This window comes from Podarcis erhardii, assembly GCF_964252035.2.
Source record: "Podarcis erhardii genome assembly, chromosome: 2".
Lineage (NCBI taxonomy): Eukaryota > Metazoa > Chordata > Lepidosauria > Squamata > Lacertidae > Podarcis > Podarcis erhardii.
Genome location: NC_138498.1, coordinates 97,487,571 through 97,559,659, shown reverse-complemented (window position 1 = coordinate 97,559,659; position 72,089 = coordinate 97,487,571). Strand labels below are relative to the sequence as shown.

Genomic DNA, 72,089 nt, shown 5'->3' with positions numbered 1-72,089 from the left:
CCTGCCTGCCTGTCCCTCCCTTCACTCCACTCACTTCCCTCACTCCCTCTCCCAGCCAGCCAGCCCCATGCAGCAGGCACAGCGTGCAACACAAGCCACACAATAAATAACCATAGAGCCCTCCGCTCGAGTCGGGAACTAGCTTTCCAAAGGGGGGAGAGCAGAGCAGCAGCAATCAGGCAAGGCAGAGCAAGGCAACCCAGTAGCAGAAGCAGAAGCAGCACAAGCAAGCGAGGGAGGGCAGTCCTCCTCCCCCACCCGTACCCCCCACATCCCCTTTCCCCTCCCCCCCAATAACACACACGCGCGCGCGCGCTGGGCTAAGCTCCTCGCGGCTTTGCTCCGAGTGCCTTGCAGCCACTTTGGAGTTGGGCTCGTTGTTTCCCCCCCTTAAAAAAAGCTTTTTTTAAAGAGAGGGCGAGGAAAAATAACACCCCGCGGAGGGAGATTTTGTTATTTTTTGCTGTTATGAGTCCCTGACGTCACATCCACCTGCTGGGTAAACAAGGCTCAGTGCAAAAAGAAGGGGGAGAGGGAGAAGAGAGAGGGAGATATCGCAGTTGCAGACGCGCGCACACACAAAAAGAATGGGGGAGAGATGAGGAGGAGGAGAGGGAGCGGGCAGGAGGGAGTGCAGCAAATAGGGGCGGCGGGGGGGATCTGCGCGAGGAGACTGGGAAAGAGGAGCGAGGGAGAGGGGGCGAAAACTAAAGAGAAGACGGCGGCAAGCGGGGTGGGGGGGCGAGAAGAGGAAGCGGAGGCAGCCCGGAGAAGAGCAAACAGGAGGGGTTGGGGGGCAAGGTAAGGGGAGATCTGCGGCGATCTCCAGGGGTCGGACTTCGGCTTGCTTTGTTGGATTCTTTTGTAAAAGGGGAGGCGGGAGGCGCTAAACAGAGATGAGAGTGCGAGGGAAGCAATTGGAAAGTGCAAGTGCTCTGGGAGTCAAATGCCGGCTTCCTCTTTCCCCGTCTCTCTCTCTCGCTAAGGGGTTCCCCCCTCCACCTCTCCCCCGGTGCACTTTACCCAATGAAAGGAGGCGAGTTCGAGAGGTGAAAGTTCAGCAGAGGGACAAGCCCGTGAGTGCAAGGAAGCCGATATGTCCACCATGCAAAGGGAGTGCGTGGTGTTGTCTAGATCCGGGGAAAGTCTCGCTCCCTCTCTCCCCCAACACCCCGCATTCAGAAAGATCTCGTCTCCTAATGGCCCGCTTTAGGAAACTCGGAAGGAAGGGGGGGAAACTCTCTTCCTCCTCTAGCTCGTTTCGAGAAAGCGACCGGGAAAGAAAACATTCGCGAGAGGCTGGTTGTTTATTTGCCTTCTCCAGTTCCTCTTAGGAACACACACCCAGGGGCTAGCATGCCAATTACATATTACCTGCTCCTTGCGTGCATTTTAGAATAAAGAGTGCTGGGTGGGTTAACACTCTAGAAAAGTTGCTGTCCGTGCATTCAAAATCTTTGAACTTGAAACTGCTTTCTACGGGACGGATGAAAAGAGAGGAAAAAGTTGCTGTTCATCTTTATTGTTAGTCCCATCTGTGCTGGCATCACCATCCCTGGCTTTGGCCACAATGTTGCAGAACTTGCCTTTTGTGAGATAAAAAGAGATTCACAGCACAGAAGCTGCTAGCATTTGTGGCTACAGTGGCTATACCGGTAAACTGACTTTTTCAGAGGAGAAGCAGGCAAAGAGAAAGGATACCTTGCCATCCCTACAAAACTGGCTAAACTTGGTTGTTTTAGAATTAATCCAAGCCAAAAGTATATGAACAAGTTTAGTAAGACACAGTCTTGCATTACATTTATAAATAAATATACCAAGGTACGGAAAGGGTTATCTCACCTGCCTCAGATTCACACAATGAGTCAGTGGTAAAGCTGTGAATAATATTCAGAACTCCTTCTGACTCTCAGACCTGTGGTCTAACCACTAAACAATACTCTATCCTTGTAATGCATAATCTAACCACTTATTCACCCATTTCATACTATTTATAAAAATGGTATCTGAATGGATCACTACTAAAACACTTTCATAACCTCAACAATCTATTCTTACACTTAACATTGTTGGAGTTTTAAAAATATCCATATGAAATTTAACCAGTGACAACTAGAGGAAACTATTTATTAGAGTGAAATACTAGTTCCATTATAGTCAGGAGTGTATTTTTCAAGAAAGGCAAGCACTTTAACCTACATACTGAATAAAAACCTTTCACCCTCCTTTTTTAGTTATATGTGCTTAATGATTATCTGAATTCATTATGTGCCTTCAAATTATACAAACAAGGCGAGGCTACTTTTAAGTCACATCATAAGTCCAATGGATTTCAGTGGGAAAACTAGAAACATGCTTAAACCTCTCCCACTTAAGTTAGAAGTGCTTAATATTGAATGGATTGTGCCCTTGGAAAATAAGAGGCAATTTGATCCAGCAGACAGATGAGACGGATTTCAATCCTACAGCAACCATAGGATGGAGGGCCACATGTTGAGATTCCTGCTTTGCAGGGGTTAGACTAGATGACCCTTGGTTCCCTTCCAACTCTACAATTCTATGTGACTCTGAGAAAGTCACCATCTCCTAATTTCTCTTTGGCAAAACTAGAATAATAGTGGCCTACCTCAGAATTGCAGTGAGGGGAAAATACAGTTTAAAATAATTTAAGACACTTTTCAGATTAAAATTATATGTAGTAGTAGGTTTCCTTTTGGCTCTTCAGCTTTGTTCAAAGTAAAAAAAGGGTCAATTGATGAATTAGGTCAGAATAAACTGAGGCCTGAACTGCAAAATTCCAACCACATTCCTAGAATTTATATCTTTTGTAAAGGGCCTAGTAGAATTTTAGATTCTATAGAAATTACAGTTATTACAATTTAACTAGATCTCACACTAATCCGTAGTGGTAGCCTATGTCTTAGATTTTGATCTGGGTTCAAATCTCATTTTAATTACTATGAACTCAGTAGTCTTGAAGAAGTGTCTTTGATTCTAGAAACAAGCAAATTTAGGTGAGAAATTGGAACTGGGGCAGGAGGGTGCATGTAGACAGGAGTTCCTCTTCTCCAAATCATTCTTTATCCAGTATATGTTTGAGGAGCCACATCTTATTTTATTTTATTGTACTTATTTTATTTTATTTTATTTTATTGAAACCAAAGGTTAGCAGCCTGGGAGGCTGGGAAGGCTTACCCTTTTCCTGCTTCATAAGCCATGGAAAGAGATTTTGTTACAAACATTTGTCAGGGCCTCGGTCCCCATTTGAATTGTGGCCTACGTACTGGACAGCGTTGTTGAGAGGGTGAAGGAATGAGTGGATAAGTGCGTGTTGGTTTGCCTAAGCACTGCAGATACTGTCAGAAGTGTGACAAATTATTTTGTGGTAAGTGTGTGTGTGTGTGTGTGTGTACGTGTACCCACACACACACACATATGCGCAGTAGCCATGTTAGTCTTCTGCAACAAAAATGTCATAGTCTTCTGCCACCTTAAATGTGAACTTTTGTGGACGGATGCCAACAACTCCAACAAGTATGTAATAGGGTATTTCATACCTAAATTTCCACTATATCGGGGATTGGTAACTCCTATATCATCCATTTGTCATCCATACTGGGGCTGATGGAGTTTGGAATACAACAGCCTGTGGAAGGCCACAGAGCTCTGTATCATGTCCACTGTTCAAAACATTACTCACTTTTAGCCATGCTCTCTTAAATTGACCAGAGACGCAATCTAGAGATTAGTGCATTATTGAGCGCTCTTGTAGTTTTTAGATAGATAGATAGATAGATAGATAGATAGATAGATTCTTTATTGTCATTACACAAGTGCAACATTGCACAAGTGCAACGAAATTGGATGCCATCCCTTAAAAACAACAAAAGCAAAACAACAACAACAACCAAACAAACCACATTCCAGCCACACCCACACCCACACCCATCAAACTCCCAGGTCACACTATCGAGTTACTGCATTTAAGAAGGCCACAGCTCTTGGATAGAAACTATTTTTCAGTCTATTTGTCCTTGACTTGATGTTTCTGTATCTCCTGCCAGAAGGCAGTAGTACAAACAGACTGTGTCCCGGGTGAGATGCATCCTGCAGGATATTGTTTGCTTTCCTAAGACAACGGGAACCGTACAGTTCTTCCAAAGATGGGAGGGGATGACCAATAATCCTTTGGGCTGTGGTTATGACCTTCTGGAGCACCTTCCTCTTCCTAGCTGTACAGCTGGAGAACCAGGCACAAATACAGTATGTGAGAATGCTCTCTATGGAGCCTCGGTAGAAGGACACCAGCAGTCTGACTTATGTTGCAATCCACAGACCCTGAAGATGCTCTCTGAACTTTATGAAGTTGCCCATATCAGTTCAGGAGTAAGTACTTATTAGCAGAAGAACAAGTATATATACACCTACCTACATAGGAAACATAAGAATTGGACTCCTGCTGGGTCAGACACTGGTCCATCTAGCGCGGCATCATTTAGGCAGCAGCTGACCAGGGTTTCAGACTGGGAACTCTTCCCAGCCCTAAGTGAAGATGCCAGGCATTGAACATGAGACCTTCTACATGCAAAGCAGATGCTCTTCCACTGAGCTACAGGCCTTCTCCAATAGTTGACAGTTCTGTGGCAGCATATAGTAGGTCAAAGTTGGTTGGGAGTGCCCATTACAGTTTACAGCAGTAAAATACATTGGAACAACATTAGCTCATGCCAAAAGATCAAGATGATGGGTTCCTCCCAGGGAGTGATGATAGTATCATGATGCTTAAAATTATATATATGCATCAAGGTTTTTTATGTCTATTGATTGATAAGCATGTACAAAAACACAATTTTACTATTACATTTTGTGTATGTTCCATAAGTAAAATACCCACATATCTCGTACACAATTTGAAACAATACAGTTTGACTATGAGTCTGAGACCTACAGTGGGTCAAAACACTATTCGTAATAATGAATTAAAAGCAAAGCAGGTGAGTGATATTCCATTTGCAAGGGTGCACAAATTAAGGTTTTGAGGTTCAGTTTTGGGAACTGCTGAAGACAAGAATGTATTGTCATAGCAACTTAGTCGTTTGTAAGGAAAAGCTATATAGGCACTGCAGCTTTAGAGGTTTCAATCAAGTGATGCAACTTATTTTGCACTGAACTTAAATGAGACTCATAGGAGCCATTTTGTTGCTTCCCGTTTTTTGTATTTAGTGGTAGAGTTTACTGTATTTGTGGTTTGGAACAAAAAACTCCATAAAAAGGGGAAGTTGCTTTTAAATGTTGCAATATGGGGTTTTTGCATACCAGTGTCTATTCAACCAAAATGATAGAAGCTTGCATGTCCATTTGGTATATATTAGTGGGGAACTTAACTGCAGCTTAACATATTGTTCATTTTCAACACTGTCACGTTGCACTCATATAGAGCACATTTTAATTTCTTGATCAGTAATCAAATGGAAGTTTCTTTTGGCAAATTAAAACGGGGGATTTTCATGTAAAAGGAAGGATACGGGAATAGGACGCCACCTTTTGGTGGAAAAAGGAAACAGGCACATGTTCCAAAGAAAAGACTCTTCTGATATGCAATTACACTTTAAATTGCAGTAATGGCAAAGTACTTATGCCTAATTTATTATATTTTAAATAATTAAGAGGAAAATCATTGCAAATAAATATTTGCCAAGGAAAAGATGGCTTAGATGTACTTGAAGAATAATCTTTAATGACAGCGAGTAAAGCTACGCCATTTATATCATGTTATTACTGCGTAGATGCAGTTGTCAAAAAATCAGACGCAAAATGATAACCTTCATGTTGTAGCTCATCTACCTGAAATAAAATGGATTAGTTATAAATGTGTGTGAGGTAGGATTGAGGCAGGTAGCTTTTATCAAGTCTCTTCCATTTCCTCCATGCTTGCTTCCATCATTCGTTTCCAATTCCAAGAAAGGGCAGGAAAAAATATGAAGCAAGACTATATAGAGATGGTGGGATTCTTCGCATCTTTTGGAAGAGGAGCAAACATTCTGTAAAAAGCCAAAGCCCTTGAACAAACATTTGTTTGTGGTTCAAAAGACTTGCCACCTTATTTTTTGCTATGCTGATTTAAACCAGTCGGCCAGCACCATAAAATATGATTAATTCCTCTGACAATAACAGCAGTGGGATTTATCCCTTACCTCCTATGCAATTGTTAATTGCTCTTGAATTGTTTACTGCTATAGTCTTTTTACAAGGGCAAGGGCAAACAGAGAGAAGCTCCTTCCCTTTCTTGTCCTTAAATCCCAGGTGTGACTGAATGCTTGGCAGATTTTGGTAAGGGTGTACACAAGTTATGACTACAGCTTGTTAGTAAAAAAAAAATTATGGAGGTGATGACGCCTTCATAATTATAGGTGTTACAGTTTTAAAGTCAGAATGTTTTTCAAGCCACTGCTGTGCCACACCCCCTTATATCCTATGAGCCATGATTCTTTGGAGCCTTTATGATTTAGGAGATGTTTTATTAGATCCTCATAATCCGTCAACAAGACTGCTTTGTACCGCATGAGAAGAAATTGGGGGGGGGGGCAGAATTGGTTTAAGTGTACCTTGCCCATAGGTGAACTATGTCTATACTGTAAAAATAAATAAATCAAAAATCAAAGTGGTACTACAGATACACAGTCACTGGGAGTGGTGTGGGGGGAAATGGTCTGTTTTGTTTTGCAAACTGAACTCCTCAGAGGGGAGGGAAGAGCTTTATTAGACCTGAAAACAATGGATTCTTCTGCATCACCAGTTTCAAAAGACAGAATATTAATTTGTTTAGTGCCAACACTGTTTTCACTCCTTTATTTTATACGAGTCGTTTATGTACTGCCTTTAGGACCAAGCACTCTGAAGGCAGCTTCCATAAAAGCATTAGCAAAATACAATGCACTCGTTTTTAACATTTTGCTGATTTTAGCTGTGTTTTATTGATAAATGTGTACTTGTTTTTTAAACAGATTTCTGGATTTTAGCTGTGTCTTATCAATAATTTTATTGTGCCCACAGCTTAAGAGTTTTATGATTCAGCTGCCTATAGCTTTTAATAAATAATAATAATGATAAGCCAACAAATATTAAAACAGCCACCAAACCACAATAACTACAAAATAAGCAGAACCCATAACAGCAAGAACCCAGGAAATAAAACCCTCTCTTTTTCTAAAATAGATATATAACACTTCATTCTAGAATTTGCCTAAAATTATTTTTGAAATAGTAATGGTATTTCAGTTAATTTTATGGAGACAAGCAATTTGTCTGTCACGAAAAGGCCTTAGAATACCACCTGTGGATACATACCATAATAGTTATTTTAAACCACATTTAATTGATTCAACATTTACTGCAAGCCAGTCAATCAGCTAATTGGTTAACAGCCTGGTTGGCCCTGAATATCTTGCACTGGTTTCAACCTAAATTAGATTTTGCAGCTTTAGGCAGATTGTGAATATACATTTACTGTGCTGATAATAATCTGTTGCATGCCATGTCTGCAGTGTTCCTTCCTAACACATGTAAGTACATATACGATTCCCTGGTAAGGTAAATAAGCCTTCAATATGAAGTTCTTAGTTCTGATAAAACACTTCCCAGCAGCACCCTTAGTCCAAATGCTGAGGTAGAGAAAGTATTTGTAAAGCAGATGGAAGTGTGATTAACTTAAACCCCTACTATGCCCACCAATTCCCTCCTCTGTCGCTCAGCTGGGTTAACTTTCAGTTTTGCAGCCTAATTGGGGGAACAGCCAGGAAGGGGGGTTGTAAGTGGGGGTCACAGTATGCAGTGAAAGGGTTAAACACTTCCTGCAAAATGCCTACTCTGAAGTTATGATAAAGACGTGAATTTGGAACCCGTGTGTTTTCATCCTAGTGTGTGATCCCTCTGTTATTTGCAGGGCTGCCTGATTCTTTTACAATGCTATCCTATACATATTGACTCAGAAGTAAGCCACAGTGAAATAGTGCTAGAAAAGTGTATATAGGATTGCACCCTTAATCTCATTTCTCCGAGACACACACACACACACACACACACACACACACCCTGCCGCCTCTTATTCTATTCAATTTCACCCTGTATAGCCTGGGTATAAGAGATCTGTGAAATGGTATTCCAATTGATTTTCACCTGTATTTGAGGTTTTTACCTGGCTCCGTGGGTCATAGTATTGTCTTTGCTTTAGGATAGTTCATAAAACATAAGCAGTAATCAGAAAGTCTAATGAATACATTTTAACTGCATATTCACATTTTTTAAAGGCTTGGCCTAAACAGCTTGATACCAGGTATCTGACAGGTAATCTTATCCCAAATGCACATGCCTGGTCCTTGAAGTGAAGCAGGTAATGGCAATTACAGGGTCTTTCAAGTGGTGTCCCCGAGTTTATGGAATACCCTGCCTAGAGAGGCTTACCTGGCATTCCCATTATGTTCGTTAAGGTGCCATGTGAAAGCCTTTTTATTATCCCAAGAATTTTAATTTTCAAAAGGCATACAGATTTGATTTCCTTTTAACTCTCTCACAATTTTCTATCCCCTTACTGGTTTTAAGCTGATTTTATGCTGCCATGTTGGCTTTTGCATGGTTTTATGTGCTGGTTTATATCATCTAAACATTGTTCTTTTATTGTTTGTTAAGCCGCTTTGGGATTCATCTGAAAGAAAAGCAGCAAATCAATCAATCAATCAATCAATCAATAGCATTTTTAAAACACACGGATGACTCGGTTAATGAGCAATATATAAATGTAACAAATAAATACATCTAGTGGTTTCCCGGGGGGGGGGCTTCCTGCAAATGGAAAACTAATATTGAACATCCGAAAGACGGGTTTGAGCTTAATCATTTCCTTTTTGTTATCATTTTTTTCATTTACAAGAAGTCTTTATGCAGGAGATCATTCAAACACCTGAACTCCCACCTGCAGTCTGAAACAGTGCAATGTAATCTTCCACCATATGGCTTAATTTGTCATTCCCCGTGTGGTATTCGAGTGATGTGGTGGGGCAACTGCTAAAATAACCGGGACCCAATGCACAATTGTTTGTATGGTTATTTTATGTCCTAAGCCCATTCCTGAAGCCACCATCCTCGCCCTTCAGACTCCCCTTGTATATATTTAGCTTGGGAAAGGGTGAAAGATGAGTACTACAAAAATATTTTGTTTTATTTTCCTCTCTCTTTTTTTTAAGTCAGAAGACACAACCATGTTTCTGTCAGGTAGCTTGTGTATGAGAGAAATAATGAGGCAAGACGTCTATGCTTTGTCCATCTAATTTTGGAAAAGTTCTGCCTTGTCATGGTAATGCACTTTTAAAGGTCATCAAAATAATTTCAGCTTGCACCAGAAAGGAAAATCTTTATTTCAGTAGGTAAGCTGACTTGGAAATAAGCATGAGGTTTAACCAGAATATCATGTTGGGAAGAAGCAAAGAAAGCTGTGTCTTTGGGGTGGTATATTTCATGGCCTTCCTTCTAAAGAAGACTCCTGATCAAAAGCATTGTTTATCTGTCTGGCTAGATTAAATATATATATATATATATCCGTGCCTGGCCATAGTCTTTTGATTCAGAAGCCCTATTCACATCTGACTCATGTGTAAGGCATATCCATGCTGATAGCAGAGTGGGGGCATTTTTAGCTATTTCCCCCCTCATTGGGACTTTTTCTTGCCACAACCATGCACTGTATGCCATTGTCTGCAGAGATATTCCAACACGTGAGCACCTGCCTGTGTGAAGCAGCTCTGCCTGGTTGGGACACCCTGTTGCACAGGCATCCCAATTGCACAGAACCAGATGGTCTTGCTAATGCGGCCTACTATGGCCATGATCCAGAGAACCCTTGTGACCTCAGTGGTTGTGCCTGGCCATAAGGGAATGTTGAATCCACACAGCTACACCCAAGACATCATTGCAAGCCGCTTTCGACATTTCCTTAAGACTCAAGAGCAGGTGGCTGTGCACCTTAATGGCGTTGTTGTTGTTGCTGCCATTTTAAATGTGCTATTAATGCACCTATTCAGTTTTCAGAATTATGGGGTGACATCCAATCTCACATGGGACTTCCTATTTAGAGCAAATTTTGGGAGGTGATTGCATGTAGGTTCAGCTGCAGAGGAAGAAGTCTTGTTGAACAAACAGGCATCCATTCCGCCTGCAGAAAGACACAATTGGATGTCACCCATCATTTTTATTTATTGTCGTTAGACTTATGCAACATACTTTGCCAGGTCTTTTTTTTTTTTTTTTTTTTTTTGGCCTTGCTGTTGTTGTTGTTGCAAGCATTCTATTTCCACTTATTAAACTGCTTTTGTTTTCTTAGCTTCCAATGACAGCCCCATTTCTCCCATAAAGATTACCTAAAGAGTTATGTTGGTTTAAATTCTTAGTCCCTTTCCTTCTGCAGCACCTTAGAGGTTTTAGCTTAAACTAACATTCATGTGTAGGTGTGTAACTCTTAATAAGATTGAGTGTGGTCCCCCCCCCACCTCCATCTTAGCTGAGCAAATAAACCTTGTCTCAGCTTTCTCAAGCAAACATGCTTTTTGATCCACACAAGACACTACTGCTGGCAGCTTGTTTGATGAGAGCCACTGAGACTCACTGGCAAGATCAGCATTCCCCAACTTGGTGCCCTCCAGGCTGGCTAGAGCTGATGAGAGTTGTAGTGCAAAACATTTGGAGCACAGCAGGTCGAGGGAGGCTGAGCTAGAGTATACGATCAATGTAGGTGTGGGAGGCCAAGCCTTGTTTAACAAGATAAAGTTCCCACGTCTTGCTCCAACCCTTTTTTTTTTTTTTCAAAATAGCACAGCACAATGCCCCACCTAGATTTCCTGTAAACATATTCCACCCATAAACAGCTATTTTATATGTCCAGATTTGTGGAGTGAGGTGTTGTTACATTGCGGGAATGAAGGGAATAAAAGGAATAATGATCCGGAGGAAACTTTGCTATCATCTGTTGCGTCTTTGAACATGCTCCAGACCAGAGGAATCAAGGGGTTTGCGTAAACAGCCTTTTGGAGTTAACAGGAATCTGAATCTCTTGGAAGGCTCAGCCAAAGACAAATACTTGTGCAATTACAGAGTGCCCTGGTTCCTTGACAAACACAACTCCTTTGTTTGCTAAACAATCCACCAGCCTCTCCTCATCTTCTGGGAAGTGAGTTTGATAAGACAACTAATATACTCCACACACAAAAATGCCCTTGCATCATTTTGGCACAGGGCTGTTGAAGGTCGTTCTTGCTCAAGCCTTTTCAGGAAAACTGTGGTTGCCTGCTTCAAGCTGCTGATTAAGTGCAGAAAAAAATTATTTAAAAATTCACAACTTTTCCACAGTCTTCTGTGATTGTTCTCACTCCATTTTGCTCAGTGGAGAAATCCAACCTGCATTGAAGTGCTTGACATGCATTGAAAGGTGTGGGAGAACAGCTGTCCCATAAAGAGCCAGTTCAATCTTCCATGTAGTCAATATTCTCTCTATTCTGATTGGTGCTGCCTCTCTAGCTCACCACCTAATATCCCTTTAATCAGAGAGGGAAGGATTATACCTGGGACTTTCTACATCCAAAGCAGATTTAAACAACAACAACACCCACCCACATTTATATAGATTTAAAGGCATCTATGGGATGGGACGCGGGTGGCGCTGTGATCTAAACCACTGAGCCTAGGGCTTACTGATCAGAAGGTCGGCAGTTCAAATCCCCACGACGGGGTGAGCTCCGGTTGCTCTGTCCCAGCTCCTGCCAACCTAGCAGTTTGAAAGCACGTCAAAGTGCAAGTAGATAAATAGGTACCGCTCCTGCGGGAAGGTAAACAGCATTTCCGTGCGCTGCTCTGGTTTGCCAGAAGTGGCTTAGTCATGCTGGCCACATGACCCGGAAGCTGTACGCCGGCTCCCTCGACCAATAAAGCGAGATGAGTGCCGCAGCCCCAGAGTCAGCCACGACTGGACCTAATGGTCAGGGGTCTCTTTACCTTTACCTTTAAAGGCATCTATACAGATGCTAGACACAATTTATTCTGATTTTTTGTTAAAAATGTGCCGCACAATCTCGATAATCCTTACCACAGCCACCTAAATAAGCTATATTTATCCCCACACTGCAGAGGGGCATGTGGTGTGTGGGGAGGCTAGGATAAGGGTGGATCACAGATCACTCTTATCTGTTTTGTTGCCAATAACAACACATTGTTTTTGTCATCCACACCCAGCACCTTGAATTGTGACCACAGACATTAGCATAGATCTTGGAGCCCCAGAGCAGAATTCTCTTGGTGATCTGCTCTCATACTTTCATAAGCCAACCCTTGACAATTTGCAAGTTAACCGTTCCATTAAAATGATCAATGATCAAAACATAATCCAATAACAAATAATAACATGTTGTGATTGAGCAGCTCTTGCCTACACAGCCATTTCAGAACAAAATTCAATCAAAGTAAACAAACAATGTGATATCTTGAGCAATGACTGGCTTGAGGCAATTACTAGTGGAGTGCCATATCAGCGGTTCCCTTCCTATTGAATTCTATTAAATCTAAGCTTTCATTTAATATGCAATATGCAAATTTAGATAGAAATATATGCTCCGTTTCCACCCCATCAGATTGAGAGGAGAGATAAGCGTAATATTACCCCACTCGTGGTTACATATTATTAATTTTCAAGCAGATAGCTGAAAGAAGCAATGAAAAAGACATGCTTCTGAATCTATATATGTGGGTGTGTCAAGCTCAATGCACAGATATTACTATCGGATTTGCATTACTTCCATCATGGCCCGACTACTATAGTGCGTACACATCATACATTTTTAAACCATTTTCCCTGCCCAAAGAATCCTGGGAACTGTAGTTCATTAAGAGTGTGGGCCTCTTTAGCTCTGTGCAGGGTTAACTATGGTTCCCAGGGTTGGGGCATGTGTGTGTGCTTTAAATCTGTGGCGTGTATGCAGCCTTCACAGCTGCTGTGAGAGGTCTTTTCTGTTGTGTCACCCATGCAACGGAATGCACTCACCACCCCCAAGGAAACCTGCGGGACCAGTTCTCTGTTGGCTTTTGGAAAGTAAATGAAGGCCATCTATTCTTCTTCTGGCAGCCTTTTGTGGGGTAATTGCTACTGTTTGCTTTACATGTTGTAAGGATTCTATCCATCTGAATGGGTGGTGTTTGCTTTAATGATTTTATTTGGTTTTTAGTCCTTTAAAAAAAAATAAAAATAAAAAAAGCTTTAGATTTGCTTAGGTTATGGATTGTTGACTGGTTTTATTGATGCGAGCCACCTTTTCTGCCAGAAAAGGCAGAAGGTAGAATACTACTAATCCCACTATCCTACTGAAACTGCTGCTACTAATGTATTAAGAAACTTACTCGGTGTGATTATTGCTGCCGCGCAGTCAGCTGGCTGTGTGAAGCAAACAAGGAAGCAATTTGGGCATTTCTCACCTAACCCCGCCCAGCATAAACATAAACAGTCACCATCACCATCCCTCATTCAGCTTTGTAAACAAGTCCTCAGTAGCTGCTAGCTCACAAAACATTTGACCACAATTCCTTTTCCATTTCACAGAAGCTTCATTGGCTGGTTGCATGGAGGCAATTATTGCTTGTCATAGTCAACCAGGTAAGTTAGTACTTACAAGTCAGTGATATGCACAAGCAACACTGAATAAGTTGATAATTTAGGTCCATATAACACAGACATGGGGAGCCTCTGGCCACAGGGCAAATTAGGCCAGGGAGGGATCCTAATTTAGCCTGCAAGTCTGGTTTCCTCAAACAACGCCTACCTGTGACATCAGCTGCAAGGAAGGACACAGGTGCAGAGGAACCATTGGAACTTAAAGTGAGCTCCCAGTTCTTCTTCAGCAAACAGGGCTCACTGGTGGGCAATGACAGCAAGTCCCACTGAGATGGACCAGGAACTCTCTGGTGCAGCTGAGGTGACTCACTGGTCAGCACTGTCCCCGATGCAGGAGGCTAGGATTTTGTTTATTAGCTGGGGAAAGTTCCCCAGTCCTGATTTAACAGATTAACCTAAGAAGCTAAACATGGTCTTCTTCCTACTTTTAGTAATGCTCTGCTGAAAAGTTCTAGATTTTCCCCTGACCATTCTCCAACAATTAATATGACTAGAAACTGCATTTGAGAATTATCACAGGGGAGAGAAAATTGTGGTGTGTGTTTGTATGTGTGTTTCTAAGTGATTACCTTACGTTGGAGGTGGTGTTTGTGAGCGTCCATTCTTTCATTGTACACATTGTCTCTCAAGCGGTCTGCAGGCTTCCTGGGTGCCAGTGCTTCGATCAAAAATGCTTGGAGAAGGCATCTTGAGATAACTCCTCCCGCAGGGCTTTTTTCCGGAAATGCGGGGCAGCCAGAGAAGCTGCAGAGTGCTGAAGAAATGTTTACTGAGAAGCAAAGCGTATATACCGCTGTTGGCCATCTTGCAACAATAAGTATGCTTAAAACTCTACATAGAGATGCGGTCTACTACTGCCCCAATAGCGGCATTGCTGCCACTGGGAAAATGCAGGGGTGGATCTGGAATGCGGCTAGGATAGGGCTGTGTGGGAACGTCACACTGGCTCAGCTGGTGCAGTCCCACCCTTGCTGCTACCCTGAATCATCCCAGTAAGGGCAAGGGCGTAGGAAGGGGGCGGTGGGGGCAGTCCCCCCAAGTGCCCTCACTGAGGGGGGTGACATTTGGTGTGCCACCCGCCCACGACTCCCAAGCCCCGAACTGTCAGGGAAAGGGGGGAGCTGCGCCGCTTTGCCAGCGGAATCCTCCCCTTCCCCCTTCGTTTTGGCAGCCTGTGGGAGGGTTGGGAGTCGCGAGCAACGGCGCGCCAAATGTCCGCCATGGGCAGCTTGCTCTGCCCCCGGCTGCAGGGAGCGTGCACCACTCCGGACACCCAAACAGCTATCCCGTGCCTGCAAGGGCACCCTCCATGCCACACACCCCTTGGGAGCGCGCCCGCCCTGGGCAGCGCAGGCATATGCTCTGCTGCTGAGTAAGGACAGTGCTGGGACCTCTGAAAAGGCACTAGTGTATCAACTGAAATTCTAAATTCCAAGAAAGGCTGAAAAAATGGAAGCGTCTTTCATTGAGGAAGAAACTGGAGGACCGATTTTGGCACGGTGTTAGCCCTTACCACAGTGGAGGCTGGTTATTCTAGCTTCTTAAAGCTTTCTGGTGACTACTGACTCACCCATCTCATTTGGACTGTGAGCCTTCCACTCAGAGACCATGTCATTTCCATGCTCTGCGCAGCACCTAGAAGATTTGATGCTGGAGGAACATTAAATGATAATTAAAGCTGTGGCAGTAGTAACTATGCATCACTGCACAAGTAGCACTCTCTCACACACACTCAAAGTTATGTATATGCTTATCACATTATTCAACCATTTAGGCTATGTCTAAGATCATAACAGGAAGAAGGCATACCTGAGAGTAATATGCAAGAACATGGAGGCCCTATGCAGAACTTCCTTTCCTTCCACAGGCAAAGGTCCTTGTGCTTAGCCACAAATCTAGGTAAGAGAATGCTGCTGGATTGTAATTTATACTTCTGCAGCCTCCTACTGGTAAACCCCAACACAATACATCCATTTGCCTGCAAATTGAGAATTGTGTTCAACCCACTGTGGTTCTGATGTAACAATATAATCTTGCTGAGAAGCTTTTCCCAACTGCTGAGATGTTCAGCACTTACGCTGAACAAAAAGCAAGTTCCCAGCAGCAATTTCAATCCTCACCTACCACCCCCTATATTCTTATTGAGTTCTACTATAATATAATGTTAAAATACATATCAGGCAGCATATTAGCACCAGCAATGTCTGCATTTGTGCTGAATGCGTTAACACTCTCTACTGATATTATAACATGAAGTGACTCTTACAAGTTCCTGAAGTCTTTCGATCTTTCTTCAGAGATGTACGTTGATTTTGCTCAGCGGAACATCTGCTCATTCTCACAATTTTGCTGCTTTCTGTGACATCTACTTTTGCATGGTGCACAGTTTGTCACACACAAAGAACGTACAGTATATGTATGGCTATTAAACTTGCTTCCTTTTTAATCTGACAACACAGACAGCAATAGAAGCGTTAAGTCTGAAGAGAGATTCTGTGGCGAGTTTCTCGATTTGCACAATGTTTACTAAGTTCTGTAGCTAAAATCCATGCATACCCCATGGAGTACATTTGAGTTATTTTGGCTGTGGTTCTTATAACAATTATTCTGGAGCATCCCATTGGTTTCAATGATCTGAGGTTTGCAGGCTTTAACTTGGCAGTGCAGTTTGAACTAAGATGCCAAGCTGGTGCTTTCATGATAGCAACAATAACTTGAGTTTCAAGCTGGAGCCTGTCAATCTGATCCTAAGCATTTGCAGCAGCCTATCAGCCTGCAACGCTGGCATAAAATCACGGCTTGTGATGTTGTGTTGGTGCAGCAGTAGGAAAGTCATTCTGTATTAAGCACTCACTTTCTAGAGGAACAGTATGCCTTTAGACTAGTCTGTTTATAACATCCTGCCCTCATTGCAGTAGAAAGTAAGGGATACATACACATATTTTCTCCCTACCATCATATTTCAGGTAACCCTCTTATGCAAATATTTTTGCTGCCTGACACACACCAGGAAGGAGGGCAAGCTTACATATTTAAAAACGGGGTGGGTTGGGGAAACCCAGGCAGATGAGCGGGGTAGAAATAATAAATTATTATTATATTATGAAAACTTCTGGGCATAGTGGAGATGGTGTTGGAGCTGAACTGGGGAACCTTATCTCAAATCCTTTCTTGGCCAGGCAGCTCACTGGGTGACCTCGAACAAATTAATGTAACTTACTTTGCAAGGCTGTTATGAATAAGAAAAAAACATCATATGTGATGTGTGTTAGTAGATAAGGGAGATACTGTATACCCAGATATGGAAATCCCCCTTAGTTTATTGTTAGAGTGGATCCAATATAAACTTCATAAAGAGGTGTCGAACTAGCCTCAGAAGATTAGGGAGGAGGAAGAGAACTTCACATCTATTGGAGAAAGACCAGCCACCAAAACTAAGGTATTAGGGAAGACTCTCACTGCTGTCTGGATTGATCTACCAGTATAGTATGGGTAAAGTTGTGTTGAGATATTGAACTAAATATTAGCATGGGTGTAAGATTAGTAGAACAGGAATAAATACGTGTGGTGCAATTGTAACATTATGTATATAGCTTTTGAAAAGGCTGATGCACCAGCCAAAGCCACTCCACTCCAGGAGCAAGTCCAGTTCTAAGAGCACTTACTGGCTATGGACCTTGTCTTCCAGAGCACTTCTCCAAAGAAGATACAGTGGTACCTCAGGTTAAGTACTTAATTCGTTCTGGAGGTTTGTACTTAACCTGAAACTGTTCTTAACCTGAAGCACCACTTTAGCTAATGGGGCCTCCTGCTGCCGCCGCACCGCCAGAGCACGATTTCTGTTCTCATCCTGAAGCAAAGTTCTTAACCTGAAGCTCTATTTCTGGGTTAGTGGAGTCTGTAACCTGAGGCGTTTGTAACCTGAAGCGTATGTAACCTGAGGTACCACTGTACAGCCATTACAGTAAGTACTTCCCATGCTCTGCAGCCTCCAGCAATAAATAACTCATCCTACCTTGATTCATTCAGTTTATTCAGTCTTATCTAGTCCCTTAGAATGCAGGCTAGCAATTGAGGAACTAACAGTAACTGCTGCACTTAGTTCTGATGAAAAGGAGAAAGAGCAGAATATGGATGACAACTCCATGCAGTTTCATGTAGATATTAAACAGCAACAGAGATGAGGTGGAATCCATGGGACTCCACGACACAACTGCAAAAGAATCAAAAAGAGACACCATGGTATACCGGTAGCAGCAAAACCGGACGCTTTTATCTGCCGCAAGGGCAATAAAACCCATACTGGTCTCCACAGCCACAGGAGGCGCTGTAATTCTCCAATGGTTTGACTTTAACCCCGAAGGCACACTTTCCCATTGTCTCCCAAGGCAGACAGATGCCAACAAATGTACTATGCTAGTCCACTGCTAGTCGGTACGTTTCTCTTGAGGTAGTCTTTGCACAACTGTAGCTGTCACCAACTGCTACTAAAACATACGTAGGGGAAATTGATGTCTGGATGCCTAATCAAAGCCTGAAGCTCTACGACAGTACAAAAATGGAAACCGTAAAAAATGGAAACTGTGCTAAGTGGCAAGCATTAATTTTGCTACATAGCATGAAATAAAACATAAGCGCTGCTGTGGAGAATACTTTTTTAAAAAACAACACCACCAGAGGTCATTTCAATTCTAAGCCTGCCAAAGCAAATAATTGAGTATTTGGATTTTCTAAAAAAAAATAAAAGGGGGAAAATAAATATGTTTCTGATTACTCGGCACTAAATGTTGTGTTCTGTCATTATAGCAGATTGCTTAATTGTGCTACTGATTACTTTTCCTGAATTCTTCATACCGATGTCGTTTCTGCAGCAAGCGGTGGAAACACTAATTACAGGAGGAATGTTGTCTCAGATTTTGTTACAGGCTTGTACACATTTTTAAAGGATGAGATATATAGAGTTTGCCTAATTCTCCATCCTGGCTTGTTTGTGTAACCCATCTCACTTGCTATTCCCTCCTCCTTGGGGACTGTCAAAAGCAGAGACCAGAAAGCTGCCAAAACAACTGGAAAGCTCTTGGAACACAAATAAACAATTTTGAAACACCCTCCAAATGATGTCGTCTAGTCCCTTGGACTTCCTTCTCACTCAGCAGCTGCATATTTATTTACTTCATTGCTTGGTGCTGCGTGAGGCAAGGCAGTACCTGCTTGCATCTCAATGTATGCAAAGTAAGGTTCATCTAATATGAACATCTGCACTACGCAGTAATTGTACCACATACCCAGCACCCCTTTCTTAATGGCCCATCAACAAAACATAATTTGATGTTATTTAAGTTGTTTTCTAGTCACCTGCAGACTCCATCCCTCTGAACCTGCTTCTTAAGTTTCCAGCATGGAATGGTTCGCACACACAAGGAAGAAAAGCCTTCAGGTTTGTTAAAATTAATTTCACAAGCTAAGTAAATAAATAAAATACCTTTCCATTAGGGCCCCCTGCTGATAACCGCCCAGCTTACTTGCTGCAATGCACATTAATGTGTTATCCCTTATTTATTTTTCTGTCATGCTAACTAATGAAGTTAATAGGGAGAAGCACATTGCTCATAGTTTAGAAGCCTGGTAATTGCAACGGCCATTTATATGGATAATAAGGAAAATGCAGGGTAATGATTATGTTGGGGGGGGGGGGGAACAAAGAGCAGCTCTGACAAGATAGAAAGCGCTCCCTGCTTTGTGAAATTAATCTCCGTATTAGTAGGAAAGATCTGCAATGTGCTCTGGTGTTGTTGTTTTTTGGCTTTTGAATTCATTCTGATGTATCATGTGGGTCCTTTCGGACAACTGCAAAGGGTGGTATCTGCCCCACAGCCATTTAAGTCTGCTGCCACCCACCAACTCTGTGGCTTTTTGTTGCCATCTAGAAGCACCTGTTGCTTGAGAGGCACTAGCCCCCCTAAGAGAAGGAAAACTCTGATGCTAAACCTCTGCTGCTTTGTGGGTTATCTTTGGAAGAAGAAAAGGCTAAGGAGCAAACCCTACGCAAATCTGGTGTGGGGTCCCTAAAATGGTTGGAGGGCTCCTTCCTATGCCTCCTTCCAGCAACTCTTGCGTCCCAGCTAGTGCCAAAAGCATTACTCTGCTTTCCTCTGGACCACATCAGTGAGGCTGAGAGGGGGGTCTTGTCTGGGCAGCTTAGGACCTCCATACATACTGCCCAGGCTTGCGCCCCGGGGAGGTCACTTCAATGCTGCTAACACAGCAGTATGACTTCACACACACACACACACACACACACACACATCCTGAGGTGCACTGAGTTGCACTGCACTCCACTGTATACAAAACTGAGGGTAGAGGAAAAGAATCACTTTTCCAAAAAGGTTAACTTACGGGCACTGGATGAAATCCACCAATAACTGAGGGCCCTGACAGCCTGTATCCCACTTTCAAAATTGGTTTCCTTTATAAATGTTTTTGCTTAGTTGAGTTTATGAATGATTTCTTCAAACTGTGCTTCATTGCCACATGTGGTACAAGACAATAGCTGGGGGGGGGGGTGTCCTTAGGAGGTGATGCATCTTATGTTTGTGTTCCCCGTAGATGGGAAAGGAAGAAGTTTCATGGCTGTCACATTCGGACTGAATAACATTTGACTATATTAATCTGGAGCATACAGTGGGGAATAAGGTAATATTTCCACCTTCTTTATTACAAATGAGAATTTTATATACTCTTGTGGTGGCTTTGATAGCAATAATTTGGGGTGCTTTTTTCTTTCTGTTACTTTCCCATGATAGTTGTGGGAGGGGGCTTGAGTGTGAGGGAAATCAGCTGCTAGAAAGTGATATATATATAAGGACACCCCCCCCCCAGCTATATATATATATATATATATGGGACGTGGGTGGCGCTGTGGGTTAAACCACAGAGCCTAGGACTTGCCGATCAGAAGGTCAGCAGTTCGAATCCCCGCGACAGGGTGAGCTCCCGTTGCTCAGTCCAGCTCCTGCCAACCTAGCAGTTCGAAAGCACGTCAAAGTGCAAGTAGATAAATAGGTACTGCTCTGGCGGGAAGGTAAATGGTGTTTCCGTGCGCTGCTCTGGTTCGCCAGAAGTGGCTTCGTCATGCTGGCCACATGACCCGGAAGCTGTATGCCGGCTCCCTCGGCCAATAAAGCGAGATGAGCGCCGCAACCCCAGAGTCGGCCACGACTGGACCTAATGGTCAGGGTTCCATATATATATATATATATGCTTTATAAATTAACATTATAAGTGATCTAGTGAGGCAAGGTTGTTTATTTTTGACACATATTGTGTGGGCTGAAAAGTGTCCTTTCTCCATATCGGGGGGTGGGGGTGGGATTGTTTAATGTGCACTGAGGTAAAAGGGACAGGATGTGTTTTCCTAAGCATTAAAATAGAGGCGCCTTATATCTACTTATGCTCATGCACACATACAAAGCCATGTCTTTCTATACCAGCTAGAAAACAGATTTGATTTTTAAAATTGCCTGCTACTGTTTTTGCATCCTGCACTGAATGTATTCGGACATGCACAGAAGGAGCTCAAGAAAGGGTCGATGGCACTTTTAGCATCCTATGAAAAGGAGTGGGGTGAATCCAGTCACAGATTCAACCAATGAGCAAACATCAAAATAAATATTCTGTACATACAATGTATGGCTAGTAGGAAAAGCTGAATGGCTAAATAGGATGCAGAAGAACAATGGGGGTTTGTGCATACAGTGGTACCTCGGGTTACAGACCCTTCAGGTTACAGACGCTTCAGGTTACAGACTCCGCTAACCCAGAAATAGTACCTCGGGTTAAGATCTTTGCTTCAGGATGAGAACAGAAATCGTACGGCGGCAGCGGGAGGCCCCATTAGCTAAAGTGGTACCTCAGGTTAAGAACAGTTTCAGGTTAAGAACGGACCTCCAGAATGAATTAAGTTCTTAACCCAAGGTGGTACTGTACTGGGATTTCCACTTTATGAACCACACAATTCAAAGTAGCTCTGGATAAGGAAGGCCACCACAGGATCATGAAAGGGCAGCAAAATGTTTTATGCTTATTTTTTTATTTTTCCCTGCTAGGGAGAGGTGTTAGTGGGATTTTCTGACTCTGTTGTCAACATAATCTGACTGCCCTTGGGTACTATGCACCTTGATTCGGGTGAGGGCAGGGTTTGGTATGCCTCAAGCAGCAAAATGAACCCTTAGCATGGCATGCCATTTAAAATATAGCTGCACGCCACCCCAGTTTCCAAGTGGTGAGAGATTCCAGGGGTTCCAGGCGCTTACCCAAGATCCAGCTATTTATACATATGTAGAACCTGAGCCTACGATGGGGCTCCCAGCATTAACAACCCAGAAGATATTGTTCCTCCCATAGCCACAGCTTTGGAATCAAGCAGAAATCAGGCATGGCTCTGTCTCTCTGGCTTCTGCTTGCTTCTAGCCCAGCTCATGCACACTCTGGCTTTTGTCTTTCTCACTACCAGCCGGGTGAGGGAGGGGGACCACCCAATTGTGCAATAACATACAGCAACCTCCTCTGTTATACTAACAACCATACATAGGACCATTAACGCACCAAGAAACTGGTCTGGCTGCTTCAACAATTGATTCCGCCATTGGATTTTAACCCTTGCTGGTTCCAGGACCCCTCTCCCCTGCAACTCACAATACTATCATTGATAGCTAGGAGAGGAAATTGTGGTGGCTCAGTGCCTCAGGGTTCTCTCTTTTTTTCTGCCCATCTGACAAAACAGTTCCTTACACCATCTGACTGGGGGCTAATGCTTCCTATGTGCTGTGGTTGCCACTTGCACATAGTCAGGCTGGTCTGTCTGAACCACATTGGATGGGAGTATTATGTGGCTGCTTCCCTAGGTTGTTAGCTCCCGGCACTGGCATAGGAAATAGCCACATTATCCATCTGCTCACATGGTTCCCTCCTTCACATGTTATTATTGTGGTGGAAGACCTGGAAGAAGAAAAAGAGGAGTTTGGATTTGATATCCCGCTTTATCACCACCCGAAGGAGTCTCAAAGCGGCTAACATTCTCCTTTCCCTTCCTCCCCCACAACAAACGCTCTGTGAGGTGAGTGGGGCTGAGAGACTTCAGAGAAGTGTGACTAGCCCAAGGTCACCCAGCAGCTGCAGGTGAAGGAGCGGGGACACGAACCCGGTTCACCAGATTATGAGTCTATCGCTCTCAACCACTACACCACACTGGCTCTCAACAAACATGCCACACTGGCAACATTAGACCCACCCAATGCTATCTTTCTAGAAAAAGAAGTGCTGGACTCATCGTGAACACCTTCTTCATTCTCTTAGCATGGCAATGGAGAGGTGACGGAACTGAGTTCTGGTGAGTTCCGGCTGAGCAACAGGAGCTCACCCCATTGAGCAGATTTAAACCGCCAACCTTCCAATCAGCAAGCCCAAGAGGCACAGCACCACCCACTCCTTTTTTTACATACATTATGACCACCTGTGGTTGCTCTCCCCATGCAAGCCTCTTACAGGAATTGCTGACCTGAGTGGGTCACGATCTTCATAATACTGCTAGTGGCTACTGGGAGGGCACAATGCTTAAGTCAGATCAGACTCTGAGGGACAGATTTTCTGTGTTCATAAATGTGCACACGTGTACAAGTTGACAGTCACCATGAGGGAGAAAGCCACCTTAAAGGAGTCTTAGGAGGAGTGTGCTTATAAACTGGTGAATTTTGAGGCTGTTCTTGCTGAAATCAAGACAGCTGGTAGCCTTAAATCCACAAAGGACTCAATGGCTCATGAACATTATTTATCTGAATAGGTTTCATGTCAAAATACTACCTAATCCCTATTGCAGAGCTTTCCAAATTTTTGTTGTTTGTGACACGCTTTTTAGGCATGCATCATTTCGTGACACAGTAATTCAGTTTTACTAGCAAACCAGAGGTTAAACTAACCCCTTTCCAGCCCCGGGAGGAGCGCAGGCAGCATTCACATGACACACCTACACACTGCAGCCAACACACTGAGTGTCGCGACACACAGTTTGGAAATCTCTGCCCAATTGGAAGGAATGGAGATCTTTACATCTGCACTGATAAATGTTTTGTTCTTCTTCACTCCACCCCTCCAACTAATAGGTGCATGTTGCTCAAATCTATACTAGTTAATGAAAAAATAATAGACCAAAGTAGCTTGAAAATCATTTAGTTACTGTCAATTGTGATGCTGGATCAATGAGGGACATGATTGTCAATTACCCTTTTGCTTTTTATTTTGTCCATTGCAATTATTTGAGATCAATACTTTCAATCGTAGTTGATAATAGATATCAACAGTACTGCCTTGCTGTAGACAGACTGCTATATTATGATAGGGTAGCTATCATAACTATTTAACTAAGTGACTTCATTTCCACTCAACTAGGAGAAATATGGCATCCTGAACCAAGGGCATGTATATCATTTTTGGAATGATTGCATGTCAACAAGCAGTTCACCATGAACGGCAAAGGAAGTGATACATCTACGTTTCATTCAATGGTATGGCATTGGATGAAAAATACTAATTATTTAAATATTGTGGGATTTTTTAAAAAAAAAATCAGGGACCGGAAAAGGATGATGGGTGATTGATACAAAAAAGAAGCACTTGGCGTTGTGCTCATGAGTACATGAACGTGTATATCAACATGATCTGTTTTACAGGAATCAACTTGTGCACTTGTGTGTCTGTGCTCACATGCACCCTGCCTCTCTCTTTCTCTTAGGCACTCCATTCCCTCTCCTGATTCCCACAGCACCTGCTTTGCACTGCCTCCCCTATTGTTCCATTTCCCACCCGCTTCCAAGTCTTCCAAACAGCTCGTGCCGCCCCCCCCCCTTACAATTTTAGGTGCTCCACTTTCGGTTCAGCTGCTCAGGTGCTGATCTGAAAAGCACACAAACCGAAAAGAGGAAGCAGGAGAGAGTATCTACTTTGTTCTTTAGCTCCATTTACTTTTCAAGGAGGAAGGAGATAATCATCCCCATCAACTCCCGATGAAGGGGCCAGTGAGTGGAGGGGTGGGCTCAGAGGCTTTGTGGGTACCAGGGAAACCACTCACCATGGCCCCCTCCACCTCTTTCCCCCTTTTCTTCCTAATGTAACACTAATGTCTCAACAAATGAAACTGATCTGTAGAAAATGTAACTTGAAAAAAGAGACATTGCACATACTTTTGTAAACCAAGAAATCTTTTTTTAAAAAGAGAAAGAGCCACTGCACCCAGAGGTGCTACATTGGTGACACCTACCATACTGAGTAAAAGGGACATGGGTGGCGCTGTGGGTTAAACCACAGAGCCTAGGACTTGCCGATCAAAAGGTCAGCGGTTTGAATCCCCGCGACGGGGTGAGCTCCCATTGTTTGGTCCCTGCTCCTGCCAACCTAGCAGTTTGAAAGCACGTCAAAGTGCAAGGAGATAAATAGGTACCACTCATCTAGTCCAACCCCGTCCAATGCAGGAATAACAACTGTTCTAGCAACTGAGCCAGTGAATTTGGGGAATTTGAAGTTCAGCAGGATTCACTGATCCATAATTGTGCCACATTTGTGACTTTTCTGCCAGACTATATACAGGCCTGACTTTCCAGAGGCCTTCAAAATAAATCCTAGCTACCTCACACTTTGCTCATTTTAATGTTCAGATGCTACAGCACTGATGTTAATGGGGATTAACCATTAGCCTTCTGATTGCAACACGAGACATTGCCAAGGCTTGTATCTTTCTGTTAATAGGCAGCGCACATGTTAAACTGAATTGCCATTGGGGGCAGGATTCACCCATGCTAGGATCTGAAAGTATACTAATGCTTTACTTATTGGCATATGCATTGATGAATAAGCTGCAAGCTGTGCAAAACTACAGCTCATCCAGGTACATAGATGGCAGCAAAGCAATTGGGTCATGTGACCTTTTACCCCTTTGCACTTTAGCACCATCAGCCAGGATTCGTTTTAGTTATAAATGTACATGCCACTAGATTTCTCGTAACAAGTATCATTCAATGCAGTGGTAGCTCCTGGAATAATCCTTGCTCCATTGAAGTTCATGGGTTAATTCCCCATTGACCTGCCTTTAAGATGTCCAATATTTCACCACCTAGGCAAAGGGAATGATGCCACAAGCAAACCATGTTTGTCCATCAAGGCCTTGGCAAATCCAAAATATTTTGTACCCATGAATGAAACCAATCACTGTTCCCACTAATAGTGAAGTGGCTCCATACTGGTTAGTATGGCAGTGTATCAGGGCCACTCAGGAAGGAGGAGGGTTCTTCATGCCTGGGAGACACCCTAAGTATGCAGAAAGATGCTGCTTTTAATGCCCCCGTAGACAGCTAAAATAAAGCTTAGATTCATGTACATTTGGGAGTAAGATTCAGGTAGGTAGCCGTGTTGGTCTGACGCACTCAAAATAAATTTAAAAATTGTCCAGCAGCACCTTAGAGACCAACTAAGTTTGTTCTGGGTATAAGCTTTTGTGTGCATCTGAAGAAGTGTGCATGCACACGAAAGCTTATACCCAGAACAAACTTAGTTGGTCTCTAAGGTGCTACTGGACAATTTTTTTTATTTTTGATTGGGGGGGGTAAGGTACGCCTATATTTTGGGACTTCTCCTTTTAAGGTTTACTGCATAAACCAGCGGCAAAGTTTCTATCAACCTGACAGAAATGTATCTGACTCAAGAGGAAGAGGATATGAGGAACAGCTGGGTTGGATTCATGGCTCATTAACATTAAACAGGTCCATTCCTTCTCTGTATTTGGAAAAACTCCAGTTCCTAAAGACTATTCAGGGGTACCATGGAGGGCCTGCGATCAGTTGTTCAGAACAAACCAGACAACACAGAGGTTCCTTTGCTCTCTCCCCCTCAGCCTTCTTCAGTGTCTAGCTGAGCTTTAATCCACCATGTCATTGCCAAGTGTCGTTTTCAAAAACAATGTGCTCAGAACCAATCTCCCCTGGCTGCTGGATGGTTGCTGCATTGTGCCAACTGAAGGGATTGTTTGGCAGGCTGCTGTTATATAACAGAATGTGACTAAGATGGCCAGATGTGGCCTGTCACCTCAGTGATCAGCCAGCATGGAAAAGGCAAGGACAAGCTGCTCTCCACAAACACGAGTTACAAGGGTGGAAGTATAAACAGAGCCTACTTGGATGTGGGAGAAAGCGCAAAATAACTGAAGCCTTTTGGGGGGATGTATAAAGAAGGGGACCAATTATAAACAGAAGAATATTTACTAGTGCTTATTTCATTCTCAGTTAATATTCTACCCCACAAGCTCCAAACTCTCTCACACCTTTAGGAAACCCAGACCAAATAGCAGAATTAAATGTTAATACAAGCAAATAATAGTTGCATGTCTAAATGCAGTTTTAGCTAGGAACACTTTTGTGTAGCTTCTTTTGAATTCTGAGGCAGGGACAAGTAAGGTGGGGAAAGAAGGCGAGTGAATGATAAGTGTTGGCAGGCAGGGTGGGGGACAGTTTGACTGGAAGGCAATGGAAGAGAAACCCAGGCGTTCTGTTCTGAACAGAAATGTCTATTCAGATCAATTAAATTCCTCTTCAGGTCATTCAGTTGTTCCTCTTCAGGTCATTCAGTTGATTTTCAGACTTCATGTGATGCGACTTGCATAACTGCAATCTTATACCTGCAACGATGAGGTCTAGAAACTTGCTTTAATGCGAAGAAAGCTGAAATGCTGCGGACTTCTATGTCAAGACTCTCCAACACTGAGGGAAGGAGAACCGTCAACCACCTAGCCCCCTTGGTGTTCCAGCTGATGTGACCTTGACCTCTGCCAGCCATTACCAGAGGGCTGAGCAACATCTTGCCCTGAAGGGAAGATAGAGGATAGAACGGCCTGGGGAGGTTCCAAACATCTTGCTCCCTGTGCTCCAGCTAAGGTGCTCTCTGCCTTTCCCAGCCACTGCAAAGACTGTATAAAGGCCTGACTTTCCAGAGGCCTTCAAAATAAATCCTAGCTACCTCACACTTTGCTCATTTTAATGTTCAGATGCCATGGCACTCATGTTAATGGGCATTAACCACTAGCCATCTGATTGCAACATGGGACACTGCAAAAACTATCTTGCCCTAAGGGGAGGAAGGATACAGCTTTCAGCCGCCGACCCCCCCCCCCCGAAAAGTGGTATATAAATGTCTTAAGCTGGTATATAAATTTCCCCGTGGTGCAATGTTGGCCATACAAAACACCAGGCCATACAAAACACACACACACACACACACACACACACACACACACACCGTGCCCAAACACAGTTTGGCTTGTATGTAATCACAGCTTTGAACATGCACTCACCACCACATCCAAAATGGTGGATTGTTTTGTTTTCTGTACATTGTGCCAAGTGCTGCATATACAAAAATACTCACGGCTTCAGAAGTGGTGGCAAATGTTTATCCAGAGCCACCTGCATGTGCTAGCCAAAGAGAAAACAGGGTTCCTTTTCATTGACTGTAAAAGCTGTCATCACACTTGGTGCATTTGAAACCTAAGGTTTCTTAACACCCTCTCCGGATTTCTGTAGGTGCTGGACTTATTGGGCTCATTGCAACTAGAAAAGAACACGAAGTCAGTCTGAAGGTGCTTTTCTTACATTGTACTGACTGCAGAAATCTAGTCCTGTTCATATTATTTAGGTCCAGGATGGTGTTAGTAGTCAACTAGGTTGGGCACTGGCCAGGGGCCCTTTACTGGGCTGGCCTGACTGTGCCACCACTTATCATTACATCTTCTGAATGGCTGTTTAAGGAGTGGGCAGGTCTGCTGCTGCTTTTAAATGGGAGAAAAGCTTGGCTCCTATCTGTGGTGGCTTCCTGCTTTCTTAATTTACCCAAAATGCAGTGTGCTGGCCTATAGATCTATAAAACTCATGAAACTCAGCCTATGTATCTAGAAAACGAGAGGTATCACAGAAAACCCTGTGATGGGCAAACTTAGGCCCATGAGTCAAATGCAGTCTTCCAAGCTTCTCTATCAGGCCCTCAAGGCTGTACCCAGTCCACACTCCTCACTGGATTTGCACCCTGACTGGGTGTTTTTGCCTGGCTAAAATGCGCCCTTAAGCCCTCCCAGCTTCTCACTTTCTCATGCCAAGTCCCAAATCACCATCTTTGTTGAGGTACACTAACTAGAAATGGCTTCACATAGGGCGAAGAAGAAAGAGTTGCCGACTGAGGCAGCCTCCTCCCCCTCCTGCTTTGCCACTGCTCCTGGTTTTCATCTAAGGAAGGTTGGAGGGTATGGGACACAGACAGAGATGTGACCAAATGAACACCTGTTGCTCACACCACTTTTGTTTCTCTCCCTGCCCACCACTTGTATGTGGCCCCCAGAAGATTGCATCTCCCAGCCACTTATCAGAGGGCTGGACATCATATTGCCCTGAAGGGAAGGGAAGAAGAACACAGAGTGGCCTAGAGAGCTTCCAAACATATTTGCTCCCTGTGCTCCAGCAATATTACAATTAAGGGAAGGGAGGAAGAAACAAATTTGGATGTGGGCCTGTATGCTGAGATTCCTGTATTGCAGGGGGTTGGGTTAGAGGACCCTTGAGGTCCCCTTACACCTCTGCAATTCAATGATTCTTCACAGTACAACACTCTGCATATCTATGCAGAAGTAAGCTCTACCCGGTTCAGTGGAGCTTACTGTGTATAGGATTTATTCATTTTTGTAGGCAGTGAAATAATCTTCATTATACAAGTAAAAGCGCTTTGCGATACCATAAACTTTTAAAGCCCTGCACATTTCCCCTCTAATCAAAGTGATACATGTCACTTTACCTCCCACTGATATATTATTATTCAATATCTGCTTATATCTTGGAAACACTTTGTTTCAGAATATGTTAGAATGATGTACAAATCAGCTGGGACATTAATAAAAAGACTGAAACAAAGGGGGGAAAGGCTTCGGCAGATATCCATGCTTTTAAAATTCTATCTTAATGCACGCCACTTAACATCCTCAGATTGTCTTCAATACCAGAAGTGGGGAGAGAGAATTGAGGGAAGAAGAGAGCGAAAGTTAGACGTGTGCCAATTTTCAAGCTAGGAAGCATATCCCTTTATGCTAGTTTTCTGTTTCATATATAGAGATGACTTCTCCATACATTAGGTTATGGTGCCATCTTATGGCAGCTTCTTACCACTATTTTATGTCTGTTTAATGATTTCATAGGTATCTTCTTAATGAATTTAAAGGTTTAAAGCAAGTTAAAAAACGAAGCCTGATGGCTGTATAATATAGAACTTGAAAGAGAGTTATGGAACAAAACTGGACACACAGTTTTGTTTCCTTAGAGGTTTTCTACTTTCTTATGGATAATAAAAGCAAATATACTGTTTATTAACTGTACTGTATATAGTGTTGAAGCAATGATTCTTCAACATCAACTTCGTTGGACTGGTCATGTTATGTGGATGCCTGATGATTGTCTTCCAAAGCAACTACTCTATTCCAAACTTAAAAATTGAAAGCGTAATACTGGTGGTCAAAAAAAGAGGTTTAAAGACTGTCTCAAGGCAAATCTTTAAAAAGTAGTATAAACACTGACAACTGGGAAACACTGGCCTGTGAGCGCTCCAGTTGGAGAACAGCCTTTACCAAAGGTGTCATGGGCTTTGAAGACACTCGAACTCAGGACGCAAGGGAGAAACGCGCTAAGAGAAAGGCACGCTTGGCAAATCCACACCGTAATCAACTCCCACCTGGAAACCAATGTCCCCACCGTGGAAGGATGTATGGATCCAGGATTGGCCTCCACGGTAACTTACGGACTCATTGTTAAAACTGTGTTTATGGAAGACAATCTTACTCGGCTACAAGTGATCACCAAAGAAGAAGATTATTAACTGCACTAGTTCCCCACCCAATTAAAAAGAAGTGTTAATCTAAAGAATTAGGTATTTCTAATTAGAAAATCCTTTTATTATTTCAGCCAGAGGGTTCTTCCTCTAGAAAGGTCTTAGCTGATATTCTGCATATGTCGGATCTGTACATGAAGTACAAATCTGAACTGCGGGTCCTGTATTGATAGTGACACAGAATAAAGAAAAGGTAGAAATTGGAGATTGAGTATGTTCTTTGCTGCCATTTCAGCATAGGGATTCCCTCTCAGAGCAAATACATGGCCTAATGTGGCTCAATACTTCTCTGAGGCACACCCTGCTGAAGCTAAACAGCTCTGAGGCTGGTCTGTGCCTCTGGATAGCAGGCCACCTGAGAGCCACATATATGTGTCGGTGAGTTCCACACTGGAAGAAAGGTGGGTATAAATGTGAGAAAGTAAAATAAATCTAAAAAATTCCAGAGACATGAATCCTATGCCATTAAGTTGTAGCATGGAATTCCCCCTCCCAACCACATTCAAAACAAATGAGGAAATAAAGTCGTTTATTGTGTAGCTGCTTCTTCAAAGACCAACTTGTTTGACAGAGAAACAGACTAACCAAGAGGAACCTTACAGAGGGAATAGTGCTTCTTCCTCCCCTTTCTTCCTGCAGTAAATGGGCAGCAATTAATTACAGAGCAGAAATGAATGCCAAAAACTTCGGTTTACCTGCAGCAAATTAAAATGAAATCCAGTTTTACCCAGTGAAATATGTGAACTATTAATATAATAACAAACAAATCCTTTGTGTTTTCTGAAATTTCAGACACCAAATGCCACAGAAAGGCCATTTGAATTTCTGGTTCTCGCCTCAGTTCATTTTGCAGTTGACCTGAAGGCAGGGGAATTTCCCAAGCCCAAAGGCCTACTTCTGCCAGTGAAGCCTTCCTGTTTCTTCTAACTGTTTTGAGTCCCTAAATACTCTGGATGATGCCCCTCTGACCATTTAGATAAAAGCAGTCCTATCATAGCTGCCTGAAAGTATCAAATAGAAAACAGAAGGGCAATCACACGCTGGCTTGAAAATCGGAAAGCTGAACTTTAATTTAAAATGTTGCTTCAAATGTAACTATATGCCTAAAATGACAATTTCCTCTTTCAATTAACAACACAGTCATTACCCAAGGAAATAAAGCTTTCCCTACCCAAATGTGTTTCTCAGTTCTAAACAGGGAAACATTTCCTCAGCTCTATAGAAAGAGGTTTTGTGAAACAACATTCTTTCTAAATGTTCCATATATTCTGGATGCTATATTAATCTCACTGAGAAACACCCAAACCCAGACATTGTAGTGTTTTATTTTCCTGCTTCTTGCTCTCTTCATACATGACAGATCACCAGCAAGTTCATCTCTAAACTGAGCTTGACAAGAACTGAGTGTCCAGTCTACACACAGGTACACTATAGATTCCTTCTAAATTTCTATTAATTCTGATGTGTTGAAACATGTCTTTATGTTAAGCTTGATCTTGCTCTGCTGGAAGCTATTCAAACCATGCTATTTCTAAAATGTGTAGGCTACAATAATTTCAAGAGTCCTCAAATGACTTAAATTGACTGAAAATTGTAGCACTTGCAAGTAGCTTTTTGTCAAGAGTGGCTGCAGAGCAAGCACGCTACATCTCTAGCCAACTCCAACTATATTACAGTCATACCTTGGAAGTCAAACAGGATCCATTCCGGAAGTCTGTTCGACTTCCAAGAGGTTCGAAAACCAAAGCACGGCTTCTGATGGGCTGCAGGAAGCTCCTGCAGCCTATACGAAGCCCCGGAAGCCCAGTCGGATGTTCGGCTTCCAAAAATATTTTGCAAACCGGAACAGTCACTTCTGGGTTTGTGACGTTCAGGAGCCAAAACGTTCAGGAACTAAGCTGTTTGACTTCCAAGGTACGACTGTACTATCAAGCAAGGATGAGGAAATTTTTGTTCTCCAGACGTTGTTGGGTGACACGTCCCATTATCTCTAACCACTCGCCATGCCGGCTGGGGCTAATGGGAGTCCAACAGCCACAGTTTTTCCACCCCTGCTGTAAAGTAATTAAAAATAAAATAAAATAGCTGCAAGCCCCCTTGAAGGAGATTGAAGGAATGCTGGGAGATCATATGTAGAGAGCATATGTGCCTCCACTGAAATGTATGTACTCCCTGGATTAATGTTCACCAACTTCTTTTGGAGAGCTTCACACCACTGTCTTACCTTGGGTTGTATGGACAGAGCGCACTCTTCGTTGGTGCTCCTAGATCTTCTTGTGTATATCTATGGGGCTACAAGATGCACTGCAGGAATGATTAATCCCCACTGTGACAAATGGATACATATAATGATCTCAAAACACGTTTTAGGCAGATAACTCCCAAACAAGATAAAGCCCTTAGATTTAAGCTGCACCAGACACTTTGACTTAGAAGGAAAGAAAATGAATCCATTTCCAGGTTTTTCCTGATTGTGGATAAGATCCTGTTACTAAGTTTTGTATTTTTTGCATTTTTGTGAACCACCCTATGATTTTTTGATGGAGGGCAGTATACAAATCTAATTAATGATAATGCTAGTAAGTTTTGATCAGCTTATAGTTATATTCAGCACAAATTGCCTGTAAATTAAAAAAAAAAAATGCTTTACTACAAAGCAGACAAATTGAGGTCTGGGCCTTTAGCCACCTCTCCTAATGCCGCTAGCTGTTTCAGGCCGGTTCCAATGCCATTCCCTACAGACTGATCCTTATTCAGCTTTGCAAACAGACCAGCCATCCCTGAAGCCCATCTTTAGAGCTCTGCTTAAAATAAGTTCTCTTATTTATCTCTTCACCTCCACTCTTTTCACCAAGCAAGCAAATGTATTACTTGGGGATAAATGAGGAGAGCTCTGCCAGATCATATTCCTCAGGGTGGTCAACCATAGGCTTCTGGAACACTCACAAGCAAAATATTCTTCTGTGTTTTGAGCCTCAAAGAGCTATAATCAGAGATTATCCTCCTAGCGGCAATTTAGTGCGTGGCAATGTTACCTTGAAAAAGAGCCCGTTTTAAGCTGGTGTGATACCAGAGGTTTTGAATAGTTCCCCCCGCCACACACACACACAAAAGCAAACAAACAAACAAACAATCCTTCACGTTGTGCATTCAGTCCATTCTCCCACCCCCTCTTTCTCCAAAAGCCCACACTTACCAGACACAGCTCTGCCTCCTACGCAGAAGAATGGAAGCAAATAATTAATTCAAACTGCCTACCAGAGGATCCGTGTAGCAAAAGCTCAGGCCAAAGGGACCCAGTAAAGAACTACATTTCCTAGAATTCCTTGGGAAGAGATATTGATTGGTAAACTCTGAGAATTGCAGCTCTGGGAGGGGAATAAGGGGTCTTCTTCCCAGCACCCTTAACAAACTACAGCTCCCATAATTCCTTGCTGGAAAGCGTGACTGTTTAAAGTGGCACCATAGTGCTTTAAATGTATACAGTAGTGGGAATGTGGCCTAACTCTGCTCAACGTTCCATTCTAGCCTCCTTTCAACAGTGAAGGAGGGAAGAAACCCATGGAAATTAGAAGAGGCAAGGGAAGCAAGAAATGGGACAGGAGAAAATGTTGGTTCAGATGACCTTAGGCTTAGCTTCACTGAGGGCCCAGGCTGCAGTTATGACCTAGTCCTTTCATATGCATTAACTGGGACAGTATTGTGCATGGAATGGGCTTTAGCTGCTTTACACACACACACACACACACACACACACACACACACACACACAGTCCGATGTCCATTACAGGAAGTTAAAAGAACAGAACTGCAATGAGCTATATAGATAAAAATAACCTAATGGGTTTCCTCGCACAAAATCATGATGTTATAAACCCATCACTCCCGTCCTCAATTACAATCAAATTCATGTTTTCCTCTCTAGGCTTTTGCCGAAGCAGGTTCTGTGCTACTTGAGGATGTGATGGATGGTTCATGTATTGGTCTTTGCCTTCAGCCTGCCTTGGCTCGCTGATTTATGGAGTTTTATTGACAGCAGCTGTAGCGGAAAGCATTTCTCCCAGCCCCTCTCTATCACAGATAACGTGTCATAGACACTGATACTAAAAGCAGACAGTTTGGAGGCTTGATAGAGGAAATTAGGCATCAGTAAACCATGAAATACCATTGACTGGCTTGTCTGTGGCAGAACAGCTTCGGAGGGGCTGTGGTGTCAATTCTACAGGAGGAATACAGATCACTGCTCACTTGAGAGACGTTAGCGCATTTTCGGCTCTTAACTACCCTTCCTAGAGGATTAACTTTTTCTTCTTTTTTTCAAGACATTAATCCTCTGCTTCTCTGTCTATGTAGCAGATGCAAGCAACTGGCAGCCAAGCACAATACAGTTTCCATATAGCAAGTGGAATCATGAGGGCGTATGCCAAACCCAAACTTTTCAGCATTCTCTTATTTGTAGAGTTACTGTTTCCTGAGTGGCTTCCAGGTTTATGTTAAAGCACCAGAGTACATAAAATACCTTAATATCTACTTTGTACCATGCCACTAATAACAGGAATCTAATTTAACATTGTTTTATCATGGCCTTTTAAGTTGTCTGGCTTGCTATTTTTTATGTGTCACCTTTTTTAACCCTCCGTTATTTATTATTATTATTATTATTATTATTATTATTATTATTATTATTATTATTATTATTACAGTATTTATACCCTGCCCATCTGGCTGGGTTTCCCCAGCCTCTGTGGAAATCCACACGTAGACTCATCCAAGGATAATATAATACAACTCTAGTTTGCATTTTTTCCTTTCTTCAGTGCTCACGTGCTTCTTAATATATTCCCTAAAGCATGACCTTCTGCAGTGCTTTGGGCATATCATTCTGAAGCCCCTAAAAAAAAATCTAGGCGATACACTAATATTGATTTATTTTTAATAGTATCAACAATACCTGCAAAAATGCATTCCCTGGAAAGGACCTTTTAATATATTTATTCAATCAGCAATTTTAGAAAATGTTAACACTGCTGTTCTAAGTTTCATTGCTGTTCCACTCATTTTTGTTTCGCTTTCTCTGTTTTGTAGCTGTTGCTGTCCAACCTAACCATAGATAGCATTTTGTCGACTGCCTAGAAAACCCTGGTGTAAAGGTGAGACATAAATGTTTGCAAACTATTTTTAGGGGTTTTGTTGTTGTTTTTTACAATCAAGTGGTGTATAAATTTTATGAAACAAAAATAAAATAAATGTAATGGATCTGATTTTTATGATAAGTACAATATGACTGCCTACTGCAAACTGGCCTGGCTTTCTCCTAACTCTTCTAGAAATGAGCTCCATGTACTGTACTAAAATAAGCTGACCTTCAAAAGGACAGCACTTGCTTTCCCACTCAATGGCAGTCTTACAACTTTACAACATTAACCCTGAAGTAGCCAGGCAGATGGTGCGGTTTCCTGTGTGCAGTTTACTATAACATGAAAGGGGAAGTGAGTGGTTTGGCCACATAGGTGCACAGGAGCACAAGACAGATCTAGCCCAGTGTGTTCTTCTATTCTAACCCAGTGTGTTGTTCTATTCTGACTGGAAGCTGCTATCAAGGGTCTCAGCCAGAGGACTTTCCCTTCATTGGTTCTCAATGGACAGCCAGTTGCCTATGGGAAGCCTGCAAGCAGCACCTGAGCATTAAGAAGCCCTCTCTCCACCTGCAGTTTTCAGCAACTGGTACTTAAAAGGCATACTGCCTGCCTCCAAAAGTGGAGGTAGTACATAGACATCATGGCTGGTAGCTACAGATAGCTTCCTTTTCCGCCTATATGTCTAATCCTCTTTTAAAGCCATCCAACTTGGCAGCCATAGCTATGTGCTGTGTGAAGAAGTGCTTTCTTCAGTCTGTCCCGAATTGTCTTAACATTCAGCTTCATTTATCCACCCACTTTTTCCACCTACTATTTAATTCTGCTTGATGCCTAGAGATGGAACCTCAAGAGAGCCTGCTCCAGTAAGTCATTTGTGGGACTTAGAGATGTGGTAAAGGGCAGAGAATTTGGAATTGAGGAGAGAAAGGATGGTATTTTTTTGTCCTATAGAATGACCACCAGAATGATCATTTCATACTCTTGTAGTGGGGAAGGCTTTAGGGCTCACAAAAGTTTGAAAAGACCTCAAAAGTAATCTAGTCTAACCCCTTATTTCAGTCTTTTGAAATCTGGCAGAGACGCTGTTCTTTAGTTTAGGAACCATTGTTCACACATTAAATCCAATTCCTGTCAGCTACCCACAATGGCATACCACAGATTTTAAGTCTGTTTCAAGTTGCATGAGATTTTCGACAGAACTTCATTCTTCATTAACTTGTCAAATTAGGAAAATTAGGAGATCTGTCAGAGTTAAGTGTAGTTAAGATTGACGATGATTTTTTTAGATCAAAATTTGGGATATCCCTCCTCTACTTCTTTTATCTAATTTCCCTCATCTCTCCTCCTACTCCCCCGGCATCCTATGAGAAATTATCACAAGGGGAAGATGAACTGTTCTGCACTCAAAACTGCTCATGATACTTTCTTTTTGTTAATTAAAGAAAAAAGATAAATTTTGACATTTAGGTACATGTGAAAATGTTTATACAAGTAATTCACTATGTCAGTTATTGTGTCTCTTTCTTGCATTCAGTTATTTGCATTATAACAAGTCTGTGTGTCTCTCTTTCCCTCCTCCCCACTCCTGGTTCGTAACTCTTCAAGCTGATCCCATGGCAGGAGGAAACACACACAAACCATTCTCCTCTGTACCTCTTCCAGTTGGCAGAAAAATGCATTGACACGGTCCTTGGGGAGCTGCCGCTCCTTTGTACCCACTATGTAGGAGGACAACATTTAATTAATTGGCACTGATAGAAGTGTGTGATCTCTTTGGAGTTTTCCTTTGAAGAATATGTAAGACATGGAATTCAGGAGATGAGTGAAGGCAGACTCGGCAGTTGTAACAGATACAGGTCCTTGATGTACCGTCTCTCAAGTAGCAGGTTGCTGTCTTCTGGTTCCCCCTCCCCGTTTTACTTCCATCCAGTTAAATCCTTTTATCCAAGGCAGGAGTGTTTTGAGATCCACAGTAACAGCCTCAGCTTTAGCGCAGTGGGACAATTCAATCCTCCTAAGCTGTCAGCGATTCTTGAGCCAGATGTTTTTCAATGCGTAATATGAAGATGTAAAAAAAGAGTCAATTGCTCTAACTGGAAGTGAACTTGAAGAACACGGTTTAGCTTTCAAATCATAGCATTTCTGAAGATGTTGAATAAGTGCTTATTATTATTCTTAAAAAAAGAGGAAACATCTCACAAAAAATATGATGGATACATGTAAGATCATGTAGATTCAAAAGGCTAACTTTCTCTGCTGTGATGCAGACAGTTCTCAAAAAGAGTTTCTTCGAAGTAGAAATTATTAGAGCCATTTCCATGCATTTGTTCTGCACATTCACATGAAGTGCTTGAGACCAGCAAAGTTGGCCCATCTTGCCTTGCCTTGTGAAGCATCTGAGCCTTATTGAATTGCTACAATTACAGCATTTATTACATATTGAATTTATATCCCGACCTTCCTCCTGATGCAGCTCAGGGAGGCAAATTTTAAAAAACAAAGCAAAAATGTTATAACACAGTTAAATGTTAGAAAAAACTACAGTTAAATATCTCTAAAAGCAGTTACAATTATTCTTCCATCCAGGGATCTTGTGGATGTCATCAGCCACCCCAATGCCTGAGTAAACAGGAATGTTTTCATATCCCTCCTGAAAGTTAGTAAGGATGGAGGCAGGCACACCTCAACAGGGAGGGCATTCCCAGGGCCTTTTCAGTAGTGGTTCCACAGCCAAGAGATATGCCAAACTCATCAAATTTCAAGAAAACAAAGAGCGAGAAAAGAGAGCTATTCTTAACAAACCTCAGGCATTTCATGACAGATCAGGAAAAGAAAACAAAATCTGCTAATAATGAATGGTATAAGGTGGATAGGGGGAAAAACTAGACATGTGGGTCAGAGGGAGGAGAGAGACTGAGGTAATGGGAAATATGAACTTTTCCTACCTCAGGTTTCTGACATCTTCAGATGAAGTGAGTGCAGCAGAATTCTATGTAATTACTGCTGTAGACGCCTCTTTAATTAGTTGGCCCAGCAGACAGCCTTTCATCCTTATTAAGAGGAATTTACAATTAAAAGGCATTGTGTTAACTGCAAAGCTGTACTCCGGGGAGCCATCGAGCCCTCTGTTTCATTGAAGAGGCCCATCTCATTTGGAAGAAGCGTTAAACAGGACCAAAGCATATTTTTATGCCAAGGCGAGAGCAGAAGCAGAAGGACTGTGCGCATGAGAGCAAAATCAGAGAATCAGAGAATCGTAGAATTGGAAGGGACCATGAGGGTCATTTAGTCCAACCCCCTGCAATGCAGGAAACTTCCACTACCCTGAGATTAAAAGTCTCATGCACTATTAACTGAGCTGTACTGTGGCAGCACTGGAGCAAGAGGCAGAGTTATTGAGTACCTTAATGGCACACTCCTAAGGATATTTACAAATTAAGTCCCACTGGTTTTAAACATGGCATACTTTTGTATAGATATCTGGGCATAAATAAAAAGCATTCTCAAAATGTCCAGATATACCAGTTTTGCCCAAAAGCAAGAAAAATAAAGAAAATGAAAAACGGACTGAGCGAGCATTTAAGGGAGGACCTATCCAGCCACTCTGAATGTTACTGAACATGCGTGCACATTCAAGGGACAGGTTATTATTTCTCTAGGCACACAGTTCAAAAGGTCTAGTTTAATTGTCTTGGGCCCGGTCTTATTCAACATCTTTATCAATGACTTGGATGATGGACTCAAGGGCATCCTGATCAAATTTGCAGATGACACCAAACTGGGAGGGGTGGCTAACACCCCAGAGGACAGGATCACACTTCAAAACGACCTTGACAGATTAGAGAACTGGGCCCAAACAAACAAGATGAATTTTAACAGGGAGAAATGTAAAGTATTGCACTTGGGGGAAAAAAAATGAGAGGCACAAATACAAGATGGGTGACACCTGGCTTGAGAGTAGTACATGTGAAAAGGATCTAGGAGTCTTGGTTGACCACAAACTTGACATGAGCCAACAGTGTGACGCGGCAGCTAAAAAAGCCAATGCAATTCTGGGCTGCATCAATAGGAGTATAGCATCTAGATCAAGGGAAGTAATAGTGCCACTGTATTCTGCTCTGGTCAGACCTCACCTGGAGTACTGTGTCCAGTTCTGGGCACCACAGTTCAAGAAGGACAATGACAAACTGGAACGTGTGCAGAGGAGGGCAACCAAAATGGTCAAAGGCCTGGAAACGATGCCCTATGAGGAACGGCTAAGGGAGCTGGGCATGTTTAGCCTGGAGAAGAGGAGGTTAAGGGGTGATATGATAGCCATGTTCAAATATATAAAAGGATGTCACATAGAGGAGGGAGAAAGGTTGTTTTCTGCTGCTCCAGAGAAGCGGACACGGAGCAATGGATCCAAACTACAAGAAAGAAGATTCCACCTAAACATTAGGAAGAACTTCCTGACAGTAAGAGCTGTTCGACAGTGGAATTTGCTGCCAAGGAGTGTGGTGGAGTCTCCTTCTTTGGAGGTCTTTAAGCAGAGGCTTGACAACCATATGTCAGGAGTGCTCTGATGGTGTTTCCTGCTTGGCAGGGGGTTGGACTCGATGGCCCTTATGGTCTCTTCCAATTCTATGATTCTATGATTCTATAATTACCTCACCCAAATCTGGCATGGCTCCTCCTCGTGCACCAAGGGCATCTGATGCAGGTGAGGGGCTGCAAGATGGATTGTGTTTTGGTTTTTTTAATCTTGCCTTTCAACACTGAAAAAACCACCACCATCACCCTGCAAAAATGGTAGAGAGAGAAAAAGCAGGAATCACTGCAGAAGCCTGCCAACAAAGTAAAATCAGCAAGCACACAAATGCGGAAAATTATCATCTCATTGAAAGCTTGTGAAAACATAAAATTTTAGAAACCAGGTAAAAAGGAAACCAAATTCCAGTGGAGGGCATTCTGTGACCAGAGCACCTCTACAGTAAAGGCTTTATTACAGATTAAAAACCACATTATATCAGAGCCTGGAGGTACAGGGCGTCTAAGAACCTACTTTGAATCAGGTGGTCCTTCAGAACGTTTGGCCCTAAGCCAGGCATAGGCAAACTGGGCCCTCCAGATGTTTTGGGACTACAATTCCCATCATCCCTGACCACTGGTCCTGTTAGCTAGGGATCATGGAAGTTGTAGTCCCAAAAACATCTGGAGGGCCCAGTTTGCCTATGCCTGCCCTAAACTATATAGGGTTTTATAGGACATACGCAGTAATATTGAGCTGTGCTCAGAAACCTTGCTAGCCAGTTAATTATTTTAAAAAGAAAAACTGTTTGAATAGTCTTCAAGGACAGCTCCAGATCCACGAGGGCATGGCTGTCACTAGGCACTTGCAGTAGATGCACCAGCTTAAACTGGTGAAAGGTGCTCCACATCAAAAAAGCCACTTACACCAACCAAATAAGGGCTAGATCAAGGGGCATCCCAAAGCTGCAAACTTGAATTGTCAAAGGGGAACGAAACCCCAAAACAAAGAGGAACGTCACCACCCAGATCCAGTGACACCTCCCCTCCCTAACTGTACTTCCATTTTGTTGGGATGAACTCTGAGTTTATAGTTTGTCCACCTTCATCCAGTCCATTAACTACACCATGAGGTTGGCAGAATACACAGCCCCCGCGATGAGACAAACCTCTCTGGACGTCTTCCTGATGTTGCACAGATCCGGGACGTCCACAAATTATCAGTCCCTGGGCACTCCAGCGACACATAGCAGATGCCTATGTGTACGCACACTCAGCAGAGATTAGCAGAAACAAAGTGGAGATGGGTGTGCTCATTCTAAGCTTTTATTAAGCAGTATATACGGGACAAAGTGATCATGGCACCCTCTCACTTCAGCTCCGAGAGAGAACAGAAAGTAAAAAGTACAAAAACACAACAGAACGGAAGAGATAAGGCTAGCTTCCATTCTCAGGCTTTCCAAGCTTAGAAAGTAAACACAGACATGTGATGTAACAGTCACACATCAGCAACGGAGGAGGGAAATGCTAACAAAAGTACCTGTTCCACACTTCCACTATATAAATGGAAATATAATTTATGACTGTTACAACACCTCACTCCAAACGACCTCATTTGGTGCTGTTGTTATAGTACATTTCATGGCACGGGGGACAAAAACAGCACTGCAGTATTTCACAGCACAAGTGTCAGAAAACAAGGAGTGAGAATTCCCCAACACTACTTTCAGGAGTTAATCCGGCAGGTAGGAAAAGAATTACAGTCGTACCTCAGAAGCTGAACAGAATCTATTCTGGAAGGCCATATGACTCCCGAAACATTCGACTTCCAAAGCACAGCTTCTTATTGGCTGCAGGAAGCTCCTGCAGCCAATTGGAAGCTGTGGAAGCCCCGTTGGACACTCGGCTTCCAAAAGAACATTCAAAAACCAGAACAATCACTTCCGGGTTTTGATTGTTTGGGAGCCGGAACATTCGACTCCCAAGGCATTCGGGAGCCAAGGTATCCTAAGGATACCAGGATGAGTCCAGAAGGATACCGTGGCTGATGGGTGTCAGATACCAATGAGAAATCCTGGGAAATTGCCAACAAGACACTCCTTTGCCTTTTCCCCAGTATGCATTGTTCATCAGGGCAGCCAAGACTGTTTCGGTGCCAATCAGGCTAAAAGTCACTCTGAGTTGGACTCATATACAATCAGTGCCATCCAAGAGTGGCTGGCGTGGAGGAGCTAGTGTTATGAAAGGGAGGAAAACTTCTCTTATTTTTTTCACGCTTTGCATAATTTTATAGACTTCTATCACGCCAACCTTTTCTCTAAACTAAGATGTGCCAAACTTTACCCCATTCATCGTTTTGGTTGCCTCTTTCTAAACCCTTTCCCAATTCTACAATATCCTCTTTGAGGCAAGATGACCAGAACTGTACACAGTGTTCCAAATACGGCCACAACATTGATTTGTATGACAACATAATGAGATTGGCAGTTTTATTTTCAATTCCATGGCTAATGATCCCTAGCATGGAATTTGCCTTTTTCACAGCTGCTGCACCCTGGTGGGTCAACATCATCATTGAGCTACCCACTATGACTCCAAGGTCTTGTTCCTGGTTGTTCATTGTCAGCTCCTGAGTCACCTCTGTTGCTGGCAACAGGCCAAAAGGAAAGACGTCCCACCAGCGCACGTATGGTTGCTAAATGGTATGGTTTTATTGTACATGGTGCATGCCTATGTCTAAGAGGGACTTTACTATGTTGCTATGGAAGCCAAATAAAATAAAGTTAGAGAATGACAGTGACATATTCTAGAACAGGGGTCAGCAAACTTTTTCAGGAGGCTGGTCCACTGTCCCTCAGACCTTCTGGGGGACCGGACTATATTGGGGCGGGAGTGAATGAATTCCTATGCCCCACAAATAACCCAGAGATGCATTTTAAATAAAAGGACACATTCTACTCATGTAAAAATACGCTGATTCCCAGACTGTCTGCAGGCCGGATTTAGAAGGCAATTGGGCTGGGGCAGGCCCCTGGGCCTTAGTTTGCCTACCCATGTTTTAGACTAGAGCATCTTGTGATGTTCAGTGCTGAGCTGCCTCTCCAATGTTTCCTCAATGAGACGAAAGCGATTTATGAGTCCTTTTTGAAATTTTAGTAATGGCTTCTTCAGTCCTGATTCTGTAAATACTGTGGACATGCTGTACTGTTAGGTCTTTGAAAAATATAGACAAATGTTTACTCTTATGTATAAAAATAGCATATCAGGGTGGTGGCCTTGAAGAACACTTATATTTCTTTTTAAATAAAGAGAGAGAGAGAGAGAGAACCCAATAATAAATGCAGTTCTGAATAGATGTGTACGAGTTTATAAAACTTTTAATAATGCTAGTTAAAATGCACAAATCTTAATTCATAAATACAAATGAACTAGTACAAAAATTAAAAAGGGGAAATTGATTCATTTAGAAACACATTGGATTCCAATGGCTGCCTCTTGTAGGATTAAATGGGTTGTTATCAGTGCAGTCAGAACGATTTCCAAAATACTAAATGCTAATCCAGTAATGCTGCCTAGAAGAGAATGCACATTCCTCTACCTCATGGTGAGGAACTAAATAAATCTTTGGTACTGTAATAAAAAGCAGAACAAAAACTCCAATAATTAGTGCGGGGAGGAAAACACACACAAACTAATGTTGAGAATTTTCACATTCATGCTTCAAAGTGTAATCAACTTTTCTTCTCTATCGAAAAATGTATTTAAGGCGCCATCATAGCTTGCAACTAGATACAGTTGAACTAGTTAAGTTTACAATAAAAATTACTATGCATTTGATACTGACCTTCATGGGTGAAGAACACATCTGATATGATTGCAGGGGGGTAAGAAGGGAAGATCTGTTTTATAAAAAGTTTGCTAAAGGAGATTTGTTAAGGTTCCCATTTTAAGTGAGAGCACAGCAGAGGGGTTTAAGTTTTGGTGTTGTTGTTTTTTTTAAAAAGAAATATTATACTTATTATTATTTTTAATTCAAACTATATTAGGCACCTCTGGAACAAAGAGTTGTGATTTCATTCACACACCCCCAATAGGTATTTGAAATAGCTAAAAACAAATGCCAATCAACAACTGACTGCTCCACACCTGATGGCAGCTTCCATACCATAATCAGCATAACTGCATCTGTTGCAGTGTGACTATGATCACAGAAATCAACAGTGATACATCATCACAAACAATGCTTCAACCTGAGCAATGTCCAGCTTCAAGCCTACCCGTGCTCTCAGGACAGATATGGGCCATCACCAAGTGAGAACCAGCCCCTTATTTTAAGCGGCTTGTATCTAAAGAGTTTAAAATTAGTCACATCAGAAGTGTATTTTCAGTCTACGGGCTCTGTTCAGGGATCATTAAAATATATTTACAGTATGCGCATTATCAGTGCATAAGCAGAGGACATTGGAAGCAACCCAGGTACTGTGCAAGCTCCATTCATTTCCATGGAGCTTGAGCAGGATTCCCCTTGGATTTCTCCCACTGCCTATTAGGACAGTGCAAATTACAACCTCTCTAGGGGACAAATCTGTGTGTATCTCTTAACATGATAGGAATGTCTCAAAGCAAAGTATTACAGAAAAACATGGTTCACAAAGCTATTAATTTCTCTAGGTACAGCAAGTCTAGAAAGAGTAGCATATCATGCCTGTGCATATTTGCATTTGAACTAGGTATGGTAAACTACTTAACTGTAAAGTCTTCTACCTTAAAAAGAAAGGAATACTAAGTAAAAGTGACCTTTTTTTTTGTTAAGCAGTCATGAAAGGAAACATCACAATCAGCAACTGAGGCAGCAATACTCCTTGCTTTTGAATAGCGCCAGCTCAAGAGGAATATAACAATCTAAAATAACCAGGCTTTGTGGTGCTTTTGCAAGTGTTTTTGTCCATCTTTTCACTGTGATGATCTCAAAAAAACCCCCAAAAAACCTAAAAATTACATTGAGTTCAGGACTGTCTCCTGTGTTAATGTCTCCTGCGTCCACCTTCAAAAGCATGATGCTCTTTGTGAGCTGAAAGGCAAGATGACACAATTATTAAATATGCAAGTATTAAATACATTTTGTTGATTAAAATAATTTGGACAGCACACTCTGCTTCATGCTACATGCACAATTTTTACTTACGTTTATAAAAAACTGCTTTAAAAGATGTTTGGGGCAAAAGTTCATAGATCTTTTCTAGAACTGTAGCTTCACTTGCTAACGATGCGTTTACATTCCAAACTTGAACAACATCTTCCCGATCACGGACACTGACGCTAACTCCTATTACTTCATCACCTGCCAAGAGAAAGCATCATCATCATCATCATCATCATCTAAAAACTATCTTTGTTACTGGAGCCAGTATGGACTCTTAACCCCAACTCAAAAACACACCATGAATAAAAAACAACAAATTAGTCCTAAAGGACATGTTGTGAGGTGGTGGAATTTTACTGTAAACATGCTTTTTGTTCAACTTTCCCATGTAACTGGTATAAATTCTACCTCAATAATTAAGACCTATAAATAGGTAACTTTAGTATTAAGCTTATCATAGAGATTTTTGAAATGTGCTGCTCTGTTTGTGCTTTTGGCTTGTTTTTGTTGGGTTTGACTGAACCACAGGGGTCTGGGAGATGGCAAATAATCCAACCCTGCATGGCTTTCCAAACCAATCAAATAATAACATTACTTTATTTTACTACCCATTGACACATATTACCGTAGATTCCGGTGTATAAGATGACTTTTTAACCCCAGAAAAGAGGTTAAAAAGCCAGGGGTCGTCTTATACGCCGGGTATGGGCAGCACGGAGAGGAGCCCGCCTGCTGCTGCTGCTGCGGCAGCTCCAAAGCAACAGCAGCCGGCGGCGGGCTCCGCGCCGGGCGGCTTTCTCCCGGTGCGGAGCTGCCCAGTGTATTAGGCGACTGGGCTTATAAGATGAACCCCCAAATTGCAGCTGCCAATTTGGGGGGTCGTCTGATACACCCAGTCGCCTAATACGCCAGAATCTACGGTACTTATTCTATCACTGTAAAACAGGCATCACCAACCTGCGGCCCTCCAGATGTTTTGGGGATGCCTGCTGTAAAATAAGTGTACCTATAAAAGGCCATTTATTTATTTATGGCTGGAACTATATTGGGTATACAAAGCCGGGGAGGGAGACCAATGAGGCAAATTCAGATTTTAACACAGAAAAGCACCTATCCTATTTCTAATGCTATTTGCTAGCATTATCGCAAGAAGTGCTACATAAGAAAATATGACACTACAGATAAAAGTGCAGACCAGTAAAAAGGTCACAAACCACATTATGGGGATAATGTAAACAGCTGAGCCCTGTATCTGATTTTTATATATTACATGCACACACAAAAAGACCAAACATGGTCAGGCAGTAGCTGAATGCCTGGCTCAATGCATGTTTTCTCAGAAGACAATCCTGTTAATTTCAATGGACTTTCACCCAGGTAAGTGTATACATGATTACTGCCCTAACCACCAGTATAATTCTGTCTGCTCTAATTATTCAGGGAGGGGGGACTATTTAGACATCCCAATCACTATATATAGTGGACATAACGTAAAATGGTACAACAATTGCATTGTTTTGTGTTTTTAGACAATTAGAGAGGTCCCAAAATCACTAAGACTAAATCTAAGCATGATTGGCAACACTGATATTCTAATATATGAAACTTAATAGAATTTGTATTTTGTTGTTGAAGGTAAGCCTATTTTCCAAATAAAAGCATGGAAATCTAGAGAGATGCAAAGAACATCAGCATGATTCATGAATCTTGTGTGTAAAGCTGGAGCGCCTAACATCTCTAGGACCCTGATTGCAGTGTGTGGTGCAGGCTTTCTGTTGGTGCATAATCAGGCACTAAGGGAGGCAGAATCTTTTGCCAAAGCACCACTGCCTTCTTATGCTTTATTTGTCTTGACTTGGTCAAGAACTACTCCTTTCAAATCATTAACCAACACAGCAGGAGGATGCCTTTCCACTGTTAATGACCAAAAGTGATGGCAGCCAATGAAAGAGCAACCTCTTTCTTCTAGGTTCTCTCTTCTTCCTCTGAGTCACTTTGTGCAGGATCTGTGGCTGTCCTGTTCCCACTCTCTGTCCACAAATACTACAAAAAGCGAGCAATGCTGATATGTCAAAAGTAGGATGGCAAGTGAAGACATTTACATTCTTTTCCTGGCAAGGATCAAACAGTTGGATAATTCTCTTGGATTATGGAGGTTGCCTGAACGAAGTTGGAGAAAATCAATCCCTCTCCCTAGGCTTAATCAGGCAAAGAGACAATGCACTTTGATAGGATGAAAAGTGTCAGCAGGGGATTTTTATTTGTAAGTTGTGCTAGCAAAAATCAAGACAAAAGCAAATAACAGGAAGTACTTTCTCACCTCCTGCACAGCGGTCTGTAAACTGTTCCCCAATTGTAGCAAGCAACAGTTCTTTCCAAACTGCAGACTAGCAAAAAACCAAGAAAATGAAGAACCTGGTTACGTTGCAGCAAGTATTCCATTTGCAGTTTGAACAGCTATATTGTCCACAACAGCCATAACATTATTCTGGTGCATTTTATTACAATTTCACATAAATTATATCTATACGTTTAACTTGGAACATATTCAACAGGTGATATCCAGCTAATTCATGCTCAAAGCAGAACCATAAAACCAGTGGACTTGCCCATTAATTTCATAGGGTCTACTCAGAGTATGATTTAGTTGGATATCACACCAACTTCAATCAAGACTTCAATGATCATGCATCCAAATCTGTTCTGGAGCAAACCAGATACTATAGGCAGAAAAGAGGGAAAAAGTAAAAGTGAACTTGATATGTCACCTTTCACTTCCCTTAAGGAGTCTCAAAGTGGCTAACATTCTCCTTTCCCTTCCTCCCCCACAACAAACACTCTGTGAGGTGTGTGGGGCTGAGAGACTTCAGAGAAGTGTGACTGGCCCAAGGACACCCAGCAGCTGCATGCGGAGGAGTGGAGACGCGAACCCGGTTCCCCAGATTACGAGACTACCGCTCTTAACCACTACACCACACTGGCAGACATAAAATGTCTTGAGCTGTCCATGATAAAAAATAATAAATAAATAAAAAGCCATCTCATTATACAACTGAAGTTTAGTGTGAGTGATCCTTTACTGTTAAATAAGTAGACCACATGCACCTGCATCACCATAACCAACTGGGTACGACTATATACAATGTTAAGCACGTACCGTATTGTCTTTGGGGACCTTCATTTTCCACACACCTCCCTTGGCATTGCTTTCTTCTTCCCTGAGTTGTGAGGAAAAAACAAAGCTTGGCTGCACAGACTGGCAATTTTTTTACACCTAGGTACAGTGCAAAGGCACAGATTCCAACAGCCCAGAATCTTACCTCATTTAAACATAAAACATAAAAATAAATGCAAGTTTTTAAGCTCTGAAGCAGGGGAAAATTTGTAGGGAATTCTCAGAATGTAGGAAAGGACCAAATAGGATGCCTAATGGCCAACAGGTCAGGCTTTAGTTCAAGCATAGGCAAACTCGGCCCTCCAGATGTTTTGAGACTACAGTTTCCATCATCCCTGACCACTGGTCCTGTTAGCTAGGGATGATGGGAGTTGTAGTCCCAAACCATCTGGAGGGCTGAGTTTGCCTATGCCTGCTTTAGTTCTTCACCCCTTCCCAAGCCAACACAATAAATCAGTCAAAATAATAATAATGGAAAGCTTATTCATACTTTATATAAGTTGCAGGACTTGAAGTACTTTGAGAAAAAAATGAAAAATATTGTGCTACTGTTCTCCAGCACCTGCTGCCTGAAACAACTGCTTCACACTGCCTAACGGTAGGCAGACTCTGAACAATCTGCTGGTGCATGAAAAGATTTTTCTGAACATAGCCTGATCATACCTAAACATGTATTTATCACAGATCATATCCAACAAGTTTGTCCCAATAGTGCAAAGACTATCTTCCTGTGTGATGAGACTTTTCTCCCCTCCCTGCCCAATCTGCTTCAAAGGGCTGGAGAAACCTCTAGAACAGATTGAAGGATGCATAGGGAGAGGACATCCTGGTGCACAGGTGAAAATCTTTGCACTAATAGAATAACTTTGTTGAATACAATACTGCAATTTAGGTAACCCTACTTCAGAACCTAACAGTTATGATACAAGTATACATTCTAGTGCCGTTTAAAGCAAGATCTGGGTTGTGGATAGGCAGTTCTGCTGGTGAAAGTTTCAGAATAAGTGAAAACGGCAAGGAAGGCACACAAGTCTATGGTTTATTATATATAATAAATACACTCCTCAAACATTATTAATTATAATCTTGATTATTATACCACATTTCATGAATTAGAAGACAAAAACAAGGCCACTATCAAAATAATTAAAAGGAAATGACTTAGCTGTGACATTAGTGCTACCAATTTTCCCCTACAAAAAAGTGACTGTGAAACTTTTGATCAAGGGGACTTCAGAAGAAACAAGCACATTTTTTTCAATTATGACCTTCAAACTATGGCCCCTCTTAGATGCAGCTTTCAAATACAAGTGCAGGTATGAAAGGAAACAGAACAGCTTTCATTTCCCTTTGGCATCCTTCTAGCATAGAAAAAAAGGGAACAAATCCCTATAAGCAAGTCTAAAATAATTTCGGAAGAGATAAAAACACTTGCCCAAACATACAGCTCACCTTGATCTTGGGTATAATGACTTTTTGCATCAGGTGCGGGCAGGACTTGTCAGCAAACTAGGTGAGGCTCACCAAAGCAGCAATTTTATCAAGTGTTGCTCACTTCTGCAATCTGCCCATGTTTAAACCTATACTGTAGACTGGTGCAGCCCCTCATAGCATTAACTTCCTGAGTCTGCAAGATTGGCATAATGGTTTGTTGCCTTTCCCCATTGATGGCCAGTACTTTTTTCAGAACTGCAGCTTAAGCAGCAAGTGTCTTTAAAAAAAAAACCCACTCTGTTTTTTTAAAAAATGTGTTCATTTGTACAGACTGTTTTATGATTTACAGTATTTGTCTTGCTTTCCTCAGTAGACTCTTCTCATGGTTTTAAGGGAAATACATTGTGCATGTAACAAGAACATGCACCGCATTTTGGTCATAGGTTTTAAAAAGAGCAGGTTGTCAGCATCAACATCCAAGTAAGCAGAAGTTTGATTCAAGTCAGCAAGATCCATAGGAGTGTTTTGTTTTTTCTATAAATACATTCATTGGGACATGAGTGGCGCTGTGGGTTAAACCACAGACCCTAAGGCTTGCCGATCGGAAGGTTGGCGGTTCAAATCCCCACGATGGGGTGAGCGCCCATTGTTCAGTCCCAGCTCCTGCCAACCTAGCAGTTCGAAAGCACCTCAAAGTGCAAGTAGATAAATAGGTACCGCTCCGGCGGGAAGGTAAACGGCATTTCCGTGCGCTGCTCTGGTTCGCCAGAAGCGGCTTAGTCATGCTGGCCACATGACCCGAAAGTTGTACGCTGGCTCCCTCGGCCAATGAAGCGAGATGAGCGCCGCAACCCCAGAGTCGGCCGCGACTGGACCTAATGGTCAGGGGTCCCTTTACCCTTTACCTTTATAAATACATTGGACATGGCTACTTCAGGCATGTCCAAGACCTTGAGCACACCCAGCAGGATATTGGACTTTGTGAGCATAAGATGTGCCCCGCCACCCGCAAAACCCCACTTGTATCTCTGCATTTGTATCCATTTCAAAGGTGGTCTGCACACATGAAAAAGTGATCTACTGTTCAAGAAACATAAATCCAAAGCTTCATGCTGAGAGAGGGCAACTGATTGCATAGTTCCCTGAAGCCCAGCCTTGTCTATGCAGCACTTGCCACAAATAACCAAAATTTCAACATATTTTAACTTGATTTTGCAAAGCCTACTTTTAGGCAATTATATGCGAAAATCGTACTGCATAATATTAACGTTTTAAAAACACCATGGGCAAACAAAAACAATTTCAGTGTAATTTATCATATTTACGAAACACAGTTGTTGTCGGTTTTTTAAAAAAATAACCTTCTGATCTTCCCTCTCCACTTTTGTTTCTATCCCCCCCCCCCATTTCTTCTAACTTACACGTAAATAAGCAAATAATGAATGCAGTTTGTGCCCAGAGCGCCATAATAATGTGAATATAAACATACCACAGCGGCCGTCTTTCTCCACGCATTAAATGATAACTACATCTCAGAGGCAGGTTTGTCACAGGAGGAATATTGTTATAAACACTCCAGAAGATCTAAAGAGAATTATTACACTTCGTAAATTCACACGTAACAGCATGGCATTTCCTTGCTTTGTTTAGCTCTGTGGTACAGCACATGCTGTGTCTGAAAGAGGTGCCAGGTGCAATCGCTGGCATCTCCAGATAAGGAAGACCAGCCCCCACAAGAGAGTCATTGCCAGTCCAAGGAACTGACTTGGTATAAGAGAGCTCTCCATCTTCAGAAATAGGGAACAGGCTTTGCTCTTGTTTTTTCCACATGCTCCCCTAACCTGAAGGATAGCTGCACCAAGACGTTTTGATTTCCTATATGCCCTTCACCAGAATATGCCAGGGTGGGTTACTATAAAATACAGTCCAAAACCATTACAGTGATTTAAAAAGCAATAACCAAGTGAAACAGTTTCAAGCAAAATGCAAGGTATTGGAACTAGACCCAGTTGTGTTTCCTAAGGAAGCTGGTTTTCTTCCACCGTGGTAGAAACTGAGCCACTAGCCTACAAATGATCTTCAATAATGCAACAGTTCTGTATTCAATGCCCTCTCGGATGAGCTTGTAAGTCACCACTTAAACTTGCAGCCCGTAACTTTTGGCAAAACAACTAACACATTTTAAAGTAAATTGTAGCTATAATGTTATCTTCATAAAGAAAACAAGGAACCCCCAACATCCTAAACAACAAGGGAATTGAGTCAACAATAAGCATCTTAAACAATGATTTTAAACATGACATTTTAAGCATGCTTTTTTAATTATTATTTTTGAAAGGACAACTATCCAGTATACCTATAGCTAACTAGTTCTGCATTGAACATTCAAAGGGTTGTATCCAATGAAGCCATTGCACAAGCAGAATGAATTCTGTTTCGGCATTGAATCTTCACCTTCCCTTTCATGTGCCTCCACTCCCCCCCCCCCCCGCATCTGCTCTGTGGTTTTTTTGTTTTTCTGAGTGTACAGATTTTTGAGTGTGCATGGGGGGAGTGCATGGAGAAGAGAAATTCTGTTATGCAACTAGCTGCTACTAAGAAACTGGGTAAGGGGAATCCTGGGGTGCAAAATCTTCAAGACAACCATGTGCATATATTCCTACCTGGCCTTAACTCCCCCAAACTAAAGACTATGGGTGGTATTCAACTAAGTTCTGCTCACGGTGGACTCACTGAAATTAAAGAATGTGAATAAGTGATGTCCAGTGATTTCAACAGATCTGTTCTGTTCTGTTAGGAGACTACTCTGGGAAGAATTTCATGCAAGACAATGTACAGCTGGTTGCATCTAACCAAATCACTGTATGGGGGAGCATCTTCCACTTGCGCAACGGAACTTCTCCCCCCACAAATATATGCTCTAAGGGACCCCCCAATTCTCCAGAGCAAGTTGGGGGTGCACACTGGGGGGGGGGGGAGCTACGATCCAAGGCATGAACAGACGTTGTTCCACTCATGCAATGACCTTGTTGGACACAACCTTGAATCAGATCATTACAATCCCTGTACACTGAGAACAAGAAGTACAGCACAACTTTCAAATGCAAGAGCAGGTTGCATTTCTGCTTCCAAGGCGGCACTGGAATTTCCCACAAGATAAGGGAGAATTATTCAGTGCCTTTTTTGCTTGTGGGCTTTCTCATGTTGATGTTTGGTCTATACGGATTGGTGGCTCCATTTCTGTCTTCCTGAGTAGGCTTCAAAAGATGGGGAGCGGACACTGGCAGCAGGAATGCAGCCTGGGATTCTGCGCATCTGTACTGCAACATAGTGACAAGGCCTTTACATCACACAGCCTCCAATTCCTTTTGTTTCATGCACCAAAATTAGTATTCACAGATCCCCCGCTTCCTGAAAATGAGCACTTTCTGTGTCTGCTTGACACTGTGATGAGACCAAGTTAGACTACACAATAATTTTCTTTGTTTTACTATAGCACTGAGGAATTCTTCTGTTCTAAGCTTCAAATTTTTTCCTGTTTATCATAAACTAGCAGAAACTGATGCTGGACTCCCTACAGCTCAGCAGCTTATAGATCCATTCATGACAAAAAATATTTTTTTAAAGTAAATTAGTAAATGTGTGTTTTTGTTTTTTTTAAATAAACTATACTTTTAAATTTAACATACAAAAATGATCATTTTATTAGGGGCAAACTCAGTGATACATAATAAGTTTTCTGTTCCTGCAATAACAATGACTTTAGACCTGTAAAGGGTGTTTGCAAAAGCATTTCCCCCCTAATTTCTACTGATCGTAATACAATGCCTTATCATAAACCAAACTGACTGATTTTTCAAATGTTTTGTTAGATTAGAAGTTACATCTCAGCTCTGGAAAAAAAACCTGTTTGGTCTATCGATAATATATGGGATTTTATATTGCAACATGAAATTCTCATATGCAGCATCTTTGTTACCTGTACAGTTTGTACTGTGTAGATTTTCTTTAAATTTGATGCACATTCAGCAGCTGTTGTCCCAGGAAGTGACCTTGAAAAAAAGAGAGAGAGGAAGAAACCATATAAAGATTCGGTATACTAAGTGTACTCATCAGATTTATGAAAAGAAACACATTGATATACAGTGCTACCTCTGGTTATGAACTTAATTCGTTCTGGAGGTCCGTTCTTAACCTGAAGCCGTTCTTTTTTTTTAAAAAAAAAAAAATATTTATTAAAGTTTTGAAAGTTACAGAAAAAAAAGAAAAAGAATTAAACATAACAAAACCATACAGTACAATACAAAGACAAGAATACTACATATACATAACAAGAATAAAACAAAAACAATTTAAAAAACCCCACACCCAATACTTTCAATGTTATTAACTTTCTTTTACTTGTTTCAGCGACCTCCTCACACCTCCCGTTTTTTGTATTCCACTTCAATTAATGGTTTCAGCAAATCCTTTGCATCTTCCTCAATTTTCTGTCCTATCATTTAACTTGACAAATTCTAACATTATTTTTTCCTTTAATCCATTTACAATCTATTGTACTTAATTCTTTATAACATTTCTGCTAAAGCCATGTAACTTCATTCCAACATCTTTCTAACATTCCATAATTTTACAATATTTCTGTAGATAATCTTTAAATTTCTTCCAATCTTCTTCCACCATCTCTTCTCCCTGGTCTCGGATTCTGCCAGTCATTTCCGCCAATTCCATGTAGTCCATCAACTTCAACTGCCACTCTTCCCGGGGTAAATCTTGAGTCTTCCAATACTTTGCGATGAGTATTCTTGCTGCTGTTGTTGCTGCTGGAATTCAGGCTCGGTCAGAGGTATGTGCCTATCTCTCCAGGCACCGGCTGAATTCTTTTGACCTCCCTCCGGCGACTCCCGGCAGGAAAAACACACGAGGTCCGTTCCGGCGATTTTCCTCAGGCTGTGAGAAAAACACACCAACTGCTTCTCCTCCTTCTCCTCCTCCCTGCATATCCCCAGGGAGGGGAATCAGACTCAGACAGAAATGTATCTACATTGCTTTTATTCCTGTCTTTAGCAGTCATACAGTAAAAGATGTCTGCTCTCTTCAACAAACAGAGAAACTCCAAACTCCACCCATGTACATCCTGTACAGGTCATATGACACACACTGAGCTCATATCCTGTGCTCAATAAGGATGGACTGCCCCTTTGTTTCCATGGCAGCAGTCACACACATCCTGTCTGGCTTTGCAGCCACAGGCAGCTGTCTGAGCTGCTAGAGCCTTTGCTTGCTGCAGCATTGCTGCTTTAGAATAACAGTTGCATACATAAAAAATGTTCTATCCTTCTTTGGCACCAATTGGCCGACCATGCCCAGGAGAAAGGCCTCTGGTTTCTTCAGGAAGGTATATTTAAATACCTTTTTCATTTCATTATAAATCATCTCCCAGAATGTCTTAATCCTTGGGCATGTCCACCAAAGGTGAAAGAATGTACCTTCAGTCTCATTACATTTCCAACATTTGTTTTCGGGCAAATGATAAATTTTTGCAAGCCTGACTGGTGTCATGAACCACCTGTAAATCATTTTCATTAAATTCTCTCTTAACGCATTACATGCCATAAATTTCATACCTGTGGTCCATAACTGTTCCCAGTCAGCCATCATAATGTTATGTCCAACATCTTGTGCCCATTTAATCATAGCAGATTTCACCATTTCATCCTGAGTGTTCCATTTCAACAGCAAGTTATACATTCTTGACAAGTTCTTAGTTTTGGAATCTAACAATTCTGTTTCCAATTTTGATTTTTCCACCTAGAAGCCCAGTTTTTTGTCTGTGTTATATACCTCCATTTAACCTGAAACCATTCTTAACCTGAGGTACCACTTTAGCTAATGGTGCCTCCCGCTGCCGCCGTGCAATTTCTGCTCTCATCCTGAGGTAAAGTTCTTAAACCGAGGTACTACTTCCAGGTTAGTGAAGTCTGTAACCTAAAGTGTTTGTAACCCAAGGTGTTTGTAACCTGAGGTACCACTGTAATAATAATTATAATAACACAAAAGCATGCTTTTAAAATACATTTATATACAATGAGAACAGGTACCATAACTTACATCATGGAAGTTGACATGGTAAATGGTGAATCTGATCAATATATTTTGGTGGATTGTTTTTTTTTTTTAATCAATATATTTGTGTGATCATCCAACTCTGCTTCACAACGAAGCTGTGTCTTTGAGAATTACCAATACCAAGGGATTTGTGGGTGGAAGGAAAATGGAAGTCATTTTTTTAAAAAACCCTATTCTGTTTTGAAGTCAGGTTTGGGGAGGGTGGTTACATCTACTGTCAGAAGGTGATGATATAGTTTCTTGTTTCTCTCTCTCCCTCCCCCCTTCCTTCCAATCCTCTTTTTCAATTTGGTTAATTCATTTTGAAATAGAATGCAGTTTTTATTTAATTTTATAGAGATTTTGTCGTTGTAATTCTGCATAAGTTCTATTTGAATCCAGAAATTTCCCTCTTTTTTTCTAAACTATAATCACAAGCGTTGTTGCTGTTAAAAGAAAATAATAATAATAATAAAACAGGTTACAAACGCTTCAGATTACAAACTTCGCTAACCTGGAAGAGTTACCTCAAGTTGAGAACTTTGCCCCAGGATGAGAACGGAAATCGTGTGCTGGTGGCACAGCAGCAGCCAAGAGGCCCCACTAGGGAAAGCACGCCTCTAGTTAAGAACAGTTTCAGGTTAAGAACGGACCTCCGAAATGAATTAAGTTTATAACTAGAGGTACCACTGTATTTTGAACATATTCTGCATCTCACAAGGCTTAAAGAAGCATTATTCTCACAACACAGGGGTTTTAATAAATTATTCTATTCATTTTACATCTGTGCCACTAGATGGCCACATTCTATAAATCTAGCAAGACCTTCTCTATAGTGAGTAAAATCCAAGAATAAAAGCTCTTTTATTCTTTTATCTATTTTATTCTTTTATCATGGGACCCCGTTCTCATAATGAAACGGGCCATGCAGAGGTCTTAAATATACCTGCATACATTTCATACAAATACAGTACAATATACTTCTGGTTAAGTTATCCATATAGACAGTGCTTTTCTTCTAAAAAATGTTTGGGGGATACTCTCTTTTTCATACTCATATTGAAATACTGCCCCCCAATGAGGCCAAACTTAGACTCACAAAATGTTTAGGGGTATGTGTACCCCTGCGTACTCCCCCCCCCCCAGAAAAAAGCACTGGATACAGATACCCTCGAATACTTTTTATAAGAGACTAACTCTGGAGGAATAATGTTGCTTCTCCGTTGCGAAACTAACTTGAACAGCATCCTGTGGACTATTGCAGGCATAGGCAAACTTGGCCCTCCAGATGTTTTGGGACTACAACTGCCATCATCCCTAGCTAACAGGACCAGTGGTCAGGGATGATGGGAGGTGTAGTCCCAAAACATCTGGAGGGCCGAGTTTGCCTATGCCTGGACTACTGAGTTACCAGGATCTATCTAATCTCATGCAAGCGATATGCACCCAATATGGTTCAGTAACCAATTACAACCATAAGCTGACAAACATAGCAGCAAGATGGATAAGTCTTGCCAAGCAAAAAGATCCCATTAGCAGTATCTGTAGCAAAGGGGTAGTGTTTTCTCTGGGCTTGGATTCAGTCTTTGCTCACCTACAGAATTACTGAAACCCAAGGCGCACCTTTATAGCTACTTAACAGGAACACCTGGCTTGCTGTAAGAACTGACCCCTTTTTTTGTACCACAAAAAGCTCCAAATTGGGATAATTTATCAAGCAAGCTATCTTTTGGTCCTTCAAAAGAGACTACCAAACTCAGGATAGCAAAGAGATTATGTTATCTTTGTTGTAGAAGATGAGCCAAATGAATGTCTGATTGGAGCTACGTGTCTTCTGCTAAAAGTTTCATAAACAGATGGAAAGTGAGATAATGCTTAATGTACTGAAAAAGTATCCCTTCTTGTAATGTTTACTCTAGCCAGAGGCAATCATTACATTACAACTTTTTATTTTAAAAAAGCAACCCAAATCCATGACAATATAGGGAATGAGTGGATTTAGACTCTGTCTGAAAAGCAGGTAACAGACAACATCAAAACCAATGGCTGACTGTTGGAATGGCTAGACATGCAAAATTCACTTCTAACTGTACATCTCTCTGGATCACACCTCTTGTTTTTAGTTCCAAATACTATTTCGGTTGATTAGAGAAACACTCAGTACATTTGCAGATGGCAGAAATCTTAGCTATCTTAACTATTTTTAAAGTATGGGTAGAACAGAGATTATTCCAGTAATTTGCCTCACATAGCAATGAACCACATGTCATTTTACAACAGCTTGAGAAAACTGATTTCTCCTTTGGTATGCTGAAGAGAGATGCTGAATCATCTTATTACAAACTTAACTAGAAAATGCACATGCACTCCAGTTAGATTTTCCCCAAACTGATAGCTTCTAGTTAGCTACCTTAGACTATTAACTTCCATCTGCTGCACCTAACACAAAACAGATTCCCGAGAACCTACTAGTGATCTACTAATTATTACTATCACAGGCTTCTTTGGTGAACTTTCAAAAGTTGTATTTTAAAGGGGGGAAATACCCAAATGGGCAAGAATTGTAAAAGACATATGATTCACTGCAGATTGCCTCAGACAATACTACGAAACAGCATAGTTTCAGGATGCTTTTCAGGGATCCAGTTTAGAGGTTACTAAAGCATGTGTGACTGTGGCCGGGTCAGTCATCTCCAGGAAAGAACACAGGTGGTGTAATAGTCAAACCTGTTGAATGGCTTCTTTAAATCTTAGGTTTCATTATTGTTTCACAAGATTTGTATGTCTTTAAGGGCCAGAGAAAATAACATGACCTAGTTTTACAGCTGTGAAGCAGTATAGCAGGTGCTGTTATGTTAATTAAGCTGTTGGGTATAGTAGGTCACACTTACTGATATAATGTAATTTAGTGTAAAAGGATTTTTTGTTTTTGTTATTTGTTGTTAAACTAAGCAAAAGTTACTTTTGCGTTTCTTGAATGTGTGGTCTCTCCAGCACGCCTTCTGCAGCCCGACTCCTGGATGATCAGGTAGCAGCAGTGATTAGAAGCAGAGACAGATTGACTACAACTCTGCATCCTAAAAGTGGCTGGGCCATGCCCCAGTAGTAAAGCATACTCTTTGCATGCAGAAGGATCCCATATTTAATCCCTGGCACCTCTAGAAAAGGCTGGAGAGACCCTTGTCTGAATTCATGGAGAGCTGCCAGTCAGTGTAAACAATAGAGAGCTAGATAGGTATAAAAGGTAAAGGACCCCTGGGCGGATAAGTCCAGTCAAACTTGACTATGGGGTGCGGTGCTCATTTCACTTTCAGGCCGAAGGAGCCAGTGTTTGTCCGCAGACAGCTTTCCGGGTCATGTGGCCAGCATGACTAGACTGCTTCTGGTGCAACAGAAGCCAGAGCACACAGAAATGTCGTTTACCTTTCCGCCACAGCGGTACCTATTTATCAGCTTGCACTGGTGTGCTTTCGAACTGTTTGGTTGGCAGGAGCTGGGACAGTGCAACGGGAGCTCACTCCATCACGGGGATTTGAACCGCCAACCTTCTGATCGGCAAGCTCAGTGGTTTAGACCACACCTGCGTCCCTAGCAGTGCTAGATAAACTAATGACCTGGCTTGGTGTAAGGCAACTTCCTATGAGGAGTGCAGCCCCGTCCAACACAGGCTGCATAGTAAATCCTGGATTACCCACCCTCACTAAACAGAAACAAGCAGATGGGTGCAAAAGAGGGTCTGCTTGGCAGCCTTGGTGTATGAATTTACTTCTGTAAGTGAAGCTCTTCTTCTGTTTATAGAACTACTGCCTTAATACATACACGTATGTTGGTGTGAAACAGACCCAAGTACTGAATCCATGAAGCAAAATGATCCTCATTTTGAATCTGCAACATAGTGTAGACAAAATGTAGCTCTATATCAGATGGTGAAATATGTTTCCAAAGGCTGCCATTGTCTACATCTGGTTATGTCAATGAAAGATTTATCATTAACTTTATAGAGGATTGGCATACAGGCCAGCACTGGGCCCAGGTTGACATTCCCACCTAAATGTTAAACTATTTTCTCTAGCAAACTAAAATACGTTTTGGAAGAAGAGAGGGAGAGACTTGGCACAACAAAGTAAGTTTGGCAATATCAAAATGTCCATGAAAGAGTTCCAAGGGGACAATTTAATACTGATGTGAAAACATTCTGTAAGCACTCCAAGGGTAACCTTGGCCTGCCAGGCTGAGAATGGTATTTCAGTGCAAATTAAGTGACTGTAATCAGACAACAGTGCATGCCTGAAACAAATTTTGTTGAGCGGTTCCTACACAGTCTCTTTCAGAAGACACTCAACGCAGTTATGGTGATGACAACAAGTTGTTTTTGGCCAGTAATTTACTCCACAAGGCTTTCATTACTTTCACTTCCCTGAAATTAAGAGGGCAAATGTCAGATGGCCACTGACAGTCACCCTATTCCATAGTGAAATAAGAGCTAACCTATTCCAGTGAAACTGGAACTAACAGCAGCAGAGGATAATATACAACTGATGCCTAAACAACATGTCTATTAAGGGTGTGTCCCTTAACAGCTGCAATTTATACACTTCTGAAATAGTTAGTTGATCTCTGGTTTAAAAATATTCTTATTTTTATTGTATAGTTTTAAGTATGACTGTTGTAAACCACTCCGATATCATTTATGAATAAGCAGTATATAAATATTTGTACAAATTAAATTAAATTTCCTGTCACTGAATGAACATGGGAAACCTTTACTTAACATGTTAAACTAAACCTTTTTTGGTTAAATAACATCTGGCTACAGTGCTTTTAACTCACTCATAGTGGGCTGTAGTCAACTTTTATGCAGAGTGCACACACTGAAATTAGTGACCACAACTAACTTAGGTCAATTAATTTCAATAAATCTACTCCAAGTAAAAGATAGTTAACTACAACCCTGTCTTTTTAACCATGCATAACACATACAGCACCATAAATCCCCACACACACCCCAGAGAAATGTAAGAGAAGTATGCTAGGTGAAACAAATATTTTCTAAGTTTTTAGTCTACATCATGAATATTTGTCAGGCTCTTTAAAAACGTACACGTACTTTACATTTCATGCAAAATTATAATCATAAAATGTGCAAAAAGTGTACGGTTGTATTAAACAAATACAAAGTAAAATCTAACGTTTCACAATTAGCAGAATGTGGTGCAATAGCACGGAGAGATAAAAATCAGATTGCGAAATTCTGGTTCAAGTTACTACTAACATTTCTAGCAGTAACAAAGGTGCCGGGACTCCTGGAAACCACAACCTCTAAATCTGGTGATCCAGTATGTGCTAATCCCAGATGTGCATCAGGTTTTGCAAGCCTTATGACCTCCCTCCTCCCCCCCCCCCCTTCTGCAGAGGGGAGTGACAGAACGAACTTCAAATGACTGTGCTGCAAATGTCAGGTGTGCCTGTAGGTGGTGATGTGTACAAACGAAGCTCTCTGAGTTACCTCTTCCCTTTTCTTTCTCTCTCTTTCTGGAACAGAGGCTCTTTGATCACTATAACAATACCATACAGAACGGTACTATGTCGAGCGATGCAGATTCTCATTAGGTTTATTTCTATGATTATGGATGAAATTCAGTGTAGCACTAAGGAAGGAAGTCCACTCACACAATGAGACTTATCCCTTCTTCCCTCCACCCCACAACCCCTAAACTGTTCTGGGTCTTACTCCTTCACTGCTAGCAGCTGGTGGTCAGGGTGTGGTTTAAAAGTTTTTTTTTTTTTTAATATATTTTATTAAGGGTTTTCTTGTTTTACACTTACACTGTAAAACAAGAAAACCCTTAATAAAATATATTTAAAAAAAAAAAAAAAAGGCTAGTTAGTATAAGGCCTCCATCTCGAGCTTTCCACTCGCTGGGAATAACACAGGTCTCTAGCTCCTCGTTTTTCTGCCTTACCTGAACTATCTGCCCTTGGACTGTTGCCTGACTTTCTCCCTAGGTCACATTTGAACCTAGACTGATTCTTGATGCTTGATCCTGGTTTGTTTGGACCAGGGGTTGGCAAACTAAGTACCGGAGGCCAGATCAGGCCCAATTGCCTTCAGCATCCAGCCCACAGACTGTCCATGGATCGGCATGGGGATTCTGTTCATTCGGGCTGCACCATTTCCCTCTCCCTGCGCCATTCCATTCCCCCCCTTCCTCACACACACCGTGGCGGTGCCTCCTCCCTCCCTCCTGCTGGCTTCTCCCCACCCTGCCTAGAGGAGGAAGTGGGCTGGGCTGAGCTGGCTGAGTGCCATTTTAAACAGCCCCTCTCTGGAGCCAGCCCTTTCACACCGCTCATCTTCACTCCGCCGCCGCCACCCTGGTGCTCCTGTGGGCCAGAGAGCGGTGCGGATGAGCTCGCTCTGCCTACCCACAAGAAGCAGCAGCAGCAGCAGCCTCTGGGAAGGTAAGTGGGGCTGGGGAGGAGGACTACTTGCCCTCCCCTCCCCTCTTCTTCCAGCCCCCCTCCAGCGCCGCTTCTCCAGCCCACCACAAGGTCTGAGGGACAGTGGACCGGCCCACGGCTAATTTTTTTTTGCCAACCCCTGGTTTGGACTGTGCTGTATCTGCAACGCTGCCCTTGCTTATGAATACTTTAGTGAGAGGCTTAGAACTCCTGTAAGTGAGGCCCTAGCATCTGAGGTGATCCCTGGACTGTGAACACCTCCTGAATCTATGAGGTGGGTGATCACAAGAGTGGGGGCTTTTTCTGTGGTGGCTCCACACTAGTAACACCCCCCACCCTCAGTAGAGTGGCAGCATGTGATTACAAAGGCTTTTCAGAAGGCCTTAAATAACCATTTATTTTGTTTGGCCTACCCTAGCACTGACTGCAATCTAGAGTACGGTTAAGGAGCAGGAGTTCCGAGTCTGTTTCAATTTTGTCAGTTACTCTTAGTGTATACAATAATTTCTTATACTTAGTAATTTTATTGTTGTAAGTTGCTTTGGATGGGTTTTGTCTGGAAAAGTGGCATACAAATATTTGTCCACAGGCTTTAGCTGAGATTCCTGCATTGCAGGGGGTTGGGCTAGATGACCCTTGGTGTCCCTTCCGACTCTTAAGATTCTGTGATTCAAGCTGCCAAACACAGCAGCTTGCAAGATTCACCACTTGGCTATCAGGTGGGGTAACTTAGTTGGAAGAACAGGTTCTTCTCTTCCACACAATCTAAATGCCATGAATAGCTAACATATGACTGGGTAAATAAACTGGTAACTTTTGTAGAATAGCCCGTAAGGTTGAAGGTTGTCACTTTGGCTACCAAGCTAACAACCTTCAATCCACAGAGCTGTTGTGTCAATTGCACGCTGTGCAGTCGTAATCTGCCAAGTAGGAAGATGCCAAATGTGCTTTGACCCAATGGGGATTCATCCTACCTCCTGGACCATAGGTCACAGTAATCTAGCCAAACTACCTACCAGGTGAAGCTGGAACATGTGCAGAAGAGGGCGACCAAGATACGAATCAATGACTTCTGCTCTTTCATACAACCAAAGGCGGCATTGTGCTTGCTATTGGCACGTATTTATTTGCATGTGTTTGGTATTTATTATGAGAACCAACTTTACCCGAATCTGGTTGGCCACTGTTTAAGCAGAATAGATGGGCCTTTAAGCTGGCCTAGCTTTTATGCATGCCTCAGATGGACTGCTACCACTGCAAAATGTGACCTCGCTTTAGTCCAGTCATTAAAACATGGTAAGGGAAACACTGGCCCTCCATATATTGTTGGACTACTACTCACATAATCATCTCTGGCCAGTGGTGAAGCTGACTGGGACTGATGGAAGCTGGAATCCAACAGCATCCATAAAGCCCCAGCCTACCCACCTCTGCAAAAAGGATTTCAGAAGATTCTATTCTGCATGTGAGAAGGCCAGATTAACTTGGGGTGGAACTGAAGGCAGAAGAGGAGTCCCGTTCCAGACTTAGCCTACCAATTACGGTACTCTAATTTCCAATCATCTAAATAATAATAAACCTCAGTTAAGTGCCCAGTTGCCTTGTTCTGTCCTCAAGACTATGGCTTCTAATAATAGGTTGGGGTCGGGTAGGGTCACTGATGTAACCGCAGAAGAAAAGTCTTTTACAAATGTCTCCTTACTGAAAACAAGGCTGTGATGGAAAACGTGCAGTGGGCTGACTTCCTGCTAAAGTAGCCCACAAATTAGGAGGCACATCTTGAGTGGGGGATTCTTTCCTTGTGTGGCACATTACATAATTTGCAGTATGTACAGAAATTTCAGAGTATTCCATTTATGTGAGTCTCACTCACTATGGTGCCATTTCTGCAAGCTGGTCTTGGGTTTGTTACCTTTCAGTAATGTCTTACTGTTGGCATCCAAGTAATTAAACAACCTTGGAAGGATTTGTATCATCAAAGGCCCGATATTTTATTTTTTTCAAAAAACATGAGATACAGACAACTGAAATGAAAGGTTGTAAATATCTAGATGGCTCCCTGAGTGTAATTTTGAATGAAACCAACACATAATATGATAGCAATCATAGAAACTCAAGAGTATGAAGGGTTGTTTTTTTAATGAACAAAACAGCTTTTGCTAACGGCTTTGGGCAGTAATTGCCAGCATAGTGCCATTCAGAATGATCAACTGTCAGGGGTGGGAGCTGTAGTACAACAAACATCTGGCAGTCACTATGTTGACCAGGCATAGGCAAACTCCAGCCCTCCAGAAGTTTGGGACTACAATTCCCATCATCCCCGACCACCGGTCCTGTTAGCTAGGGATGATGGGAATTGTAGTCCCTAACATCTGGAGGGCCGGAGTTTGCCTATGCCTGATGTTGGCTATACCCCTGACTTAGGAAGTAAATTACAATCTGGACAGAGATTTGATTGTCTATTCCTGTCCTCTACTTCTGAACGCTTATCTCTCCTTCACAATTCCTGCCCTTAAGAAACTAGAACAAAACTCATTGATACCCCCACCATGGTATATAACCAAATATATATCACCTAAATAATATGTATCTAATCACTGATTTAACTTTTTGGGTACTTCATGTAACTGGTGAAAACTGGATGCTATGGATTAGTCCCGGGAGAGAGGGGGGGACATTTTTTTTAAAAAAATGCAACAATAGGAAAGCACCTAACATCATATTGGGTGCCACATCTGGTGAATCCCAACTTGGGAGAAAGGTGGGATATAAATGCATTAAATAATAAAAATGTTGGCTTATAGTGACCCTAGAGATTTCTCGTCACCTTTTGTTGCTTTGTTTGCTTACCCAAGGCCTTTTGAATGGTTTTGCTGAACTATACCTGGCCTGCAGACACACTCTGTTTTGGGCACCTTGCTTGCTTCTACAATCAATATATGGATTATACCGAAGGGGTTTGTAAGGTGAGGTAGCTTAGATCGTTCTTTATCCTTCAGCAAGATGCCCTGCCAGGTGTTAAAATACCTAATGCAAGATGGCTATAATTTAAAGGCAGCAGGAGCAATCTTGACCTACAAGCTATGAGAAAATTTAAAAAGTATAATTTCCTGATGAGTTTAAGCAGACAATGAGATGGCAGAGATGTGATTTTAGCAGCAAAAATGTGGACCCAGATGAGGAGTGCAGAATGCTACTTCCTTACCTCCTTGCATCTTCTTTCCCAAGTACTTTTGCTGAGCTCCAAAAGATCAAGTGACTTTGGTTGTGAGAGGTAAAGGGGCGGCACATCTCACCAATGTGTTCCTTTTGCTGTTAAAATCAGATGCACTTCCCACTATCTTCACGATATCAGAGTTCTATTTTTAAGTACACAAAACTACCATGGTCACATTGTAGCTTGTCCCTTAGTATTTCATTTCAGCAAACCCTTCAGTGGTTGTAAAAGGTGCTAACCAAATGCAATTGGTCATAAGAACATCTCAGGATTTATGTAGCTTGCCAGAGAAAGCTGTTTATACCTCAAGGACATGTTTCTTTCTCAAGTTACAAAAGCAGATTGGTACAGGAAAACAAGCCAACCACCTATGACAAGCTCCGAATGGACAGCGTGCGTGTGTGTCATTTGACAAGTACTGGGATATCATGGAGTTATAAAAAGCATGGCTAAAGAAGCAACCAATTGTAGTCTGATGCAGTATAAGAAAGCAAACATGTCAGTCTGATTTTGTAATGACTGGAGGAGTGGATCTGGAATGAGAGACACTGGAAACAAGTCTTATATGGCTTTGAATCTTGTGGAAAATAAACACCGGATAGAGGTTTTAAGAAAGGATTATGCTTTCTTAGCAAAACAGAGAGGGGAACCAAGGTTGTTGTTTTTTTATAATGAGTGGAGGGAAGGATGGATTCTCAGACAGATCTATTTTAAAGCAGTGAATGAAAAACAAGGTAGGAAGAGATCATGTTGCAAATTATGGACAGTTAAGAGCAGATCAAAGTTTCAACCATAGAAGGATATTTCAAGAATATGGGTTGATATAAAATAAAATAGCAAAGGGAAGAAACACTAGTTAATCCTTTGTAAAAATTGCCAATGCTCACCCAGAAGTTTCACCTGTTGATTGTCTGCCTATTGTAGGACTTTAAAGGAAAGGTGGAAAGGGGCAACCAAGCATGGATTGTAAGGTTTCTGCTGAAATAATGTTTGCCATTGATACATGTTCACTAAGTGTCTTTGTGTGTGTGAAACCTAAGAGTAAATAATCTGCCTTTAATCCAGAATAACTACCACCCACTAGTTCCCTAACTTTCATTATAATCCACTTCACCAAGACCATAGTTTCTTACAGGCATGCACAGAAAGATAATGCCAAATAGGATGGTTAATGGTTATTAAAGAGTCATCGGTTTGTACTGTGGCCTGGAATACACACCTTTAAAGGGCGAAAAAATAGTCATTTCTAAATTGTGAATATTACCTATATTACCACTATGCTTTCCCCCCAAGATGACTTCTAAAGTGACTCTGTGATGTGGCACAGAAGAACCTTGCAGCACAATCCTACTTGTTTGTTCAGTGGGAATTACTCCCAGGTAAAAGTGTATAGGATAGCAGCCCCACTGTTCTTTAATGCATGTGGATGTGCCCCCCTGTGGGGTTGGGTCTGAGGGGAAGACAACAGTAAGCAGTCTCAAAAGTAAGTAGGGAAAGACAGAAACTGTTTAGCTTGTAAAAGAGGCCTTGGGGTGGTACGGCCCCTCTCTGATATTGGGTAAAGGATTATGGCTAAGTCTTTGCCTCAATTTATGCCTTGTGGTTTTTTTTTAAATAAAGCATGTGGACTGCATTGTCCACTGATGCAAAAGAAGTAGCAGTACCCCTTTTAACTTCTTGTCACTGGTGGGGAAAACACACGACAATAGGTTTCTGATCAAGGCCTGTTTTATGGTACGTGCAATTAAAAAACCTTATTGTTAAATTTATATCTCACCCTTCCTCCCAAAGGAGGCCAGGGCAAAACAAATACTTTGTTTTGTTTTGCTTTAGCTTAGGGAATCAATACCCTAGGGGATGTATTTCCAGACAGCAGCTGGTCTGAAAACTATCCAGAGAAGGTTGGTTAAATCAATAAACAAACCACCTTAAGCGCTGGGTGCATTAAAAAGAAGTTCCGAAACTGGCAACAAAGGGAAGCGGAGCAGAAATGCCACCCAATGGGATAAAAACACAAGAGCTAGGATGCCCTAAGTTGTTCTAGTGTACCTAAGAGGCGAGCCTTTCCCAAGGCAACCCACCGAGTAATGCTGCCCCTTTCCCACCCGACCTTGTGCGTCTCAAACCTTGAGATGGGGGAAAGCTGCACTTGTTGGCTTTTCTGCCTGCAAGCTAGATGCGCGCATGCATTGTGTGTGGATACCACCGAGTCAGGAAAAGTGAGCCTCTATCACTTCCCTCTAAGAGCCCCTATCACTTCAACACGCTTAACAGGGATGATCCCCCGCTATGGAAAAAGAGGTCTCAAGAGTTCAAAACCTCGCGTTGAGAGCCCTGGAAATAGCGAGGAGGAGAAAGCGAGCCTGAGGGCGCCCAGGGCTGGTTGCCGGGGGGGGGGGAGTGTGGGAGAACCAAGGAAGGGCAGAAACAGCAGCTCTGGGTGGGTTAAGCGAAGTGAAGCAATCGGTGGGGCTTGGAGTACAGACCCCCCCCCTTTTTTCGTTGGCCTCGGCGGAGAAGGGAATTAATTCGCCGTGGGGACGGGGAAGGAGCGAGCTGAGCAGGAGAGGCGGCGGCGGCGGCGGCGAACAAAGGCCGGTCCTACGCCGCCCACCCCACCGCTGCCCCCTCGAGCGCGCCTTTTCCCACCCTACCGGCGCGAGAGAGGCGAGCTCCAGGCCCCGCGCTCTGGCCGCGAGCTCCTTCTCCTCCTCCTCCTCCTCCTGCCGCTCGCCTTCCCCATCCGGTGTGCCGGCGGCCCCGCACTCACTTGTCGAGCCAGAAGGTCCACGGCGAGTGCAGCGGGATCCCCTCGCCGGCGTCGGGCTCCAGGCCGCTCAGCTGCTGCTGCGGGTCCGGGTCGAGGTCGGCCTCGTCGTCCGCCTGGTGCTGCTGCTGCTGCTGCTGTGGCGCCGCCGCCGCTGCCGGGCTCGGGGGCTCGGGCGGGCCCGGCTGCCTCTCGGGGGGGCTGAGCGCCATTGCCCTGCGCTTCCTTCGGCCCAGGCTGAGTCAGCGCCGCCTCGCTGGGCGAAAGCCCGCCTTGTTGCGTACACAGCCGGCGGGCAGCAGGGGGCCCTGCCCGCCCGCTGCAAATCTGGCACGCCGAGCGGGCAGGCCTCGCTCGTTCTGTCGCTGGCTGGGGGGATCTCGCCTATTTATAGCGCCTTTGGCTGAGCGGCGGCCCCCTGCCCCGAGCGGCTTGCAGTCTCCTCTCCCCCCCATGTCTCCTCCATTCAATCTCGTCACAGTGGAGGGAGGCGCAGCTGGTCCTTTGAGCAGATCCCGGGGTGGATTTTTGTCACACACTCTCTCTCTTCGCTGCCCGTTTTCTAACTGGCCATAAGTGAGTTTAAAACCAAGCCGTTACAATAAATTGAATCTGGATGGATGTTCGTTTTGTTCGAGAACCTGGGCTTCAGATTCCGCCTCGGCCTAAACTCAGCTGCCTTCATTGGGTTTGCCCTATTTACACCAGCTTTGTTAGATGGGCAGAGGCGCAGAAAAATATAGTGTATACTTTGAGCAGCCAGAATCGCCTGAGGTGGAATTTGAAGCCTCTTTGGACACATCTTAACACTTTCCACTGGCTCTTTTACCAGTCTATGAATGATATGCCTGTTCAAACATGTAAGCTCTTTCACAGGCAGAATCATTGGACGTGATTCTGCTTCCCCACATGCACATTCAAGTTCTACACATCATGTATAAAGAATTCATGGTTTGTTTTAATAGGTGTCATGTTCTGCTTCTTTTGTGCATGAATTGCACTTGCAGATTGTGAAGTGGCCTCATTAGTTAGCAACAAGCACAAATGGTTGGACAGCACACTATGAGCTGTGGGGGGGAATCCTCACAAGTTTGTTGGGGTTTTTTGCATACGTGCGCATACACACACACAGTCATTTTGGATTAACTGGCTACTTTTCAGCACTATTCAGTTGGAGCATGATCCCTTTCTTCAATTTTTTTTTTAATGGCAACATGGATTGAAAAAATAAGCCTCTTCCCCCAAATTATATGATTCCATTTTGAAGATAGAAGCCACACATGGATGCTTCCTGTGATCCTTTCTGCGTGATGCATGGACTTCTGAACACGAGAAGTTTGAACTTCTACTACAGTAGTCTATGGTTGTTCTGTAAACGTCCCTGACCGTCAGGTATATACTGACATAATCACACAGAGCCAGTGTGAAGCAATGACCAGAGGTCACTTTGAAGTATGGGCTTGTTACTTTCGCTCAGCCTAACCTCTCAGGACTATCATGGCTGAAATGCTAGTGTGTTCCACAGAGGAAGAGTAGATTCATAAATGTGATTATTACTTTTGGCATAGGGCCATTGTAATATCAGACAGTTTGTGCATACTGTATGTTCTTCAGATTTTGCAGCAATTATTCTGGAGGAGATACAGCAAGACTTTAAAGATCTGGCAATCTCTAGTACCTACTTAATGTATGAATAGTCACTAATAACTGCATATAGTATTTATCTAGAGCTTTTAACTTCACTAACGGTACAGTACCTAGCAATGATGTGTCTTAGTTTTCCAGACAAAATGTTCAGACTTATCTTTTTTGTGTTTGTTCTATTAGTGACTGCTGTGTTACCAGCTTTGCTGCTGTTTGAGTGCCTTCAGAGAGTGTCTTGAAGATAGCTACTCACATCTATTCATTAAGGTGGACACTGCTGATTGGAATGGGGTGGAGGCAGGTTCGAGACAGCTATGAAGGCAAATCCAGACTGAGCTCATTCCTTCTTTCAGTGGCAGGGCCCTCTCTGTTGGCTGCCTGGCTGTGATGTTGGGCCAGTCAAAAGCTGAATTTGCTGCTCTAGCATGTAGGAAGAGGCATGCCTCTCTTTCCTCCAGGTGTAAGAGTTCACTTTTACTACACCTGATTGAATAATCCCTTTAGCTTTATCCATGAAAATACTTTGCACATAGTTTGTGGATTTTGGCCTTACATGTGTACTGCCAACAGGATCCCACGTGTTCTAACTCTTGTGCACCTGAGAATGCACATTTCAGTGAGGCCACAATGTGCCTGAAACTCTCTTGGGTAATGGAACAAAGAATAATGTAAGATGCTGAAAGGATATTGAGTGGTCTGAACGATTTTCTGCACACTGCTTCTCCAAATAGTCATCAACAAAACTATGTTTCCTTATGCAATATCTGGGAATCGATGCAAAAGGTCACAAACTGCGTATAAAAGAGACAAAGCATTTTACGAAAGAGGAAACAAACAAAATAATAATCTCATCATTTAAATGGAAAATTTTAATTGCTTCCCAATTGAATAAAATATTGAGCAGCCGTGGCATTACGCGTGCCTGTTTTTTTAAAAAATTAGTCATTTTCAAATAGAAGGCAGAAGATTGTGGTCACAAGGAACAATCTTGATTTCTGCATTTTGCTGTGCTGCCTGTGAGATTCTTGTTCTTTGACAATGATAGCTGTCTGGCATGCAAAGGTATAATTTTTATATTGTGCTCTGTCAAAATAACTAGATTGGTTTTGTATTCCCAGAAAGGGCAAAAGGAAAGAATTGACTTGAATGACAAAAAAGAAAAGAAGGGCTGTCCCAAAGTGGTCTGCTTGTTGTTGTTGTTTTTGTTGTTTTAGCCTTCCCCTCCAATATGTGGCTCTTTTAGGGTACTATTCTGTGATCTATTCTCTCCTATTAACCTACACCAGACCGTAGTGCATAGGGGAGATTATAAGGAGGCCTCGGGACATTGCTGCTGCCGCTCTGCCATGAGTTTGTGGGGAGGGCTCTTCCCCCTTCAAGCCGATTCTCCACCAGGCCCCGGGGGGCGGGGCCCACACTCACCACCGCCACAACTTTAAGGACACTGGTGCTGCTGCAGCAAATGTTTAATATGTTTTTATATATTTTAAAGTGTTTTAAAAGTGTTTTTACTTTTTACTTTGTTGTACCACCATAAATGGTGGTTTTTAGCCATGTATTTTTATTTTGTTTTATTTTGGGTTGGGGTGGGATGGTTGTTGAGTGGGGTGGGGATTGGTTTTGTTTTGGTGTAATTGTTTTCTGTTTGTTTGCTTTTATATTTTGTAAATGGAGGCGAGTATGAGGCTTGGGATTCCTACCGTGGAGGGGCGAGGGAGGTATGACGGTGGGGGCAGATGTCATAGGCGAAGGAGATCGAGATACGGTGGTGCGCCCCGCTTTTAAAGAAAACATCATTAGATCCCTTAGATCTATCCAATTACCGCCCGGT

The 72,089-nt window shown here is 42.4% G+C and overlaps 2 protein-coding genes and 1 long non-coding RNA gene across 14 annotated transcripts in view; 1 reads left to right on the top strand and 2 right to left on the bottom strand.

The window, feature by feature from the left end:
• FOXP1 (forkhead box P1) overlaps window positions 1–223 on the bottom strand; it is a 553,244-nt gene extending 553,021 nt beyond the window's left edge. For 4 of the 12 annotated variants that reach the window (XR_014154059.1, XM_081852739.1, XM_081852728.1 and 1 more), the window contains exon 1: window positions 1–220. This exon is cut by the window's left edge and continues 75 nt beyond it. The gene's annotated coding sequence lies outside the window, so the exon portion shown is untranslated. The other 8 variants (XM_081852742.1, XM_081852740.1, XM_081852745.1 and 5 more) reach the window with 4 other exon arrangements.
• Window positions 224–35,707: 35,484 nt separating this feature from the next.
• On the top strand, window positions 35,708–44,303 carry LOC309337496. The gene is made up of 2 exons (XR_014154360.1): window positions 35,708–35,811; window positions 42,853–44,303. It is a non-coding gene; the product is annotated as an uncharacterized lncRNA (long non-coding RNA).
• On the bottom strand, window positions 43,668–68,984 carry EIF4E3 (eukaryotic translation initiation factor 4E family member 3). Its single transcript, XM_081853962.1, has 7 exons — window positions 68,618–68,984; window positions 54,040–54,112; window positions 51,550–51,644; window positions 48,609–48,669; window positions 47,772–47,838; window positions 45,494–45,649; window positions 43,668–45,379 (listed from the first exon to the last, which is right to left on the bottom strand). The coding sequence occupies exons 1-7, from the start codon at window positions 68,824–68,826 to the stop codon at window positions 45,333–45,335; spliced, it is 708 nt and encodes a 235-aa protein (XP_081710088.1). The 5' UTR covers window positions 68,827–68,984; the 3' UTR covers window positions 43,668–45,332.
• Between the last annotated feature and the right edge of the window lie 3,105 nt (window positions 68,985–72,089).

Excerpts from the sequence above, each read along its gene's own strand:
- EIF4E3 (XM_081853962.1), bottom strand. The coding sequence starts at position 68,826 with ATGGCGCTCAGCCCCCCCGAGAGGCAGCCGGGCCCGCCCGAGCCCCCG. Across the intron at positions 47,839-48,608 it reads AGGTCCCCAAAGACAATACG|TCTGCAGTTTGGAAAGAACT; the intron begins GTACGTGCTTAA and ends GTTTTTTGCTAG. Across the intron at positions 45,380-45,493 it reads TAAAGCAGTTTTTTATAAAC|CTCACAAAGAGCATCATGCT; the intron begins GTAAGTAAAAAT and ends CTTGCCTTTCAG.